The 62,028-nt window shown below is 38.7% G+C and overlaps 1 protein-coding gene across 1 annotated transcript; it reads left to right on the top strand.

The window, feature by feature from the left end:
- The first annotated feature begins 1,648 nt into the window (after positions 1-1,648).
- Positions 1,649-50,496, top strand: nxph1 (neurexophilin 1). The gene is made up of 2 exons (XM_040122309.1): positions 1,649-1,702; positions 49,759-50,496. The coding sequence occupies exons 1-2, from the start codon at positions 1,649-1,651 to the stop codon at positions 50,494-50,496; spliced, it is 792 nt and encodes a 263-aa protein (XP_039978243.1).
- Positions 50,497-62,028: the final 11,532 nt, after the last annotated feature.

Here is a 62,028-nt window from a genome sequence, read left to right as displayed (position 1 = left end):
GGTTTCCGTTGGTAAGGCTGAGACCATCTCATCACGCCCCCGGTGTTCCGTTTGAAAAGACGTGTTTACCAGTGGTTTATGAGCTACGTCCGAGAAACGACAGAAGAAGATGAGCAACTTTTGGAGCTGTTTACACCGAATCACGGCAATTGGAAGTCTTCTTTATGAACAGCTGTTGCTGTACTAAAACAACAAACACCGTAAATACTGTATGCTTCCTCTTCAAAATGCTGGGGCTGTCCTGCCCTCCCCAATGCCTTAATTACACGACGTAGCCTACACTCTTGTGCACGAATGACATGCATGCACGCACGCTCCAGGTCTGGTCTTCCCAGTTTTGTCCAGTGCGTGCATGTGTGGAGTCCCGTGAATCTCTCGTGCAATTATGCCCTTTGACAACTACACAGAGAACTAAAGACAGAAAATATATCGACTGGATATAGCAGAATAATGCCAGCCATCTACGGTTTTTTTTTAAGTATTTCAATCTTAAGAGTTTCACCCTGTTTCCAGAGCAAATAAACTAAATTTAAGTTTCTTTTTTTTTTAGATCTGAAAATCAAGTGCATTTTTTTCTGTATTCTAGTGCAGCAGCTGTCTAGTATCGAGAACCTGACACTCACTTTTAGAAAATCCAGTGAAACAAGTTCATTTCTATTGGAAAGAGCTTGAGATATTCTTACTGCGTTGGCAGGTTTTTCCACTTGTTTTAAGAAAATTAGGTTTTTGGGCGTAAAATATAGAAAGAAATGACATTGAATCCAATTGAACATTGAATTCTTTGCAGCGCAAGGCGGGGTATGTCTGCTTATACTGTTGGCATGTTTGCATGAAAACGCACGACGCATTGTTGAGTGCTCAGCAAAAGTTGGGGGTGTTACGAACAGCATTGCTGTTGAACGATGGGATGATAAGCGTGAAAAATACTGGAATGGCCCCGTGTACAACAGCTGTTGTGCTGTACGTGTTCAGGTCTGTCTCTAGTTCGCGGCTGAGTGGAGGAGGGGGTCGGTACCTGGAGCTATTGGCAGCGGAGTTGTGAGTGTCAGCTCATTCATCTACATCAAGCGCACAAACCAGCGGCCAAGGTGAAACGCTTTTTCTCCGCGAGGGTCTGTTTAAGGAGGAAGGGGAAAAAGCGAGAGAGACGTTTTGCTCTCTGCGTCCTCCACCAATCTCCACCCGTTTTATTCGCGTTTTCCTGCCCCCCCCCCTCATCTCGTCCCTCCCCCCCTTGAGCGAGATTCTCCCTGGTTGTGTTGTAGGCGCTCGTTATAAAGCGGAAAGCCCCGCCGTTCCTTCCAGACCGGAGCGCTCCGACCGCCCGCTTGCGCCAGCTCTCAGACAATCAGGACTTGAACCTCCTCACGGCTATGACCCCGCTCTTCTCTCTACCTGGATTAACTCTCAAGTAGCCGTCTTTTGTTGCCCCCACACCCCCTAGCACCAACCCCACCGGCTCCTCAGCCCTGTCCCCCTGTCTCCACCTCTCAGCTTTGTTCTGCGGTCATGGGGTGCATCGTGTCTCTTTTGCCTTGGCTGCTGAGGGGCTTGGCCGCGCTGTGAGGTAGATACCAGGTGGATTTATGGTCCGCAAAACTGCAGCTACCAGCCGAGGGAAATTAGTGGAAGTTTGAGTTCCGGGAGGATGCAGGTGACGTGCTGGTGCGCCGTGTTCCTCCTGACGCCTGTGCTTTGCCTGGTGAGTTTGATTCTCCCGCTCGGCCTGTGTTTGTAGCTCAAGTTTTCTCCATTTCACGCTGTTCTAACGGAGAGTCCGAAAAGCCACGATTGTTGTTATTTACGCACAACGAGAGGGCTTCGGTCGGTTCATTCGCAGTCCAAAACCCATTTACACCGCGGCTGTTTGGTTATTTCACCTGGTAGTACAGTGGACAAACTGTCAAGTGTGTAAGGGAAGCATTAAAACTTTATTTACACATTTTTTTGGTCATTTTTTGGACAGTGAAACTTGTACCAGGTGTGCCTTTTCCCGTGCGCAATACCGCTTTGCGTAAAATGCCGTCATTTAAGAAATCATGCTCTCAGACACGGGGAATGGCCCAAAATGTTTGCTGTGACGGCAATAAAAGCTTTTTTAGAATATTTATAGGTTGTTGATTGAATACTTAATAAAATCAAGCGCCTAAAACTGCGATCTCTAACTGGTACATGTAGCGAAATGGTCTCACGGGGGCGCTCTAACAAACCAAAACTCTACGTGGACCCGTCAGACTAGACACACTACAGCGGCGTAGTCAGGGACCCGGTGACAGCCCCCGAGTTCGAGCCTGGTCTGACTGGTTTTCCAGACCGTGCAATTCGGGCAAAAGAAATATAAGTTATGTTAAATGTGCTTTTTCAGTGTAGTTCAGTTTGTTTAAAATTGGTCACCCAGAAAAAGAAAAAACAAACAAACAACAAAACAAACAAACAAACAAACAAACAAAAACAACCCAGCTACAATCCGCGAGTAAATTAAGCCTTAATTCCCGGATGAACTTCATATCTGCTTAGTTATACACATGAAAATATATTCGGATCCACGGTTCCGTCCCAGTAGTTTAGAATAAATGTAGTTTTTAAACTTAAACACCGAGTGAGGCTTTGCTGCGCGGGATTTTTACCACCAATTCTGTTTTCTTTCCCCAAGGAAAGGGCAGCATTACCTTAAGCTCTCAATTTCCGACCCAAACAGGTAGCAGAGAGGCAGAAAGACGGGAAATTGATTTTCCCAGCCTTTTAAATTTTCACTCTACTTTTTGGATCGCCCAAATTATGTGGAATAATAGGCCTGAAACAGCGAACGTCTAAATCCTCCTTTTCTCTAAGAGCCATTAATGCAATACTTTATTTTATTCAATTGTTAATATACATAGGTTAGATATAGTATTATTCTATTTCTAATTGATACAAATCTCCATTGATAGACTTCAGTCCCCTGCCAACAGGTGTAATCACGTTACAATTTGAATGATATTACATATGAAAACGAATAGAAATGCCAGTGACAGTTGTATCAAAGGCAGGACACACACTGACATTTGAACGTCACCACTCGATAAACTTAATAAATGTGTGTAAACCTTTTTTTGGCAGTGTTGCAGCTGGGGTCCGCAATGGGTTTGGTGTGGAAACGCGTGTCTCCTTCCTCTATCGAAAAGCCAGCGCACTTCGTAAAACACACAGCTGACGGATGCGGAGCTCTCCAAGGTGCTGAAAGTATTTTCAACGCACCTTTTCCTTTAGATATTGCAAAGAGCGAGTACGCTTGTCGGAGCCATAAAAACAGGCCTAACCATAATGGATTCAAATGAAATCGTACATTTTAAATAGGACTTTTGAAATGGTAAACTAATGCTTAAAGCCGAAGTTGTATCGTCTGACCTCTTTTGGACACCTTTCTCTTCTTGTCACATTTTTGCCTGCAGAGTCCGAATTTTTGGCCTCTCCTCTTCTTCCTGTGCTGTTCCTTCCGAACTCAATTCCGAAGCTAGATGTCATTTATACACATCAAACACAAGCATTTAATTCATTGTAAAAATTTGTACTGCGGAGGGAAAGGTGTGTTTTCTTTAAAAACAGAGCGCTGCTGATTAAAAAAAAAAAAAAAAAAATCCCCTCGGCTTTCCCAAGAATTCCTGTTCGCCGTGTTGTCGGAGTTGAATGGTGGGGCTGGGAAAAAAACCACGCACAATGCCATCCCGCCCAGAGTAAACCCAGCGTATTGTGCGGCCCGTGAACAATCAGCCTTATCCACAGCGGCGGGGATTAGAGCTGAACTTTGATGGTTTTATTTCGTGTTAAAGGCTCCTGTCTCTGCTTAAGCTTCTTGTCTGAGCGCCGCGCCTTGACCCCGATAACAGCGCAGCTCAGGTAGACTGTTACGGTTTACAGTATAAGACAGAGCAGGGCCATTACCAATGGGTCCACTATTTAATTAACACACCTCTTATTATTCCTGTACAAAGAATTCCATTTGGGATTATCGTGATTTTTTTTTTCGTACAGTATTTTAATGGAACTTCTATACATATAATTCAGAACAGTTTATATGGATACAATTTTAAAGTTGTTGTGTTCATTTCGGTTTACTGTTTTATACTTTAAACATCCTTATAATACTATAATCTGTATTCAAACCGCATTTAATCGTTTGCGTTTAATTTTGTAATGCAATGCCATATTGCTATTATATATGATTTTCCCAAGTCAAGTATTTTCTCGTGGTTTTGATACTAGAGTAACAGCTGTCTGTAAAGAGCAACGGTCTCAGGAATCTCAGTGAAAGATATTTTGAAAGCAGAGATTTCAGTTCTGAAATTCCAAACAGCCATTTGATCTGGCCTCATGTTACTGAAAATCGGTCTATTTATCAGCATGAATAGTGTTGTAAAATGTTATTTATGTTTTTTTTTAAATATTTGTTGTTTTAATCTTTTATCCATACTTGTGTGCGCTATCTGCATACAACAGTAAAACTGATGAACACTCTGTTGATCCTCCTTATCTGCTCTAACATTATTTTTCGATTAATTTTCCCCTTTTTTGTTTTATAACTTGCTGCTGTAATGACTCTCTTTCTGTAGAGGGGTCATTACAGTTCATGTCATCATCAGTTTGGCTTCTTCCTATAGTCATAGATATAAACAGACTAAAGGAGGGATTTAAGGATTTGAGCCTTGTTGACATTGTTGACAGCGTTTTTCAAAAAAATTGGCAGACATCCTTCTCACCTGGGCCTTGGTGCAGCATTATGTGAAGTCAGGCGGTGAGGTCTCTGTGGTTGCTGGCTCCAACCACCGCCACCACCACTGACCCCCCCCCCCCAACTTGCTTCTCCCTCCACTCTCCCCTGGGAGAAATGCAGTGATCCCACTGGCAACAGTCACAGCAGTCACATTAAAGTGATATTACCAAACAGCACAATTGGGGCCTGCCGTGTCAAGCAGTCTGCATGGTGGGGAAGAAAGAAAGACCCGCTGAGATCACTACGGCACAGTTCACACATTGTGAACCCCCCACCCTCTGACCCCCGTCTCACCACAGCCTCTCCTCTGTCCACACACCTCTAAATTAGCTCATAGTAATAAACAAGCACTATGTTTTCAATCAGCTGTTTGAAGCTGAAATTAAGAGTGAGCCAGAATTAATTCAATTATATAGCAAAGGCATTCACACAGATGCCCACATACTGCGCAACTGAACACACACACACACACACACACACAAGTGCAAAGACGTGCATTGTGTGGCCATCAAGTGGGAGCCGTGGAGAGTGTTGAGTGTTATGTTTTTTTCAGCCCTGATGTCCACTAAGTGAACATTTCTCTCAGTTCCTTGTTCAACCTTTGTGCTACTTAGCTTTTAAAGCAGCATGGAGGTGTCACTATAGAGCTATTCAACTCCAGCTGCTGGAGAGAGCCGAGCACAAAAGGGCTGAGAGTTCAGTCTTGGAGAACAACACTGCAATTCCCCCGCTGCCGTCTCAGTGGCCTCAGTTCAGCCCTGTTATCCAGCTCGGTTACATTCACCAGCTTTTTCTCAGTGAAACTGGCACTACCGTTCAAGAAACAAGTGGGGGATCTTAAAGTGGAGATCCAGGGATGTTTGAGGGCCTCTGGGGGGCCTCAGCAGTTTTTTTACATCCATGAGGAGGTTGTATGGCGCTTGTCTTTTTTTTTTTTTTTGTCTGTTTTTAAAGAGATCTTCGTTGTTTTTGAGGAGTTTTCAGAGGTCTTAAGCAGGTTCCATGGGATGTACAGAGTGTTTTAGGGGTTCTTCAAGTGATTCTAGGGATCCTTCAGGGTTTTAGGAGTTCTTGAGAGTACTCCACAAGTCCTTGGGTTGTTTTTAGAGGTCGTGGAGGAAGACCCCAGGTCACCTTCAGCAAAATGAAGATTAGACCAGTTTTATTCACTTCACTTGACCCCACTAAGTCACATGAATGACTATTTTAATTTAATTTAATTTGCACTCTCAAAGCTAGTATTTTCCATCTTACAATGACACTGATGTTGTATTCATAAGACGACAAAAAAGTCAGTACAGAAATGACAAATGTACTGTAAGTTTGAGTTTATTCAGAAACAGTGCCTACAGAGTTTGTCCACCAGAGAGCATTGACAAGTTTATTTCTAAACTGTAAAATTTCACGCTCAGTATATATCTTTGTCAAAATTCTGTAATAACTGAATGTAAGGGATTAATCTAAAAAGTGATATAAAAAATGTTTATATATGTAATGGCTTAAAATAAAATATTGGCTAAAATATGAGATATGATTTTTTTTTTACTCTCAAATGTAAATATTGGTATTGACCTCAAACAACAACTATGTTTGGAAGTATATTTTGTTCATCATTTAGTCTATAAAATGTCTAAAAAAAACGTCCATTACAGCTTCAAAGAGCTAAAGGTGAGGTTTTGTCTGACCAAGGATCCGGAACTATACGAAAGTATTCAGATACAATGATGTAAGGAAAGCAGTATATCCCACACACATTTGATATTACTACATTACTTACTCATTTTTCTGAAGAAATATTACTTGATTGCTAATTATTTTAGCTCTAGTTTTAGTAATTGCTTAACTGTCTCAATGTATGTATGTTTTGTTGTGTTTGTTGGGAAAGAAAATTAAAACAAAAAGAAATAGGCTGTATGTTACCCAAAAAGGAAATGCACTTTTTGAGTAACATACAGCCAAAATTCTGAAACGAAAATTAAAATTTAATACAGTGAAGTCAACAAAAGAGTATTTAAAAAAGTTGAAATCTAACTATAATTAAAACTGAGGTTGCTTTTGAGGACATGTCCTTTGACCACCAATCAGTGTGCCGCTGTGCATCTCAGCAGGCAGATTGAAGGTGCACAGCTGTGGAATTGATGCGTCAAGGTGACTTAGTCTTGTTGAGGCGCTTTATACTGTGTGAACCTTAACCTATGTGAACCTGCCCTTGAGTCCAGGGCTGTCTGATCTGAGCTCAGCCTCCCCCAGGCGGCTGCAGGCTTCCACAAACAGCCGAAACAACACTTGACCTTGGTGTTTGGCAGTAAAGTCAATGATAATAGCACCAACTGTGATGTCTGGAGTCCATAGGGGGGGTGAATGAGGGAAATCATCCTCGGATTTGGATTTTTGATGGTGTTAAATCGGAGAGGGGCCTCCCTTAAATATTCCCAGAATAACCACCCAGTCTGACTTTGCAGCCTGAATGTCGACAGTGTGTGTGTGTGTGTGTGTCTGTGTGTGTGTGGATAGTATGTTTGAAGTGGTAGGCGTGATTAATGACCACAGCCGCTATTCTCTCCTCCACGCACTGCTCCAGATTTTCAATCGCGTTCCCAGTTCAGAGGTCAAAGCTGAAGCTCATCATTCAGGGGCGTAGTTCTTAGAAAATCAAGCCCCTTTCACCACCCGGGTTTGATCCTGAGGGAAGCTTCACACCCCTCGATTCTCTCTCCTCATAGAGAAATCCTTTTATGGCGAAGCGTGTGGCACCTTGATAGAAGCACTTTGAAGTAGCCCAGGGAGAGAAATGTCTCTGAAAGCAGGAAGCGACTAGATAACCTAGTCCACCTTGCTTTACATCTCCAGGTACTCCTCTGCCTCCAGAGTCTGCTGCGTGCTTGGCTCGTCACAGCTGAAATGACAGAGCAGACCTCTCCAAAAAGCACACGGATGTCTGCATTCACATGAGATGATCCGACGGTCTTTTTGATGGCACTCAGTCAGATTTTCAGGCCCCGGTATCCGCCATATTTTTCATTAATTATCCTGTGTAATGAGCAATTTGGATTTAAAAAAGAATCCGAGATGGGTATCTACAGGTGTAGTAGCGCCACTGTTTTTACGCCGTCGTTAAAAGCTACACTTTACAGTATTTTTCAGCTCATTGTTCAGTCTCAGCACTCTCATTAGTCTCATTTGCAGCCACAACGGTGAAAACTTTCAGCAAAAAAAAACTGACAAACCCACTGTAGACTATATCTGCCCAGCACCAAATAGCGGATAATTAGCAACTGGCTGGTGAACATACCAAAGTTTTTTGAAAGCTCAGTTGTTGGACACTAAACAGAAAAAAAAGGGTGAGCGAATATTGCACTCACGACTCCAAAAGAATGTTGATGTAGCTCTTTCTGCCGTCCTGTAATGAGCACTGACTTTTCCACTATTTTGTAAATTGTTTTCAATGAAGATAAGGTTGGACAAAGAAAAAAAAAAACTTTAACATTTAATGAGGTCATTGTCTTGAACCCTTAGGTCACCAGGATGCCACGCGTGCTCTGCCCTGTCCAATAGCTTTGTCATTTGGCTAGATCGCCCTCATTCACTTGGTGGGGGAAAGTAAAAGTGATAATCGCACTTGTTACACTGTTTTCAAGTAAATCAAATCATTTCTCTAGTCTTTAGGGAATGTTTTAACTTTTTCGTTTCTAATTACCAGAGAGACTTCATCAAGAGCTTCCAAATGTAACAGTCAAAATTTTCTAAAAATACACATACTCAACCTTCAATATAATTTGTCGCTGATCACTTCATCTGAATGTGAATACAACTCTCTAGTTGTTCATTATTAGCTTATTATTATTAACTGCTGTAATGAATAAAGTTGGATAACGTATCAAATTAAATATGAAATGCTGTTGATGGTAAGTAGGATACTCTGATAACCTAAAGACAGAGGACAGTATGTGTTATCTTCATGATTGTAAGAAGACGTTCTGTAGCTGTATATTTACCCCTATCTATAGTACATATTACACTGTATGGCAGTGTTCCAAGCACACAACCAGATAAAAGAATATAGAAATATCTTCTCCAATTAGGTGACATCATCGATCACCATTTGCATACAAAGATGATTTGGGGAATTTAAAATTATAGTGAAATATTGAAGTAATTTTAAAATAATATGTGATGTTCATTGAAATTGTTCAAATTTCAAGTACATGATTAACACTCCTCATAGACATGGTCATTGTGTGCCACTAGATGTTGAAAATTGCCTTTTTAACAAGTCTTAAATTTTGTTTGTAGTTATTTCTGTTATTTGGTTTTAATTAAAAATACTCTAAATTCCCTGAAACCAGTCAAACTCTCATTTTCTGAAATCATTTTCTCCACCAATTTTAAGAAAGTTTGACTTAAACGTTGAGATGGATGCTAATGAGTTTTTCCAGCACATGACCAAGGCTCATAATATCCATACATTGAGGGGATACGTGTCTCAGCTCCAGCTGCTCAGGTTGAATTTAGTCATTAACCATGGTGTAACACCAACACCGTCTGTACTCTGATACTGACTGGATACAATTGTGATGCAGGCAGTGGATTTGGACTTGCATAGTGATGGATTGCCTTGCTTTCTAACCTTATGATGGGTTTGACTGACTAGTGAAACAGAGCAGGCTTAGAGCATGCAATCCTCAGGGAGGCAGGAGGAGGAGGAGAAGGTGAAAATAGTGGAAATGGAGGGGGGGGGTGCGCGGCGATGCTTCCCTCTGCTGCGGTGGCATTGATGGATCTCCCATCAGAGCTCATGTCTGCTGCACAGTCCAACAGTCACGACGCTCACTGATGGGAATTACCAGCCATGTCCGTTATCTTCTCCTTTAGGTCTTTCCATCCTGTTACGTTACAGTGACTGGCCATGCAGGCACTGTTGCCCTGCTCCAGAGACATGTATGGACGATTTATTTAAAAAAAATCAATGAGTGATGAATACTCATGTTAGCTCTCAAAACCAGGGTTTAAACCCATATATTGGTTGATAGTACTGAAGTATTTCTGAAGCAGAGAAATCATTACAGTGGACTTTGGAAGGATTTTACTCAATAGTATAAAAACCTGCAATGAACCCAATTTTAACCTGTCTAAAGCGCTGTAAAAGAATACTCTTAGTCTCATTGGAGATTCACTGAAGTGTTTTAGTATCAAATACTCTGAGCTCTTTCAGTAGGTTTTCCAACCTAGATTTGATCAAATTCCTGAGCAAAACAGTAAATACTTGTAACATTTTCAGCAGGAAAAATACTTAATGTGTGACATATAACATTTTTTTCATATAATTACATTCTTCCCTTTGCAACCCACTGACAGATTGTGTTCAGCCTTTAAAAAAGGAGTGATATCCATCCACAGAGATGATGTCACAGTAATTCAGGATTGCAGATGTTGGGGTTTAGTTAAGCCAGATATACCTTTAACCTGACAATTCCGAACTCACCTTGGAAGTCAACATCAAATAAAGTCAAACTTTGGCTTCAGTAAATAATGGGTTCTCCAAAGTAAACTACAAAATACAGGGTTCTTATTTGAATTTCAAATGCCACATATGAGCATTTTTTGATCTGATGACTCTAAGCATATCCTTTGTCAGTGCCTTCCACAACCATTACAAATGACCTTTACAAATAGGTTTTTTCTTGATCTACCACCTCTATGGTTAAGACTTGGTGAGATTCAGGCACAAAAATTACTTAGTCAAGATTAATGAAAGATTGTGGTCTAGGTTTTTCAAACCAAAACAATCATTTTTGATGATTTTGGTTTGATTTTGATAATCAAATGATTATTCCCCCCACCCATTGACTTGGTTGCTCTATGTCACCTGACTTCCTCCTTTGCTCCTGTCATAATTACTACGGGCAATAGAGGTCACCTTACAATAAAACGTAGCAATCGTTTAACTGTTTACTATAAACTGCTTGCTTATATATATATATACCATGGATCGTGAATGCAAGATATAGTTTTTACCACTTACACTAACCTACCAATATGTGACTGTCTGACTTAAAACTTTTAAAGATATTTTTCTAAATCACAATTTCTTGCACACAACATAAAAAGTAAAACATTTCATCAGAGTTATTCAGAGTGGGTGATGGAAATCCAGCCACTTTGGGCTGCTGTTATCATAAAAACTGCAAGACGGCGATTTGCAAGCTGGTGGATCTGGTCGCTCTAAAGTGAGTTGTTTGTTATATACTGAGGTTATCCATGTGCTATATCTATTTTACTCCCATTTTCATATCGGAGCTCAGCTAAATCCTGACATTAAATCTTCAAAGCAGCAACTCTCTCTGACACCTGTGGTTCATCTTCTGACTTTTTAGTGCAAAGCCAGATGAAGTTAGAGACATGTGAGATGTAGAACAGAACAGAGAACGGAAAGAGGAAAGAAGAGGGAGGTAGCTTGAGTGACTTTTATGCTCAGGCTGCTTTATGAGTAAGGTACTCCAATTTTGTTGTCAACACCCACATGTCTGTCAGGCTGGGTTGTTTGTGCTGTCGCTGTCACTCCAAGCAAACAAGGTGATATATAATGCCGCCAAGGAGAATCAGGCTGATAATTGTCAACACAGATGGTTTTTTGAAGAGGAACAAATGATAAAGTCAGTTAGGTTTAACAGCAAACTGACAACTGCACTGTTATTCCTTCCTGATTCTCTCACTCCCTGCTCACAGACTGTAGGAAAGGTAGAGAGATGAAAAAGAAAAATGTATTCATTAGTAATGTGTTTAGTTTAGCAGGAGTTTATTTTCTGAGTTAATTTATTGTGATGAATATTGGTCAGTCCAGGGCTGTAGCAGGGACTTTCAATGTAAATACAAATATAAAAGTACATTAGGAAGATACAATACATAATATCTACATATTATTACCACATACAGTGTCCTGGGAAATGTGTTAGCAAACAGTTACATTTCCAGGAGACACGGAGCAACATTATCATTCATTTGTCGTGTTTACCTGAAGAATGAAAGCCCAAAGTTCTTTTTGTTCTGATTTTGGTCACCACCAACTGCTAAATGCTCTACTTTGTTCACCTGCTAGCCACTAACTTAATAGATTTGCTGCTTGGTCCTGGATATGTAACGTACAGAGGTTTTTTCACTGAAAACAGTTGATGGCTGCGTCTGAAAATAAGGCTGATGAGAGTGGAGTTAGCAGGCCAGAAATCCAAGCCAGTTAGCTACAAGAAGCTATATACAGCTGAAGGGAACTGCTGCTTTAGCTCATAAGGGCTCATCATTATGAATGGCATGTTCCATATTATCCATAGTAATTTAGACATATTTTTATCATAATAATATTAGTGCAGCTTTAAATGTCTACACATCATCATGTCAATTTTTTTTAGCCTGACCACTGCTAAACCTAGTGTTTGTACAATTCCTCTACAGAAAAAAAAAAAAAAATTAACAACAAAATGAAAAAGTCACTAGAGCTGGAGTAACAGGCAGCAATATTAAGGCAGCAGCTCCGATTGTATTTGTGCTTAGATGTCATTAGTGAAGAAAATGGGTGAGTTCATGCTTAAAAATGACTGACAAATAAGCAGAAATGAATCATTTTCCACCGCTCATAAAATTACATTTTGGTCTAAAAGTAAGTGAATAATTGTTATTATTGATTAGACATAAGTTGTCATGTTTCAATCAGCTATACCCCGATGGGTTAAAGGGGCTGCAGCTGATTTAAATTACTGTTATGAGTTGATTTATTTTCAGAATACACAATACACAACCTATACCAACATTATGGATCTGTAATTTAAATAATAAGAAATGTATTTGTGAAATTGAATGACTTCATTTCACTGCAAACACACTTTGAAGTAGCTTATCCTGGTTCAATAATCAATACATTACAGCACAGACCTTTCTATCTGGAGAGCTGCATTGATGATGGAATAGAACAATCAGAGTCCTTATCAGTTCCCCAATTTTGAAAATGACAAGGCTTCATTGCATACAGCAGCCCCGGAGATTGTGGCCATAATGATTTTTCCAAAATTACAATTCTATCTGGATTGCAGTCACAGCGGAGGGCAGAGAAAACAGCTACGATGAGTGTATGTCTGCATCTGACAGTTGTCAATCACATGTCAGTGAGATGAGAGTCATTCTTTAGAGAGGTGGTGCAGCGGCGGAAGATGAGAAGGAGAGGGAGGAGGAGACCTTCCATTCCTTCCTTATCTCTCTTTCTCATTTACTGCCTCTCTCTTTCTCCTTGTCTGGTTATCGTGCTCTCTCTGACTTTCTATTCTCCACACTCTCTCCTCAGATTCACATGAATAACTTGTCTTATCTAGCTGACCCTCGACTTCAAACACTCCCTTGCTTCCAGGGAATCAGACGTACTCCCCTTTATTGTTTGCTGTTTTCTACATTTTTTGCCTCTTATCATTTCAAAGCCATCAATTTATGTTTTTCTACCTCAGGCAGAGAAAATGAATTCCATGCAGGGCGTTGTTCAAATATACAGTGTAAACATGCTCACATGCATTTCCCTATTTACTGTCAGCCTTCTCTGTTAAAACAGACTGAATTCCGATCTGTGCTATAGCGGAGTGATTCAAGTTGTGGGGGTATTACAGGTGATGGAGACACCATAGCAGAGAAGAAGGGGAGGGTGTTACTTTTCCTTAGTGAGTTGATGTAAAGTCAGCATCACCTTTAAAGCAGCACAAACTGATATCATGTGTCTGTTTGCCTGCTTACATAAAGCCTGTTTGGTTTATTTATCAGTGTTTTCTCAGTGTAATGGCTTATACTGCAGTACAGGACAGAAATGCAGCTGATGTGCAGGTGAAATTTCATGAGGTCTCATAACTCCACCAGAACCAGTTAAATTAATAAGCATATTTTTTTCATTAATTTGCTTCTAATGTGGTGAAATTTTGAATTTTTTATCACTGATTTGAACAAAGATTACCATGAATTGACAAAATAATCTTAACTTTACTTACTATTTTTTTCCAGAGCTTTTAACCTCTTTGAGAGAGTATAATAATACTTAATATAAAATATAATACAATAATATTATAACAAAAATCTTTATACGAATTACACAAAACGTTTCAGTGTAAATGTCATTTATATTCATTTCATGGCAACTGAGATAGTTCTGCAGGTCAAATCTCACACATGCTGAAGACCGTGAAATGTGGTTGTAAGTCCTGGAAAAAGCTAGTTAGTGGTACTTGAGATAGTTGTTAACCTCTTTCCGGGGATGGAAGTAGACTAATAATATAGTAAATTAATTTACTGATATAAATCCCACAGTAGCTGAACTGTGCTGATGAAGACCATGACATGTGGTTGAAAACACTCAGTTGTTGTGGAATTTATATTAGGAATTAGCATGTTGCTCTGTTATTAAAATTGTGGACTGGATTCCCTGGACTAAAAAAAAACAAATAAATATATACATATAAAATAAATAAATAAATATATATGTATAAATATATGTATATGTACATATATATATGTATATATGAATATATATATATATACATATATACCACCCAACCGCTTACCGTTTATGTGTTGGTATCTCTATTATTGTTATACATTGCTGAGGCAGCCTGCAGTGGACTGTTGCTGACTCACTTTATGTGCAAACAAAGTTAAAAAAAAAAGAAAAATCTGGTTGTGAATTTAACAGCAGTAAGTGCAGACAATAGAGAGGAGGAGCAGAGCAGCAGAGTGAGTTCAGGACCACAGCTCCCTGTAAATCCAGTAGGAACAGCAGTCAAGTTTTAGAGCGTAAGCTGTAGGCAGAAGAAAACAGGAAGGTAGTCTGAATTTATTTAGCAGGATGATGTGCTCTGGTTTCATCAGAAGCTCAAATATGCTCGTTAAGGTACTGTGTGATTAGCTCTGACCTGCAGAATTTTATTACGGAAATTAAAATATGATTGGTTCTGTATTTGACGCCGTACTTTCCAATTTGAATTCTAATTTAACTCTTTCTATAGCCTACTACCTTGTGGTTACAGAGAGTAGAAAGTGAAAAATACAGTTTAATGCAATGCAAATTAAACAGCAGTAAATAGCAGCTACCTTACCTATTAATGTTCAGTTTTTGGTGATACTCGTTAGTGTGTCAATTCAGTTATAAGGTCATTTGAGACTGTAGCCACTTGGTTGTTGTAGTTGTGGACTGTAATATGAAAAGTGATACTGTTCTGATACAAAAACTATAGTAATAAAATGATAATAGAAACCTGTAAATGAATTGTGTAAACAACAATTAGGCTATAAAATTACAAAATTGTATCAATATAATCCATGAGCAGGTGTTTCTGTTTCATATATTACATGTACATACAGGGAGAGGTCAAACAAAATAAAAAAAAAACATCAAGAGATAGAAAATAACTAGGAGTGTAGAAATCCTTTTTATGAACTATGATATGAGTTTTTGCTTTAAGTCACAGCTCTTTGTCAAAACTTGTGGTCAATGTGAAGTATCTTTACAGAGTATAGAACTTTCTCTCATTCTGTGGGGCTCTCTGTCGCAGAGAGAGCCCCTCTCGAGCATTTATCAAATCAATTACTTCTGATGGGAGTTCCTCCCTAACAGGTAGTGAGGTGTCTTGGCACTAATTCATCCTGTCGCTTTGATGGATTTGCTCAGCTCCCTGAGCATCAGGCCCACGGCTCGGGAAGAGCACAGCTGATCTGTCAGGCCTCACAAGCCATTACTTAAAACATTAGCTGCTCGGGACACAGAGCGCAGCTCTGCCGTGATGATGTACCAGAGATGTCTGGGTGACCACTGTGAGTTTGAGGGAGAACAGAGTTGCGGATGAAAATCCGTAGATCAAGAATCAGAGATATTTCCCTGAATAGATGTGACGCTTTTAGAATACGCATACACTTATCTCACTGAAAAATGGCAGGGAAGTTGGATTCTCCAGCAAAAACTCCACAGCATTGTTTTCTAAATTAATGCAAAGGAAGAAAAACGATGGGGCTTATGAAACTAGTGTCAAAGTTCAAAAGGTACAAAAAGAGATTGAATGATCTCTTAGTGTAATACTGTAGTAACTAAAAAAGATATAAATGAAAATTCTAATATATTTTGGGTCTGAAACTTTTCCTCCCATCCGATGAGACTGATATAAACTGATCTCTGATGGTGTGAACAGATAAACTCACCTCTTTCAGAAGTGTAACAGTAAAGAGCAGTGTAGTGAAGTATAATAAATTACCGCTCCCAGACCTTGATAAGTAGTAAAATTACTTTTTGAGTAATGATGCCAACACTGAATAGAGCCGAGTGCAGTATTGCTACTGCAGAATGTCTCCTGCTCATTCCCCAGTAAAACCCCAGTTTGTATCTTTGACTCAGCTAAAATTTAAAAACTATTTGGCTCTAAGTCTCAAGTTAATGGCTAAGGCAGTAAGCCTTTCCAAAAAAAAGGTTCTTTAGAGTTAATTGAATCTTTTTGCGCTTGCAGATTTCTTACGGTCAGCATAAATACATACTTTAAGCTGCAGCAGAGCAGGGGAAGAGGATGGGACAAGAAATAGTGTACTGGTAGCGTGTGTCCACTCCTGAGCAGCCAGATAGCCAGCTTGCAACGTTATCCCGCCATAACTGACAGGCCGGCATGTCAGAGGAAAGCAGGATCTCCTCGCACCGTTCGATGTCTGAGCATCGCTTCCTATATTCCCCTTGTGCTCGCCCGCCCGCCTGCTGTTACTCACCGACACAAAAAGCACCTGTCATTCATAAATCATGTCCTATCATTATGAAGACATTAGCATGAGTTCTTTTAGTAATGAATTCCTTGCCCTAATGGAACGTTTTGGCTGAATATTTTACACAAGGAAATATTTTTTATCATTAGCCTGAGGATTGTGTCTAATGAATCGTGTATTGAAATTCAGCCTCTGTTGTTACACTATATAAGTCATGCATGTTTTCCCCTCTCTCACTGTTTATTTAGCTTGTTACGACCAACAACAAAGCAGGTTGAACACACTCACACACACACACACAAACACACACACACACACACATACACACAAACGCACACACACACACACACACACACACACACACACACACACACACACACACACACACACACACACACACACACGCAGACACTCACACCAGCTGAGCTCCAGCACTGGCCTGTAGTGGGGAATGCAGGGTTGAAATTGGCTCTCTAACCCCCCATTTTTAAAAAGTTGAAAAAGTTGGGCTAAATCCTCAATGGGGATGAGCAGCTCTCAGTCACCAGGAGAAATGCCCTGCACAGCTAATACTGCAGATGTTGAAATGACTGTGAAATACTGAGGAGAATCTAGGAGTCTAACTCCGCAGCGTCACATCAGACAGTTTTGTGCCAGATTAAAATACAGGAGAGTCAAGCAGGATGGGTTGTGGATCAGGCAGGTGATGTGATGGGGTTTACTTCAACCCAAAGAAATCAAATAATTATTGTCAAATAGTTGTTGCCAAATAACTGTATGAATTGTCTCACTCAGAATTACTGATTTGTTGATCAAGATTGCAGTTTTATTTTGGACAAAAAATGTGTGGTGTGCATAGTACAGGATGTGGAGTTTGTTTTTCTAGTAGGGATGTGGTTCGTTTCAAAGCATATTCCATTGACGAACATGAAACATGACTACACTAAGTTTTCAAATGGTGGCAGGGCAAAGGAGAGAACCCGTTTTTTTTTGGTTTTTTTTCCAATTTTAAACAAGCCTATATTCCTTTTTTATTTTTCCTTTAAAGTATAGTTTAGCAAGAAGTCTTTCTGATCTGCTGCTGTTTTATTTGCTGCTATTTGCTCTTAGTTTTCAATCCTTCTTCCATGTTTTCTTGTTGTCTTGATAAATTCCGCACTAATTCGCATTAATACAGCTGGGCACAGATGAGGCAGGAGAAAATTAAGGAGGTCGGGAGAACAAGAGAAAAAGCTGAATCAACTCTGAGATGTCACACACATACAAACATAATCCAAACACAGAGTAAGAGCAGATTTTTAACCAAATTATTGTGTAGCAAAAACGCAAACTGCAAAAATACACCAGCTATTAAATGTGCAAATTATATATTCTCTTCCAAGTTAACTCAACAACAACAAACCTACACGCGACTACTAGAAGGTAACCCTCTGCCACAGCTTGGCAAGGGACTATCCAGTGAAACAAAAAGAGGGAAATTTGTCTTAAATACACTCAGACTTTTATAAAATACTGACTTGATTTGGCTTAGTGGCAAGCTGAAGTTGCATATGAGCCTGAGCTGAACTTTGGAGTGCATTTTTACACACAGTGAGGGCTGTGCATTCTGTCCCCTATTTCTTACAGCATAGTCACGCTCCATGGGAAAAGTTTCAGGTCCAGTGTGGAGACTGCAAATTGTTACATTGGCCAAGACCTATGCTGAGATACTTAAGGGCACATCTGTATTGCTTTAGGACAGAGTTGAAAAATCCCAGACCTATCATTTACAGCAAGATGCATTTGTAGTTGGAGTACTGTAAATTCTTATATAAAAGCTGGTATTCAAAAAACAACCGTATTACAAATAATAGCCAGGGGCATGGCCAGCACAGACAAATAGAGGCCAGTCGCTAATAAACACAGTGAAAAAAGAAAAACTGAAGGCATTACCTGTCGCTCACACGGTAAATTATATATAATGTTCATTTCCTGTTACTCTAATTAAATTCAACTTTTTTCTTTTTTTCTAATGTACTCCTGATTGATGTTAAGCTAGTGTCAACAAAACTGTCAATGCTTACTGGTATTTTTACCTGGTACCTATAAAAAGAAAATTTCTAATGTGAAATTCAGTTGGAAGTATTGAGTATCATTCATAGTAGCTTTTGTGGTAGAAGGCAAAGTGAAAAGGAGAATCTTGCTGTACTAATGGAATTAGTGCTGTGGAAATGGACATTATACTGAAATTATTGAGACAAAAGCTAAACCTGGAGGATGTTTTGAGTTTGTATCAACTGGGGAACTGGGGAAATTAGAAATGAAGAACTTTCTCTAATGTTAGTCTGTTCCAAATAAAGGCGTGGTTCCCTGTGCCAGTGAGGTAAATAAAGGCCCCTGCCCCTAGTCTGAGATGGTGGATGAAAAGTTACCAATGAAAAACAAAAAACAGAAAACTTGATTAGGGGCATGAAGGATGCTGTTGATACAGCACAACTTTACAGCTCTGAAATCTCAAAGAGTTAGCACCAGTAGACAAAGTACAGAAACTCACTATCATCCAGTATCAATTCAGATCAGATTTTTCCACAGAAACATTCATTTCCTACTAGAAAATCTGTGTTGAAAAAGACAAAACAGAAATACTGGCAACCTCACTGGCTAATGGAAAATTCAGTTCACTTGAGTTCTTCCAACATCATCGTCATCACTAATACAATGTTTAGATCATATTGGATGGATGGTAGAGATTTGGGAAAGATTCCCATGTTTACCATATTCAAGCATTCATGTCGTTCAACAACTCAGGACAGCTGTATGACTTTGCATTGATGATATAGCAGTATGTCCACAATTTGGGTTTCATTAGTTTAGTTGACGTGAGGTGCCGATATTTATTTAGTTTTCAGGCAAACATGTTGGTGTGGCATGATTATAATTCTGTGGTTTTATTTACAATTTCTGAAGCGCCAACGTCTGACTTTTTCAAAATGGCGGAAGACATTAGGTGACCTTCACAAAATGGTGGCTCTGGGTCAAGGGTTTCAGATACAGCCCAATCCCAGTACCTGGACCTCTCCGATGGATTAATCCTTACTTGGGGCTCTAGTGAGTATATGAGCAGGAGGATGGTGTATGTGGGACTGAGTCAAAATAAACTAAAGTGTGTGTTTTCATGGTAATGAGGGAACATGTCACCCAGTGAAATGGTGTGGCTCACTGATGTCTTTTGAATAGTTTCTGGACAACAACGGAGTTCTATGGCCCAGAGGAATAAGATATATCACCCCTTAATGTTTTCTGTTTTGCCATACACATGATATGGCACACCCTCTTTCACGCTCCCACACTCACACCACCATGAATATACACAGTCCAACTCTCTTCCTCTCTGGCCTGAACAATTAAACTCTGCCTCTCCCATCAGTCTGAAGATGTCAGCCAGCTGCTGTCCTCTGTGATTAATGGTACACAGCATCAGGCTGAAAGGCACACTGAGAGGACAATGAGCATTTTAAATGGACATTATTCCTACAAAAGCCCCATCGCGCTGCTGGACAATAGGCAATGTCTTCACACAATCAAGGTCAACCTGTGCACCTTTTGTTCAAATATCAGTGCTTGATTTTGAAGCAAGGGCTCTAAAAATGGGGGGTCAGAAACTTTTTCTGCGTTGCAAATGGGTTTCTCATTGTTGTTATATATCGTTGTTATAAAATCTGAAGGGATTTATTTGCAAATATATAAGGATAAGGTTATAGAGCAGGTAACACACTCACAGATACAGACTCAAGTTAAAAAGTCATCAACATATACTCCATCCACCTTTTTGCTCAGCTGGTGGTCAAACATGAGGATTTTATGTTAGTCATTCAGTCAGTTACTAAGGATGTCTATTCATCCTGCCAGCACTTTAGTTCAGATCAAGATTTCTCGATAATTACTGGAATGGTTGCTGTCAAGATCACTGTGGATATCCATGGTCCAGAGAAAACTACTGAGTTTTGATCTCCTTAGCTTTCCACCAGCACCACTGTCACGTCAAAGGGTCCCTTTGACCAACAATTTGATCTATGATTAGGTATCTTGAAAGTTTATTCCTGCATTATATTAAACTTTTGAGTGGATATTCATGGCTCCCAGAGGATGAATCCCAGTAAGATTGGTGACCCATTGAGGGTCCTATCTTAGTCAAAATCTTTACTTGTACAAAAGAAAGATAGCATTCTAACCGGCAGATTGCCATGAAATTTTCTGAGCATATGTTACGTAGACAATGAACTCTTCTAACTTCTTGACCTTTCCAAATTCTAAACCATTAGGTAAAATAGTCAAGTTTGCTTACAAGATATCCTGTAAATTATCTGGCTATTTCAAATGCTCTAAGAATAGTAAAATCTTCTCTTGTTTGTTAGTCAGTTTTTCTTTTTTATGTTCAACACTTTAATGGAATGTAGTAAACACTTCATCCTTCAGGAGGCTGAAGTGTTACGCTACTTTCACCAAACATGCAAATGTGACTTTTCGCAGAGCAAGGCCATTATCTTTTGTGAAGATTGTGAAGCAGCTTTGATCTCAACATAAGATATTTGATTTCAACATTGACAGAAGGCAGAATTTATGAATTTCCAATGTTACATAACTCCACTCTGTGATCCTATCAGGACTAGGGTCAAATATCAGAAGTATTAGAAAGGATGGGGCTATCAAGCTATAATCTCAATGGGTTCAGAATATTTCTGAACTAGGTCATAAGACGTGTTTTACAACCATGTCTAAAGGCATCAATGTTTATACTGTACCTGTTCCAAACTGACAGATTCACAGAAAGGATGAAAAGTCTGCCATTGCAGTGTTCTCCACAGGTTAAGAATTCACTTGTGGTGGTGGGTGACTCTGCACCCACCACCACAAACACTTAAGAGGGGGAGAGTGTAACCCAGGTTATTTTCTGTACCTACAATTTCCAGATGTCCCCTGAACACCTCACAAGCAGGCTATTTGCAGACGTTAACTAAGCAGCTGCGTGCAGAGAACCCTCTAGTCACCACTCAGTAACTGCAGCGTACACTACTCAGTAAGGTGTGTGGTCTTAAATTACTTTGAAAAGCGTGAAATAAGGCATTCCAATGTAAGATTTACCTAAATAGAAACCAAGTGATTTTATCTACCTGGGCAGGTCTTTATCTACTTGGGCGGGCCACCCAAGTAGAGCCTATATACGGGCAATGTTGCATTGTAGCCTTTCTCCTGTCTCCAAGAATTCTGTATATTGCATCTTTGTAGTCTTGACACGATGAATCGTATTAATAGGGATAATGGTCACACTTTCAGTCCTCAAAGGCATTCTCTGTGTTGTACTCCACTGTATGCGTAAAAGGCGATGGAAGATTTTGAGTAAATAAACAAGAAATTCAACTTTCACAACTCCACACACTTGGCCGATCACACATAAAATGTGCATGATTATCAGACTGAAAGGGGGTTTCAGCAACTGTTAGGCAATCTGACAGGCATTTCCTCTGAAGAATACTCAGGTCCTTAATATTGTGATTCTTACATTCTGATGTAGTCTGTATCATCCCAGGTGGGTTTTTTTTTTTTTTGTAGTATGGGTACGGCTTAACGTAAAACTCTTAATCCTACATTCTACGTCGCTTAGATCTTTGATTTGTCCCATTTGCAGGTCACTTTGGTTCTTTTTCTGTTAGACATTTTATCACAGTGATAGCCTATACTCCACTGCCATCAGACACACCTGCCGGGAGCCCATAGGCCATCTGAAAAGGATGAGTGACTTTTTAACAGGTCTGCTATATACCATACATTGACAGAGTGCTTTGATACAATGACACTGCATGACCACTCAGTCATTTCAGAGCCACTGAAGTGAGCACCAATCTGATATGGAATTAAAGGGCCAATTAGTCCCCAGGCAATGGATAACAGCTCACATTCCTTTACTGCTCTGCTTTGATGAGACAGAGAGAGAAAGACTGACATTGCATGAAATCCCAAGCACAGTGTTCACTTAGCAGCTTCCACCCTCTGGCTTCAGATGCGACACAGGCCTTTGATTTTCACATTCGCAGCTGGAATAGAGGAAGTACTGCTTAAACCTACCTGGCTTATGATGTTCAAAAATGAGCAGTGAAGATAGTGCTAGCCTAACCCCATATCCCCTCCTCCCTTCCATCACACAGGGGCTTCAGTCAGGCTGATAAGGGCTAATCTGTTCATTTACAACTGAGCTTACCCAGATTCCACATTGATGTTGTGTGGCGGGCCTCATATCCAGTCGTCCTGCCCTCTAAGAGGCAGCTGCAGTTCTGAGATTCAGGTGGGCACTTGGTTGGCTTCATTGGAATGAAAATGAATTCCCGTCACAGGAGTGTGTTTAAGAAGTGCAGCTGGGCAGAATGCTTGAATAGGAAGCAGTTTGTGAGAATTTAATTGCTATAAAATGATGAGATTGGCTAAAATCCATCTATTGGCTGTCACTTTGATTCTATTAAAAAAAAAAGCTATTAGAATACTTTCATTTTATGACTCTGAGAAGTTATTTGAGATTATTAATCTTGAGCTTTCATTATGATTACAAAATTTTGTTTCATTTATTGTATTCACCAGTCTCCTTGTAGTAATTTATACTTTGTGCATGATGACAGCAGTGAACAACATGGTCGTGTTTCATTATTCTCATACATATTCTAATAAAAATCATTTATGAAAAGACAAGTATGAATAATATCAGCACTAGAAATCAAGCCACTTATCTTGACTTTTGGTATCAAATTTATATTATCTGAATTAGGACAACTGTTGCAGTGTTATAATGGATTAATCCATTATAATTCTAATAATTACAGAACACATATCTTAGAGTCCACTTCCTTGCTAGCAGCTGTATGAGGCTGTACATAGGCACAACAGAGAAAATGCTAACATGCTGATGTTCTGCAGGTGTACTGCTTAACATGTTCACCATTTAAGTTTAGTATGTTAGCACGCTAACATAGCAAATGTTAGCATGTATCACTAAACACAAAGTAAAGCTGGAGCTGAATGGAAGGTCATTTTATTTTGCAGGTATTTGGTCATAAACCCAAGTACTGGACAAATTAAAATTTAGACGCGATGATGATGCTTGAGGAAAGTTAAGGGATCATCAAGTTTTTACAATCTATCCTTAGGGGAACATGAGCATCTGTACCAAATTTCATGGCAATCCCTCCAGTATTGGTTGAGAAATTACACTCACAAATATGGACCTCACGGTGGTGCTAGAAAAGGATCACCAAAGTCAGCAGCAGCAGGATGCAACAACTGGGGAACATGAATGAGATATTTCAGTCTGGACCACAATTGTGGACTGACTAATTGTAGCTAAAAACCCTATTACATACTGAATTTTACATAGCTCCAAGAGAGACATGAGCTAAAAGTTTTTTCACCTCAGCTTTCAACTTTGCATGAGAAACTATCTGGTACACTCCAAATAGTTTGCTAGTTACTGGTGAGCACTAGATTGTTTTCTGTCTGCACCAGAAACTTGAAATACAAAAAGTTTTTGCTCATATCCCTTTTGGAGCTTTGTAGAATGTTCTCTAATTAGGTTTGACCAGGGCAATATCATTTTCAGTTGAAGGATTAGGTTTTTGAAATAGTTTTTTCAAAATAAACAAAGTAGTGTCAACCAAGTATCAAGATAAAGTTATCAGTTTTATTTGTTTCCCACTTTTGAAGTTTTCATATCTCAGGTTGCCGTTTGCTTTTATGTCCCTTTTGCAAAAATAATAATTCTCATTGTAATTTTTTTTTTTTTTTTTATCCAGACATTTATTGATAAACATTCTTTTAAAATTATATCAGAGTTGTGCGCATATTAAATCAGACTTGTCTTGGTCTCTGACATTGTTGTAGGCTGACTCTGATTATTCCTGCCTAACAAGATCATCAGCCTTAAGTGCACTGATTAGTTGGATGTTGAAGTCTTTCCCGTTCACTTGAATGGGACCCCACTGTAGGTGAAATGCATTGGTGTCCTAGTCCCATACTTTGCACTGTAAACTGAATTTTTGAGCCCTTTCCTTCTCTCTCCAAAAAGAGATTATACAGTACTTATAAATGTTTTTCATTCTGCTGCAGCCTTTTGTTGATGTGTTCAAGAGTGGTATCCCATTTCCTGCGATTTTTTGCCACCGCCTTGTAGCTTTCTTTTTTGTGGAGGTACACTCTAAACTCTTTTTAGAGTTTTTAGGGTTAAGGAACTTGAATGAAGCCCTCATTTTGTACTGAAGAGAACAAGTAGGATTGGGATTTATTTCAAATCTTCTGTGCCTTTGGATCCAAAACAATTCGTTTAATTCTTGAATTTGAATTGGGGTCCCTTAAAGATTACCTTAAGAAACTAAAGTAATTTGATAAATAATACCCTCAATTCTGAAAGTGCTGTTTCAGACATGTTGATTTCTTATAGCAAGAAAAGCACGTGTTACTAATAACATTAATGGCGACTCTGTTCCATTTCAATGTCTAAGTAAGCCATGATAGTTAGCCAGCATGCACAACACTAGTGCCCTGGAACTGAAACCCGTAAACAGTCATCTCATTAGTTTACACCTGTGTTTTCCATGCACATTTTGAGGTCTTATTATATGTCTCCCATCTCTGCTAGAACTTTCATTTCATCATAGAAAAATACAGGGGAAAAGTGCATGGAAAGTAATTACTGCTGCACCATAGTAGAAAAAAATATGTTAAGGCAGTTGAAAGATCAACTTCCATCTCAACAGCTAGATCACGGAAATGATGTTGGACTTCAGGAGGGTACAGTAAGCACACAAACCCATCTACATCCACAGGACACCTGTGGTGAGAGTCAAAAGCTTCAGGTTCCTCGGGGTCCACATTAGCGAGGACCTGAACCTGACCTATTTAGTCAGTGGTGAGGACTGCCAACCAGCGCCCTTTCTTCCTCAGGAGACTGATGAGTTTTGGTGTGGAAAGGTGGATACTTTTACAGATGCACTATCTCTTATAGGCAATAATTTTATATTTTTAACACAATTATTTACTTTTTATTGTCTAGTTGCCACTTATGTGCAAAACTGTACTTGCATACCCAGAGTCCAATTATATTTGTATTTATATTTATTTTCATCATTTTCCACTTGCTTTTCTATGTTTGTGTTTTTCTTTAAACAGTTGTTAAAATGTTGGTAGTATTTGAATTGGTTTTGAGCTCGAATAAGCCAAATGTCGCTGCCTTGAATGTTGCCATCTGCTCTGTTACTGTGCATGTGACAATAAAGTTGAGGCATGCTAACAAAAGGCTTGTGTTTAGAAATGGCTAACTCTGCTAGTTTATAAGACATTGCTTAGTGAGAGCTGCCTACAAGGATTGGCATAACAGTAGGTCTCTCATTTTCTTTTAAAAATCAAGAGGTGTGAAAAGCAAACATCTCTGCAAGGAAGTTGCATTTCACATAGTCAGTAAATATCCTTTATCCATGATTTTTCTATGCTGTAAAATTCATAATGCTTCTGCTTGTGTTTAGCCATTTTCTGAACAAAAGCCTTTTGTTAGCAATCTTTGACCTGGGCCCTGAGAAATTTATTTTTGCAGGTGTCATTTACTAATTTTAGTTTCTTATTTATAACTTCTCCACTGACTATTCACATTCAAATAGACCTTAATTTGGAATTGCTTATTCAGTGAATGTGCATTAAAGCATAGGTACTCAATCCTGCTCCACTGTGCCCCCCCTCCTCTTCCTCTTTAACACCATCTCATGACCTGAAATTCAATGATGGACAGTTGCAAACTAAAAAGCATTTATAAAATGCAATTACAGGCAGCCAATACTGCTGGAATGACCCTGTTACTACATCTGTTTTGTATCACCTGACTTCAGCTCTTATATCATATTGATTACAGCTTGTCATAGGTTTGAGATGAGGTCCTCTGGGTTCAGTGGAGACAAAAATGGTAGTTTATTGGGTTATGGGTTTAAATTGATTTCAGGCAACAAGTCTATATAGTAATGAGTTATGGATGCAATCTTGTGGCTCTTTCTTTACCTGACTGCTGTTACTCCCTATGCTAATACAGACCCAAGGTCAGCTCTAGCATTTGTATAATAATCTGTTTTAAAAAGACAGCTAGATGAAAAAGATGGTGCGATTAAGGGTTAGATCAGTACAATTCTAGGCAAGCTTCATTTTAGCTTACCTAGAACTTTAGCAGGCTAATGCACACAAAGGGTTGTACTGAGGTCCTGATCACTGGATATGAGTGCCTGTGTCTTACTATTGTATATCTTGAAGAAGGCCTGAGGACTAAAACTTCGTACTTCATAATAAAACAAAAATGCGTATGGAGCCAGAGCAAATCCATTAATACAAAACATACAAATAGGGAAAACACATACAGCAAGAAATACTATGCCGGAAGTGTTCTGGGACGCTAAGGGGAGTGATGACAGACTTTTTTTGTTAAAAAAATATCAAATTGACAGAGACCATAGTAAAATCTATCATCTTATCATCAAATTTGTTATGTATTTTAAAAAATAAAGTGAAATCTAATGTAGACCACACTGCAACAGTTCATTTCGGCATCGCCGTTGCTAAACTGTCCAAATAAAACATGTGTCTCAGCTTTACCTTCTGACAAACTGGCAGGAACAAATATTGTATTAAGGAATTATAACATATATCAAAACACTACAGAGCCAGTGGTAAATTACCAAAGGGCTTGCCGAGATAAGACTGTGATCGTGCACAGTGACCACCTAGTCATCTCAGGAGCTGGACTGTCAGGTGGGTCCTCATATCTCCAAAAATGTCACAGTAAGTTTCCAAGCACACATTATTGAGACAAACTGACCACATACCTGAAATCTAAATGGCAACTTTCTCACCTGAAAAAATATCAAATTTTAATAAAAGGTTAGGTTAGGCACATAAGTGGTCAAATGGTAGGCAAATAAATAATGAACATGCAAAAGTATCTGCAATGTTGCTGCTTATCCAAATCATGCCAATCATTCCCCTTAGCATCCCACAGTCCTTCCAGTATAATAATTCTCTTTGCATGGGTTTTACCTATCTGTATGAGCGTTGGTACTTTGAGCGGTTTTGTATTCAGAGAGCGTTTCACTTAATGTTTGTGCTTTCATTGTTGTATGTGTTTTGGTATTTTTTGCATTTGTCACAAAAAAAAGTGACCTTTTTTAATGTTCTTTTTTTATAGCAATTGTTATGAATATACAAATATCTAATTTGGCAGTATTACATTGGATAAAAACTCTAGCCTATATATTATGGACAATAATGCGTTGTACCATACACCGATCAGCACCATTTAAACCAGTTACCTGTTTTAATGTTGTGGCATTGTTTTAACTATACAGTGTATGTTGTTAAACATTTTGCCAATAGATTACAAGACTCTTAAATCAGTACAGATTGTAAATTGAATAAACCAACACTTGTTTGGATCAAAATCTTTTGAACAATGCAGAGCTGTTCCTGGGCTAAGATGATATTTCCCATTTTTGTCACCACATGGGTAGGAAGAGTATAATGCTGATTTTATTTTATGCTTTACATGCTGTTAACAAATCTCTCTTCATGCATCAGGCAATATTATAATTTCATTAAGATGAACTTAATATTACAAAGAAATGTAAATGTTGACATATGGAATTGTGACATCAACTTTGCTAATTATTAGAAATCTGCATATTGTTCTATGAGTCACTTTGATTTGTATCCGTGGTTAGATGACCTGTAAATGGGCAGGACTTAAAATACAAGTGGGTGTGGTTTAGACTAAAGTGGTGGCAACAAGTTCAACAAAGTCTCTACTCAAATGTTTTATTTAGTGCAGAGCATGTGCTGAATGAGGAGCAAATACAACATCCCCTGCTTTACTGAACTGACTTATGAATTAGATTTATGCTAAATAAGTAATCAAAATAATTACACTAATCCCATGACAATGTGTTTAAATGTGTGTGTGTGTGTGTGTGTGTGTGTGTGTGTGTGTGTGTGTGTGTGTGTGTGTGTGTGTGTATGCAGGCAGCAGCAGACTAACTGGGGAACAAAAATAAACTCTGGATCCTTCACCTCTGAGTTCAGCTAAGTTAGGGGAATACTATAAAAACACTAAGAATAGCTTACTGAAATGTTCAAAAGAAACAAATATTAGTTTAAAAGAAATCATCAGTCTGAAGTAGTTGTGTGATCAGCACTATCAGGCTGATCACACAACTGAAAATTAGCAGCTCACAAAGAGACAAAACCAAGTGCAACTTGGCATTGATCTTCAAATCACAGGAACTCTACTAGAGGTATGGAACCATTCTTCCAAAAGATATTCCCTCATTTGGTGTTTTGATGATCATCCAAAATCTCCCATAGGTGTTCAGTTGGGTTGAGATCTGATGACTGTGAAAGCCATGGCTTATGTTTACTTTATTTTCATACCCATCAAAACATTCAGTCACCCCTCGTGCCCTGTGGATAGGGCCATTGTCATCCTGTTTCTCCACTAATTTTCAGGTTTTTCCTTTGATTTGTCACCCTTCTGTATAAATCCTCTGATATTTGATTTGTAGATTAAAGAGTTACTTTGAATTGAACTTGCTGAAAAATGAGATACGGCACAAGGAGCAATATATCCCAGTTTCACACAATATGGTATTATGTTAATGTCGTTAGATTTGATAGCATGATTCTAATCTAGGCTAATATAGGACTCTTTCTCCCTTTAAAATGTTGAGACACATTAAGGGATGGGCTCACAATTTTCCAAGTCTGTTAAAAACAATTTTGAGGAACCCATATATCTACTTAAACAAGTTTTGCTTTCTGTGATAATTTGTCCTGTTCATACTTTAAAAGATCCTTCTTAATGCACCTTCAACATAGGTGACGGGGAACGAAGTACACAGTGCGCATTTTGGGCCAAAAAATGATTACAATATTCAAAACTATATGTGAAGCTAATAGGAGGCTTCAGCAGTCTGGGTTAGACTATATTCCAGAGTTAGAGTATCTTCTATAGTTAGTCAGTCTACGAAGTTCCCTCTTCTTGGTACTATCCCTCCACTGCAGCTAGGCACAGAAGCACTGTGAAGGGAGAGAAACAAGGAATTTTTGAACTAACAAGACTAGGTTCAAAACCTAGTATATGGCTGGACCGTCCTTTATCTGTCCGCTTCTGTCTCCTACTGTTTGTGCTCACATATACAGTGATTTAATGCAGCCGAATTCCCAATAAAGCTGCTCTCATTTACATGTTTTTCTGTTTCTATTGTCAGACAACAGAACAAGTATTGTTCTGTTGTCTGACAACAACAGAACAATGAGTGAAATGTGAGTGAAATGTGAGTGAAATGTGGCCCATTAAGACGACATGATAACCAGCGGTCAAGGTCCAAGCTGCTGCTCTGCACCACCAAAAATCTTATTTTATAACGTGACGTCATCTGACAAAGTCACTGTACACATAAGTTGGCTGTGCTGTGATTTAGATTATATTTACTTGTAAAATGATCACTCGGAGAGAAAGTGGCGACTCTCTTCCACAGAAAGTGGCTAAGGTTTGTCCAAAAGGTCACTAGATTTGTCACTAAAAGGCTGTGAAAAGTGACAAAGGTGCTAAATTGTCAACGCTGCCTGTAAGCACCCCCCTGATGACACAATAGAAACTGTTTGGTCTAATTCGTTTCGAAAGCGCAACAGCCAGTGGGGAAACTCCAACACTCAGCCAGCTGACCAATGGTGTAACCTTATAACTCAGGCAGTCAGTCAGTCAGTCAGTCAGTCAGTCAGTCAGTCAGTCAGTCATGGACATTTGCATTAATAGGCACTGTTGTGGTCCAGACAAAGAGTAACTTCGGAAAGTTTTCCATTTGATTTGATTAATTCAGACTGATGGTGACTATTAACTTCGCAGAACAAGGACTGTGTATTTAGTCCCCCATCACGTACATTTGAAGTCCCTTAAAAAGGGATTTCTTAATGGCCACTAGGAATAAGACAAATTATTTCTGCAGGCAAAAACAGTGTGATTGTTTTAAGACAGACTTGAAAAAATGAGAACCTATTCGTTAAGTTGTAGTAAAACATTATCATTTTTGTTTATCTTAACTGTTAATTATTAAAAACCTTGAACAAAACTTTGCAGTAATAAACACACACATTAACAAATAGTTTAGGGGAGGATATGGAAGTTATAGGTGAGCACATATATATTATAAACTAACACTGCACTTATGTTATGAGCTGTTACCATAAACTCATCTCTCAATGACAATTCCACACAACACAACATTATTTAACAAATAAATGTGAAATAGCTTGATTTGTGTGTGTAGAGGATATACTTGATTGTTCCAATCTTTTTTCTCCTTCACTCTACAGTATTTGCAATGCTGGGGTGTCTGTGACTGTTTGATGACTGCCATTAGAACAGATTGAATTTGAACTGTAACTAACTGGACAGAGTCCAGACACTAGACCGTAATGTGTGGGAGACACACATGCTACAAGCCTGACACAAATCTGAGCCGACTGAAAACCTTTTCAGACCGGATACAACGCTGAGACTGAGTACTACAGCTCTGGATTTAAGTATCTCTGGTTAATGAACACGATTTCATGACAGCGAAAGGGGAACAACGGGATCTAGCAAAAGTTAACATCTCTGTGCACAGAGGTCAACATTTTAATGTGTTGTTCTTTATGAGATCCTCTCAGTAGCCTGAGAGATTACATTTAACATCACACTAATCAACACACTAATTACATGAAATAAAACAGCCTTTGCAGATGGCAAAATAATTAAAGGATGATCTATTTAATTCAACTAATGGTGATATGCATATTTATCTCATTTTCAAGATGTTTAATGACTCATTGTTTGTTATTCTCCAGGACTAGAGAACTGTAGAAACTGCTCATTATAAGTAATAACGCCACATATTACACGCATATTATACTTTCAGCTGTGTATTTGCAGTGTGAATAATTTAATGTGATTTGTATAAGGAATAATCCTTCATAATTCATCAATTTCTGAGAAGAGGAATACACAGAAGGTGCAGAAGTGGTTGCTTTAAAGCATTCAAGGCGATGGTGGGAATGGCAATGGCGGCGTGTGCTGGGGGAGTTATTGCTCCACTTACTTTACAAACTGAAAATCTCATTAAGTGTGACACTGAAGATTAGTTGAGAGGGACCAAAGTGGAAAGAGAATGAACTCACAAAGGGGCCGTGAGGAGGCTTTGGCTTTGTTTGCCATCATTAATTCAGCATTGAAACAACTCAGGGGGAACCTCCAAGCCGCTGATCAGAAGAACTGCAGATATGACAGGCGAACAGGTGCCCTTTTTCCTCTCCAAACACTTTTCCCTTTTAGCTCCCCAACTCAGTTCTTAATTGAGGTGAGTTGTGTATTTGGGCCATCTGTGTGCTGACAAAGTAAAGCCGGCTTTGATTTATGGTACCTCGGGACATATTAGCTTCTGACTTTCACTAGCAGGAACCCCAATTCTGCTCGTAAACTCCAAGACAATAAGAGTGGGGATGGTTTTTATGTTTTCCTCGAATTTATACATCGGGTATGGAACAAGAATGAATCATATGGTGCTTGTTCGACAAATGTGACATGGTTCTTTCTTGTATATAGTATAAGGTAATTGTTAGTTTTTTTAGTTAAAAATAATTTTATTGACAAATTAAAATCAAGCAAATTATATATATATATATATATATATATAAATAAATAACTTTTCAGTATAAATTACAACAACTTCCATGCCAACATACTGTTTGAGTACTGTAGACAAACACCCTGCCTGTGTCCGGAATCCCTCCCTCGTTCACTACTCCCTTCAATATATAACAGACAGTCAATAGTGAGCTGTAAAAAGAGATTTCACATACTTGTGAATCACAATAATTTTGCACCATCACTGATAAGTGAATGTCTCACAGCTGTAATTTTTTTCACATTGCATTGCGGGATTGCAGACACTACTTTTTTATTTTGTTCTATTGTGGGAATGTTTTATGGGACTATACAGTGTATTGTACCGTGCAAAAGTATTAGGCACTAAAAGTAAAGTGAGGATTCTTTCAAAAATATAGCCAATAATAGTTTTATTTGTCAGTTAACTTCATACAGGGTGCAGCGAACAGCAAAAAACTTAAATCACATCTAGAGTTGCTGTGACCACCCATTGCCTTTAAAACACCACCAGATTTCCTCGGTAAACTTGCACAAAGTTTTTCAAAGTACTTGGCAGGTAGGTCTTTCGAATCATCCCGCAGTCCTTTCTGCAGTTCTTCCGTGGATTAAGGCTGTCTCAGTGTTTTCTGTCTCTTCATGTAATTGACTCAGTGATGTTGAGATCCGGGACCAGACTGAATTTTTCACGACTACTTGTTCTTCTTGTCACTGAAGATAGTTCTTCATGATTCTTCGGACACTCAATGATGGACTGTAAATATAATGCACTATATTGCAACTAGGGAGTGATTTCTGAAACAGTCCCATTCTTCACTATCAGCGATGGGTTGATGAGCTCCATGTGGGGAGCATAAACAGAGCTCAACTGTCATTAGCTTAACTTATTTTATACAATACAAAACCCCATACTTTAAGTCATCAGGTAGAATCCAAAGTTTGTAAATTACATTACATAAAACATCCACAACATACTATACATACTGTACATAACATGGAAATATACATAGAAATCCATATGTATCTGACTGTCATTCCACTATCCATCATAGATAGACTTAGTCATAGTTTCACAAAAAGTTTGTCTTATATAAAACACATATCAGAAGCATATCAGTCCTACACTTCATAGTTAACATAAGCATACACTAAGATTCAGCACCACCTGTAAATTAAGTGGTGCTCCACACACAGTTCTACTCAGCCAATCACTGATGGACAGAGGTATGGGTACTCGTCTACTCGTCTTTTTGAAAACACATCAGTCAAAATGTGTTGGCTTGGTTTTTACTGATTAAATATATTTTTGTATTTTATTTTATAAAAGCATTTCGGTTTTTCTCTGAGGATGAATGCTAATAATTTCGCTGACCTTCTGACATCCCCCCTGCAACAGTATCAGGCCAAAATTTCTACTTGAACAAAACATTTTAAATGTCATGGACAGGCTGTAATGAAATTTTCTGAGCACATTCATGCCCTTTTCATTTAGTACTCTCCATAACTTTCACCTTTCACCGTTGCACACAACACATCTCATAACCTAATGTCCTTAACATGTGCTGAACACATCCATGCTACTCAGAGGATGAGTCTGTTTTGATTTTGATGACCCAGTGGTCTTTCCTGTAGTGCTACCCACAAGGAAAACTTAACATTTTAACCCCATTATTTGCAAAGCTCTTGGAAAAGGGTCAGTATCAGTCATTGATATGTTGTTGTTCAATCCAGCACTGTTGTAAGGTATAATCAACAATGAATTTTTTAGGGGTGCTCATGGTAGCGCTTTAGATGTTTGACCTTATTACTAAAATTCTAAAATTACCTGGCTTGTTTCAGAAAAAAATCCTTGGTGTGGTTTATTTCTTGGCCAATGTTCATACGAGCTAAATTACTGCTTAAATCTATGATAGTGTTTGAAAGTAGACATGCTCAAATAGCCCAAAACAGAAATAAGAGCAATACACACACACACAGTCTGTATATTTTGCATGCACGCAGAGCAGGAGAAAGTCTGCTCTAATGATGTGTTAAACAGTCCGCTTACGTGACCATAAGGCACTTCCAGTAGATGGGCAAACTGTGATATTTGAGCGCCAGTTTGTAGCAGTGTGGCGCCAAGCACTAATAGTTTAACTCATATTGTGTGGTGTTGATAACCTGTAGTGACTATCTTTTCTCTGAGGAACACTTTATGATAGGTGGACACTGGGATTGAGAGCAGCCTTGGAATGCTTTGGTCATATCTGAATCTGCTGCTCAATCTAGGAGAGCAAAAAACACATCCGAGGATAGGTTGTAATCTGTATTAACCACAAAAATCTTTCCCACATGTAGAATGTATTTTTTTCAGCTCTGTTTTTCTAGCTTGTTTCAATGGTCAGTGCTGTTTGCAGCCACAAATATCCCAGTGCAAACATACTCCACAATCATACTTTCACCCCTGGAAACGATTTGAATAGCACTTACTGTATATTCAATTTACTTTGCAGTTTGCGATAGTACTTTCATACTTAGCGGTACTAAAACACAGTTCTTGCTGTGCACCATGATACATAATATACAAGACCTAGACAAAAGGTAAACCTGTACTGATAAGCACTAGAAAACCAATACAAGAGTCGAGGGGCTTCATTGATGAACCAAATTTGGTGTGAAATTTGACACAAGCAAATCCTCTCTGAGTGATGGATAGACTGAAGGCAAGGTCACTTTCACACTTGTTATGTTTATTTGGTTCCCTTTAGCTCTGTTCCATTCATGTTCACACAAACTTATTACAAATGTACCCAGAACTGTAAAAACAAGAAGATACATGGACTGAGAAGTAACTCATTGATTGGAAAGTTGCAGTCATTCTGCATCATCTCCTCTACATGGACTCACATAGGGAAACCAAATTCTGATGACTGATGTCATGCTGTACTTCACTGAACCTGATGTGATTATCTATCTTGTCTGTTTTCACAAAGAGCTCACTACGTTTTGCTCACTTTTAACGAGGAACTGCTAAAATACTCAGAGTAGGACAAAAACACAACACAACTCTGTTTTAACACCTTTGACTTTGTTATGTGTCTGTGTGAAATCCCCCCACTCGTGGTGAAATTCGTATTTGTTAGCACAAATTAACACATGATCTTGATTGGTCCGCAGCACAGTTTAGTTGACAGCTTTCACAGCAGCCTAAACAAATTGAACCAAACAAGCATATGCATTTGAACCATACCTAACAGTTGTGTTAAAGCACCCTTAAACTGTCCATCTTGAATTCGACTTACAGTCAGCTCCTTTTTTGGTTTATGTCTCTTTGTTGCCAGCATTTTTAACCTGAAGACATACTTTTTACAAGTATTCTTACCTTGCATACAGTGGAGTCCAAAAGTATGAGACCACTTTCCCGTTCAAGTCAGTGGGAAAGTCAGCATATACACATGTACACTGCACATGTGTATTCTTTGTAAGACCATACTTGTAAGAAGTACAAATACACAAACAAAGACAAAGACTTTAACTGTGAAATAAAGTGTAATGTTGAAAGAGCCATTGAATCTTTGAAAAGTCCTTAATTTTCTCTTGAAATTGATTTGTGGATTTTGATTATTAAAGGGTGTTGTTGACTTTGACATTTTATTGCCACCAGCTGAAATGTTGAATCACAGAAACAGTCACACAGTCGATGTGTGATTTCAAGTGTAATTTTCTCAGTGGGAAATTGTGATACCTTAGAAAACATGTTAGTAGTACATGTCCATGTCTCAACCCGTAAAATGAAAATACTTAGAGGCCTTTCAACTATGTTCATTTATCAGTGTACAGTCTGTGAGAGCTCTGTTTTCTTTTACACTCTGCTGGACTGAAGGTTAATAGTTAGGATCCATTTTACTTAGTCCTCCTCTTCCAATATTGTAACACCGTCACACTTTTTTTCTCTGTCGCCTTTCTGTTTTGATTTTCTGGAGCTTTCATAAGGCTTCTTTCATGCAACACATTGTGCTCAGGCCTTCATTCTTCGCCCAGCATTTAATTCTGGCCCCGGTTTGAGGCTCCCTCTGCATGGGTAAGATGATTGGAAATTTTCAAAAGAGCCAGAGAATCTGGAGCTCATCTCATCTCAGATCTTCTGTCTTCTGTCTTGTTTGACTTAAAAAAGCAAATGAGATGGCGCGGATGCTGCTCATTCTTTAGAAACCAAAGCCTGGGAGGGAATTCTGTTCAACTCTGTTTTCTGTTTGACATAAAACTAAAATTAACAACGCATGGTTCACTGGGTGTCCTTCCTTGGGTATCGGTTGCTAACCACTACAGTGTGTACAGTCTGAATTAATACAATCTCCGCTCTCAGGACATTTCCTTCTCCAGTCACTGAGGAGCAAATTACCACAGAGCTCACAATAAAACATGGATCACAATGCAAGTGTTGTGATTTGATTTATTGTCCCACCCCACAGCTGTTGGCAATGACATGGCTACATCAATTACACCTGTGTGTTCAGCAAAAAGCAATAAGTTAATTACAAGAACAAATGATTTGCCAGGATTTCTTCTAAAAAGAGCAAAGTTTAGGGCGCTGCAGTAAATCTGTATGGACGATTTTTATTATGAACAAACAAATCTTTTCAACTGATACTTTTGCAAGTCTGATACTAAACATGTTTCCACTGGTATGTACAACTCCAAGAAATAGCCATACGCTGCACTCTCACCTGCTTAGGTTTTATATGTCACCAAAAAAACTTCCAGCTGTATAATTGAAGTATGTACAACTTTAAATATTGTTAGAAACTCATTTGAGTATTGTTTGACAAAGTTCAGCTTTAAGCAGTGCAGGTGGTGACTGACTGAAAGTTTTCCCCCGGGGCTTATTTTAGCTATATGTACTAAATAGACCAATCAGTCTTACAAACCAGTACAAAACCATTTACTCGGCTCGGCGGCAGCTGATACCAGCTGTCCCATATATTCACTGCCCGCAAAATTTCCTGTACAAGGGTAAGTGCAGCCCAGCCGGCAAATAATGCTGAAAAGACCGCTTTACAGCTCTATGCACCAGATTCGTTCCTGTCGCAGAGACAGACAGTAGACTCAGTGCTTGTTAGCCTTTTAGCCTGTGGATATTACTAAAAATTCCTGCTGCCTGTGGACTTGGAGAGATTTGCTGCTGCAGTTTGGTTAGGTCACACAGTCTTTAGTACCTGTAAGTGTTAATAATTGTTTTTTATTTTAGTTTAAATACTTTAAATTTTCTCCAGGTTATTTTTTTATTTCAGCTACTGACATGATACAACATGCATAGGAGTAAATAATGTTTTGTTTATTTACTGTGAAAGTACACGTGTTGCATCAACACAATTATCACAGCAAGTTAAGTAAATACACTTTTTGATTTCATAACTTATCAACTATGTGTAGCCTGCAGCTTAATACTTTGGGAGGATAATGATGCATATTGTTTTTTTTCCACTTAATACTAGCACATCATGTTAGTGTGTCCTGCACTTTTGTGGTCTGAAAGGGGGAGAACACCCAATACTGGGAAACTCAAAATACGTGAGTATAATACTACAGTTAGAGGTCTGCCCCTGATATATACCATGTGAAAATAAAACTCAAACATCGTGGCGCAACACAAAACACGTAAAAATTCTTGAAGATGGGAGCTGAAAATTGAAGATTTATCTGGATTTAACTGTATGTTCGAGCTGTCATTGGTTCCAAAATGGTGCTGTATCACAGAAAAAAACACTGTTTTCCCTGGCAGTTTGTCTTGGCTGGCGGGAAGTTACTGAGGGATCATGTCTTTGTTGCTGTGTTAGTAACTCTCACTGGTTGGTTAGGCCACTTGTGTGACCGCTGTTATTGATCTGGGGGGGAAGTATGAACTATAACAGTCTGTGTGTGTCTCTCTAATTGTCACTCATGAATGCATTATAATGGGGTCCCCGTGCTGAGATGACATCACACATTTGGGAAGGTTCTGCAAATATTAAACCTTAATAATATAAAAATTCATAATAAATAGAGTAATATTTGAACCTTTTTGTAGTTTGAGGTGTCTCTTCAACAGTTTTATAAACATCTTTTTCATAATGGTGCCCCATCGGGGAATGTTCACATTGTTCACAAGAGATTTTTTTAGCTGCAGTTGCACAGTTGTAATAAGTGTGACAAATACAGCATCACTATTTTTGTTTGTGTTCTGATGTGTTGTGTTTTAGCTCACACTTTGGCGGCCTGTTGGTTCACTCCACCCTGTGATTGCTGTTCAGTTAAACAATGCAGTCAACATCAAACTGCCAGTTTAAAATTCGATTCATTTGGTTGCTCCATAATCTGCTCTTTTGTTATGTGATGTCAAATTTTGTAATGTTATGAGTTTTTGCAAAACGAGCAAGTGCCTTCCTTCCTATAAAATATTATCATTAATCATTCATCAGAGATTCAGTCATGTTAAAATTCAGGAAAAATACTTGTGTTGGTGATGCGCACATTTTGCTTTATGACTCTAAGAACTTCTGTGTGCTCACTACAAAAAGATCCATATTTGACAGAAGTACAAATATTGCTTTCCCTGGCCACGAGTGTACTGTACTAACTCTACTAGCTTTACACAATTCTAATCTTTTAGGTGCTTATGTGCTTGTTAATGGTAAACTGACCATGGGCTCAGTGCTTCCTATTAGACTATACAACAGAAAATCATGCAGATTTCATGGTTCACATGTGGCTGTTGCCTTTTCATATCAATGCAGACATATGAACATGTTTCAGACTTTATAGTTTCCTGATGAAACTCCTCACTGTCAAAAACTCTTCACTCTTATGTGACAGTCAATTCAGTCTGTAAGGCCAATAGAGAGAATAAACGGGGACAGTGATACATGTGGCAAGATAACAATCATGGTTTAGAAACTTGACATATATATACACTTACAGCTATGTCCATAAGTATTTGGACAGTGACACAATTTTTGTAATTGTGCCTCTCTAAACCCACACAATGAAGCAATGAAGATCCGATTGAATTGTAGACTTTCAGCTTTAATTCAAGGGGTTTAATTAAAATATACATTAACCGTTAAGGAATTACAGCTATTTTTGTACATAGTCCCAAATTTTCAGAGGCTCAAAAGTCATCGGCGAAACCAACATAATTATAAATATCAGACCATGGACTTCCCCAATGCTGAGTTTCCTCGTGCTTCTGCTTTACCAAGCCTTTACTGCAGCCGCCTTCAGTTGCTGCTTGTTAGTGGGTCTCTCTGCCCTCAGTTTTGTGTTCAGGAAGTGAAACGCATGCTCAGTTGGGTTGAGGTCAGGTGTCTGACTTGGCCTTTGAAGAACATTCCATTTCTTTGCCTTGAGAAGCTATTGGTTGCTTTCACAGTATGTTTTGAGTCATTATCCATCTGTACTGTGAAGCACCGTCCTATCAGGGTTGTAGCATTTGGCTGAATCTGAGCAGATAGTAGAGCCTTATACACTTCAGAATTAATTCTGCTATTTCTATCAACAGTTACATTATTAATGAACACCAGTGGCCCAGTTCCATTGGCAGCCATACATGCCCATGCCATAACACTGGCTCCCCTCACGTTTGACAGATGATGTGGTTGCTTTGGATCACGAGCCATTCCTTTCCTTCTCCATACTATTCTCTTCCCATCATTCTGGTACAAGTTAATCTTGGTTTCATCTGTCCAAAGCATCTTGTTCTAGAAGTGGACAGGTTTTCAGAGGGTTTCTGGCACGTCTAATCTGGCCTTTGTGTTCTTGAGTGTTACCAAGAGTTTGCACCTTGTTGTAACCCTTCTGTAGTGCATTCATGAAGATGTCTCTTGATTGTAGACGTTGACAATAATACGCCTACGCCCTCGAGCGCGTTCTTGACCTGGCTAGATGTTGCTGAGCTCGCAAGTGCATTCCTTCTTTTTAAAAATGTACCCAATTTTTTACTTGGCCACTCCTAAAGTTTCTACCATCTGTTTGATAGTTTGTTTGTTTTTTTCAGCCTAATGATGGCCTCCTCCTTTGCATCGGCACCTTTTGGACATATTGAGAGTTCCCATGAACAGCCACCAAATGCAAATTCAACACTGGGAATCAACTCCAGACCTTTTATCTGCTTCATTTGTCATGAAATAATGAGGGAACAGGCCACACCTGGCTATGAAAGTGATTGTCAGTTAATTGTCCAATTACTTTGGAGGCTCTGAAAATGAGGGACAATGTATAAAAATGGCTGTGATTGCTAAATGGTTGATATGATATTTTTGTTAAACCGCCTTGAATAAAAGCTGAAGGTCTGCACTTCAATCACATATCGATGGCTTTGTTTCAGATCCATTGTGGCAGTGTACAGAGGAAAAATTACAGAAATTGTGTCACCGTCCAAATACTTGTTCACCTAACTGTATGTATAACCTAGGATGCAGCTGTAGTTGCAATTCTACTTATGTTGTTACATGAACATATGATAATAATAATAATAATAATAATAATAATAATAATAATAATAATAATAATAATAATAATAATAATAATATTATTGCACTAAAATGTTCAAATGTCTACAAAGTCTCCTGCTCCACGGACCAAGAGCTGGAAATGTCCATTCAGTACACTAGGCCTACATGAGACTACACAAGAAACACAGCTCTTTAGCCTTTCTAATATAGTCTGTTATTACAATATATATTACCATATTTTGCAAAAATTCCTAAAGTAAAATAGCTTGCTATATTTTGTGTAAATGTAACTTTTCTCTTATATCATAGTCACATTTTTTATTTCTTACTTTTTTTTTTATTACAGCAGCTCTTACATTTTTGAGGCAATTATGGCTCAAGTCATAGATTATTAAAATAGCAGAGTTCCTGAGCAAAACAAAGTACCCCCAAACGGTTCCAGATAAGGAGGCCGACGCTTCACATGACAGCTCTGCGTGTGTGTGTGTGTGTGTGTGTGCGTGTGTGCGTGTGTGCGTGTGTGCGCATGTGTGTGCGTGCGCTCACAGGTGAATGTAACGCGTTTTGAGGCACACAACGCATACACTACCTCAGCTAAAATGTTGGCACTGAAAACGTGCAGGTAGCTTATTGGCTTCCCTTTTAGCTGCAGTCAAACATGATTTCACTCCCCATTCCTGAGTCAATGTTATAGTAGTGCAGTGCTAAATTTGTGGAGTAATCTTTTAAGTGATGGAGGAATTGACTTCTGATTAACGGAATATTGATTGCTTATATCCTTGTGTAACTGCAGGGAGAAAATAATACAAATAACCAAAAAGGAGGGATGCTGCTTATTTGAAGTGAGTGCAAGGACACTGTCAGAGGTTAATGACTGTAATGTGTTTGACAGGAAGCTGGATTAAGTAACTGTATACTTCACATCGTGTTGAATATTGTTGAATATTACATGCTATTTTCTTGTCCTACCTACTTTTTTCCACAGCACACAAATAAATGCGTTGCAAAATCCACTCTTACTGTGCCGCGAATAACTCCCACCTCCTCTGCTTTGATTGGCAGACTGGACGTGCTGTCACATCCTGGGAGCAATCCCATTTCCAGTCCATTTATGCAATTTATGCAATTTATGAATGGAAATGGAAAGCTGAAAGTGGAACCCATCATTACACACCTGCAGGCATTCAAACTACCAATGAGGGTAAAATGTGTAAACCTGCATGAAACTGTTTCTGAAAAAAAAAAAAAACAAACATATGCTGAGTCAGGCACAGACTGGGACACAAAATCATCCCTGGAGTTGACCACAAGCAGCCCAATGTATACAGCACACAAAAGAGTGTCACATGTCAATGCTGATACTGCTTTACAAGCTAATGTAAAGTTAAAAAGTAATGTTTTTAGATTTAAAGTACTTATGAACCGTCACAGCCTATATAAACCGTATTCCCTTTCACGTTACCTATTAAAGCTAATTACTCATTATACAGCACAACCAAGCAGGGGACCTCTGCAAAAACTATAAGCAATCAAAAATCACACACGCCCAAATAGGTCACTTGACTACTGATATTAAATGTGAAATTGGAAAATTTTTAATTAGTTCAGGCAGGAGAGTGACCATGCTGCTGAGTGTTTTTATGGACACCACACAATTACAAATATCAGTAGTCCTAAATGTAATACAACACAAACAGTCACATTCAGGCAAATGGTGCATATAACATGTTATCAATTACAAGTAATACAAAAAAAAGGTGTAAGCAAAGAGAGAGGAGGGATGTGTTTGGCCCACCTTCCACGAACTGGAAGTCCACTGTCTTTTATTGGGGCAAAGTGTTCAATAATCATTATCCATTGGACTTGAGCTCCTCCACAACGGAGAACTCCATTTGTATTTTAGCTAAGTGTCCAGTTCTCTGATGTCCACAGGTGGTCTGACTCTGTTCTCTTTTTCTAACTGGGCTCAGGTCCAGTTTTGGAGTAGTTCAACTTCCCATCAGATTATATTCCCAATCATTCTGCTTGGTTGTTTTTCACCAGAATTCCAGAAATCCACCTTCCAAAGTTGCTGTCTAAATAATCAGAAACACAAAGCTGATATCATCAATCAGCACTGAAAAACTTTTTAACCAGTGGCCTGAAGGTACCAGTCAACTTCACCTGACTTCTCTTCTGTTGACTCCATCAAAATCAGCAAAAGCATAACACCATGTTTCACCACACAACCTCATATTCACCACACATCACAATCCAGAGGGGTGCTGTTTCACTCACACTTTCAATAAAAACTGCAGGCTGATTAATATTTAGGTGAGCCCAATCTGCGCCACTGACTGCCGCAGAATGTTATAATTCCACCAGCCAGAATGTCCATATTACCAGTCCACCACTGTGCTGAATATTATAGTGACTGTGAGCAGCCATCCTGAATTGATGTCATGCTGCAAACTCTGATTTTAAGGTTTTTTTTTTCAAGTAGACAGCAGGAGATCTTGAGTTGCGATTTAACATTTGAAGCAGCATAAGTGGCACTAAGTAGCTTATTGCCGTCCCATAATCACCATAGATGTATAGCTTTGTCCACTTGTTATAACATTATTGTCAAAAGAACGTAATCATTATTATTTTGTCTCAAAGCGGCCAGACAGCAGGTTTTGAGTACAGCATTATGTAAATGCCTTTACAAACTGGCTACAAGCTTTTAATCAATCAGTGATAGAGATTAACGTGTTTATACTAGCAAGATTAACAAGTATGTTTATGAACGTTGAGAATTATTACTTAAATTTTCACTGTCAATACTCAGTTAGCTCTCCGGCACACACATGAAATACATTCAGTTGCAAAAGTCTCAAGTCTTAGATATAAATGAAACACAGTGAAACTATGTTGTGCCAAAGAAAATGTTATTCACAACGCTCTTTATGAGCAATGTACAGATGCCCCCCGGGGTCAGCTGAGAAAAAAAAAAGAGCCACGTGTAAATCTGTACTCTCGGTTTACAAATCTGTGCTCATGGTTCATAAACCGTGCTCTCGCCGAGAGCATGGCTGTATTGTATAAGAGATGGCTTTGCCAGTGACGATAGTTAGTCACTCAGAGAGAACTAGAGTGATAGTTATTAGAGAGCTTACATCACACACTTACACACACACACTCTAGGACACGTCCTGTGCCAAATGACCTGGAACTGGAAGCATCTGAGACATCTACACAACTTGAAACTGTTTCATACCAGGTGGTATTAAGGTAAAGTCAAAAGGCCAAGTAATATCAAAAGAATAGGTGAGATATGGGGAAGGTGGAATGTGAGGCTACAGTGGAAGAACAAATTAAAAACAACTGTTGCCCTCCCTAAGAAAAGAAAATACCTACATTTAGAGAGTAAAGAGACAAGCTTGTGCTGAGAGGGAGATAGCTGCTAAAACGGTGAAACATTCAGCAATAAGGTAAAGACAATGCACAGTTCAGTCTTACAGCACTAGGTGTGGTACTACAGCTATGATGGGCTTTTATGTCTGGTGTATGACTGTGTCAACAACAGACTGAGGATTTGAAGTCCCTTGTTTCCACACAAATATTCCTTTATTTACAATATATATATATAATTTTATTTTATTTTATTTATTTAATTTTTCAGCACAGAGCTCAGTCACACTAGCATTTATAACAATGGTAAAAAGTACAGACACAGACTGTGCTGCTTGCCTTGCGCAGCAGTCTTCCTTGCCTGAGGGCAACCAACTGACTGTCTGGCTGGTAGTAAGGTATCTGCAAGGCCTGTGCTGGCTGCAGTGCCGGCCATGTTTACCAGATGCAGCGTTCCCTCAGGTGAGTGTACGCCAGCTGGCAGCTCCAGGATCCAGCAAGCCCACTGGCCCTAAGCCCAAAACATGCTGGATGATGTTTGAGCTTGAGAACTGGTTGGAGAAAGAATTGACCAGTTGGAGCTTTGTGGGCGGGATTAAGACAGGGCTCAACGTCTTCCTACAACCATGAAAAATACTGATAGAAAAATGGGCACAGATATGTGTGGATAAGATTGATGCAGCCACAGTTGCTATAAGCAGACTTACATAATTAACAACTTTTAAAATGGCATGTATCTTAGGTCTTTGTGCAAACAATATATTAACGCCTAGCAAATGCTACTGCAGCTTTTGTTTTGACCGAAAAAGACATTGGCTGGAGGGATACATCACTCACTACTGATTGGTTAGGGCAACACCAAACAGAAATCGACCACAATGTCAGACTCTTTACAATGTCAGACTGAATGAATGCGGTTAAACACAATAGGAATTCAGTTTATACCATACATCAGGCTAACAAACATTATCAAACGTCCTGCTACTGTACTAAAGCACCAAGTAGTACCCCAACAAATGAACCATCAGATTAATTGCAGATTTGTTTAGTAACATGCACTACTAAAGCCCAATTAAAAACTGAAATGGTAAGAGCTCTATGGTGGCTGCTGCATTTTTACCCAGTTCTCACAGTCTAGTTCATTTTCACCCCTGGGCCCTTACTGAGTTAGCTGGCCCTGCAGTAATCTGGCCCTGCTGTAACTAGGTACTTGTATTCAGAGTATTTTAATTTTAAAATAAACTTCTACTCCACTTAATTTCAAAGGCAATATTGTACTTTCTATTCCCCTACATTTATCTGACAGCTGTAGTTACTTTGCAGATTAGGTTAAGCATATATAATGTCCATATGGATTATGGTGCATTCCTATACAGTAAATTATATTAACCACCAGTATATAAAATTAGCCCCACCTCCGCCAGCTACATCATAAAAATGCTGCATACACATTGGTGCATCAATAATAATAGCTCTACATTGAACTCTTTACAGTGAAAGTTTTATTTTTACAATGTGGTATTGATACTATTATTTAAGCGAAGGCCAATAAGTTGTCCTCCACTACTTGTTAGGATGAAATCAAAGAAGCTCTCACTGCTGGCTTGTATCATAGTTTTATGTCACCTTTCTACAGCTGACTACACAAACTGAATTTTTATGAGGATTAAAAGAAAAAAAAAGAGGATTCCAGCTGCATCTCAAGCGCTTTGTCTTGTGTTTTTATGTTCATTTTTTAATAATTTCTATTGAATGCACTATTAGAAAAGGGACTTTTCCAGATCCTCTCCATAAGTAGTCACATTACCATAAATCCATTCCTATGTAATCCTCACCCTCCACCACACGGTGATATTATGCAGTATTAGAAGGGCACCTCACCTGTTTGAATAGGAAATGATTGCTGAGAGTGTCTGCCTCACGCAGCCAAGTGCTCTCGGAGTTTAAACCTTCAGGCTAAAGATAGATCCCCTGAGATCCTCTTCAGCTCCACTTCATCGAGCTTCTGTTTGTTTCTTCACTTTTAATTTTCTGCATGTCTAATGTCGAACATTTTCTCCCAGGACTGATTATTCAACAGTCTGTGCTTAAGGTACAATTAGGTCTGGATGTAATGAATGTCCTTTTAGTGTTACTCTTTTTCAGATTAACTCTTTATTCATCAGTTTGCACCTGTGAAATCCAAAGCTTGGTGGCTAATGATTGCTGTTTATTTTGGCACTTCACTTTGGTCTGGTTGTATTCTTTTGATGAAAATATATATTTAATCATTTTTAATCATATCTAAATTATGATTGTAAATTGTGTTTGATGTGTACAGTTACCATGGTCACGGTTGTTGTTCCCATCTAACAAGAGGTTAGCAGAAAAGCAGTTTACCTGTATACATCAGACTGACTCTCCTCTGTATCTCCAGTCATTCCTAAACTCTGGCTGTTTGGACAGAGCCACTCACTCACTGTCTTCCTGGTTCATTTGGCATTGTTGCAGCAACCTGTGCTTTCCACAGCAGGGCTTTTATGATCATTCAGAAGCTGTATTGACTCATGTGGCAATACCACAGGATTTGGTTTCAGTCCAATACAATGTAATACCAATGCCAGAATCACCAATATCAGTACAGGTACTGATACACTCTATACTATAAATCACCTAATGTATTATATAGGGAAAAACCATGTGTCCTTATTTATGATGTGAATGCATTATTAATAAACTACTTCTGATAATTTTTTATTACCTCTAGATGATTTGCCAAACATTCGGTATGTCCTATTTTTTTTCTTTTTTTTGTTAATAAATTAAGCACATGCATTTTAAAACACGATCATCAGTAAATGACACCTGTTAATTGTCTGAATTCTGTATGTTCTATTTTTTCTTGTATCAATCCAATTTAAACAAGTGTTGATACTCCAAACATGACTTGGTATCAACAGTATCGATACTTTAGATATGAGCCGCCCACCATATCACTCATTAAAATACTTCTTCACTGTCTGGGTTTCAGATGAGCAGCTAAAATGTCATATAACGTTAATGCAACACTATACTTTTTGTGAACATCTAGACGAAGATTTGGTTGATTGCTTACAGTAGGCACTCAATCTCCTCAATAGTCTTAAGAGGCAAAAGAGAAAAAGGCAGTAACCAGATTCTGCTTATTAACCAAAGCTACTTATGTAATGTTTTTATCTTAATACATTGTTACATTCAGTAGTTTTTGTTTTCAAGGTTACTTTTTATTTATTTTCATCTTGTTTCTATTATGGAAAAAATGCCAGAAATTACATTTCTACACCGCTAAACTTCGAAAGCAAATTCTTTTGTAGGAAATGTAATTGCAACCGGATTACATTTTCTATAAACAAAATGATGAAATGTTGTCAGTTTACATATTAAATTGCAAATACACTGATACTGAATGTATCAGTGAAATGTTCACAGACAACGTACTTGTTTCCCAGCAAAATATCCTATCTTGCTGTATAATATCCATATGTAGTGACTACAGCATTATTAAACTTTATAGTTATGTTTAGATTCTCAGAGGACTTGGTTAAGGATAGGGAAAGATCGTGGGCGTATTTAATACAGAAAAGAGGTTACTTCATTTACAATGTGTTTGTTTATATTTAACCAAAACCACAATCTTTCCAAAACCTTGGCCAAAGTTCTTTTCTTGCCTAAACCACAGACAGAACTCTGGATACAAACCCCAGTCTCTGGTGTGACAGTCATGAACTTAGTACGACCACTATCCAACCCGTAGTGACTTAGCTGCCATTAAAAAATGTAGCACTTCATTCATTAAAAAAATATGTTCCCTCTAAACATAATCCAGCCAGCAATACATTTCCTACAAAACATATTTGCTGTTGCAGTTTAGTTGTATAGAAACGTAATTTGGAGGAGAAAGGGTTGCTGTGACGTACTTTACAGTAGAGATATATTCTTCTTGTAACAGTATGTGTAAAGGAGACTGTATGACCCTATGGTCCTGAGAGACACGCTGTGAGGCAATTCAATTCAAAGGGCCAACTGATTGGTAGCGAAACCTTATTTTCCAAGTATCGATCCTTGGGGCAACCAGCAAAATGCAAAAACCTCAGCAAGATGAATCTGCTGTCACATCTTACAGTAGAAATCAGGCAATCAATGTCACATACCTCCAGTACGGCCAGTATGAACCTAATTCCATTCATTGGCGCTAAATAGTGAAAACCCTTGGGTTCATCAATCATCAATTCAAGGGGCACTCTTTAGTTAATAGTCTGGTCTTTACCCACTGAACAGCGTCTGCCTGTATCTGTGTGAGCCAGAAGATACTCTCTCAATTTGACAGAGGGAGGAGAAGGGAGCAATATGTTTTACTTTGATTGCTGTATTCTCTCTCTTGCTCAGCTTGTTGTACTATAATTCCCAATTTTGTAGCTGTCGGCTATCATGATTTGAAATTGAAGCTTGCAGCAAAGATTGATTATCTCTAACCCACATGGAATACACTCCGTCGGTCAATTTTCTACAAAATGGGATGCTTGAATGTTAAAGTCAATATTTCCTCAATGATATAAATGATAAAGATAAGTAATATCTCATGACACATCACTTCATCCAATCAAGAAGTATGTTCTTGTATTGGCAGGGCCAGCCAAAGCCCTTCCAGGGCCTCAAACTGAAATCCCCTTTCTGCTCATCCAACTCCTTGAATTTACACAGGATTCTTTAATATAATATAAAAGAAGTACTCTAAGGTGAAACTAAAGGCATTGGGAATGTTAAATACTGAACAGGAAGACAGCCAGCTAGCATGTCAGTCTTCTAAAAATAAACAGCGCCCTCACCCTGTACATGTAGCTTTGACTTCCTTGATACCCATAATGAGCTGTAAGTAAATGTTGGGAATTAGAGAAGCTATTGGGTGTTGTAAGAAATTCAGTGACAGTTCATTTTAACGGATCTCTACACCCAAAAAGGTGGTTTGACTTATTCTGGCTGATTATACCTCTCCTCAGGCTGAAGGCAGGGGGACCTATGCTGTGAATTAAAGGTACTTGGTGAAGTATTTGACCACCAGTTTCCCTTTGGAGAAATGTCTTGATGACCCAGTCCCCTCCATGTTTGTATACTCTTTCAACTAACACCCGCCAAGGATGCACATGACATAGTACACACTCCTCTGGTTTTTTGCTATTCCACTGATGCACAGTTGGTGATGGCAACTTGGCAAGAAATGTAGTAATTATTTGGAACTAATTATCTTAATTAATACTAAAGTACACAGATTTTTACTAGTAAACTTCTTGGAAATTATAAGGCAATCTTGAACCAATAAAATAGTGTTACCAAAGAAGCCTAGCTAGCTAGCAAACATGAATGTAAGCAATACTAGTTTCAAATTAGTTAAGCATTTAGTTCGCAAAATTTTTATGAGGAAGGAAATTAATTAAACACATCTGTTAGGCCTCAAGTATACATACAGTGTGTTAAAGTGAGAAACAATGAATGTAAACATATCTCTTTAAGTGATGTCACCAAAAACTGCACCAAAAGTTACCACAACCTAACAAGTTAAACAAAGTCGAGTAGAAATGTCTAGCAGTGTAGCCATCCAGGTGAAACAAGTTGTATATCTGCTAATGGAAGTTTTTTCTCTCTCTCTTTCCCAGGTTACAAGTGCCCATGTCAAGTCGGGAAGCCCCAAATCAACACTAAAGCATATATGGACAGAAAGCAGTAAGGATATGTCAATCAGTAGGCTGTTGTCACAGACTCTGCAGGGCAAAGAAAACAGCACAGCCTTGGACCTTCACTATGACACTCCAGAGCCCTACTCGGAGCAGGACCTGTGGGACTGGCTGAGGAACTCCACAGACCTGCAGGACTCACGGCCACGGGCTAAACGGCGGCCCATGGTTAAAACGGGAAAATTCAAGAAGATGTTTGGCTGGGGGGACTTCCACTCCAACATCAAGACCGTCAAACTCAACCTGCTTATCACTGGTAAGATTGTGGATCATGGCAATGGCACTTTCAGTGTGTACTTCCGCCACAATTCCACGGGTCAGGGCAACGTGTCAGTCAGCTTGGTCCCTCCCACCAAGATAGTGGAGTTCGATTTGGCGTCACAGCAGTCCGTCATCGACGCAAAGGACTCAAAGTCCTTCAACTGCCGCATCGAGTATGAGAAGGTGGAGAAAGGTGCCAAGAACACGCTCTGCAATTTCGACCCATCCAAGACCTGCTACCAGGAGCAGACCCAGAGCCATGTTTCCTGGCTCTGCTCCAAACCTTTCAAAGTCATCTGCATCTTCATTTCCTTCTACAGCACCGACTACAAATTGGTGCAGAAAGTGTGCCCGGACTACAACTACCATAGTGACACACCTTACTTCCCCTCTGGCTGACAGTCCCATACACTCACTTACAATGTGGACGGGCGGAGCACAGACTGGGGCTTCTACCTATTCCAGAGAAATGTGTATGTTAGCCTTTCGGTCCCTAAACATGTCCACACCAGAGTGTCAGCCATCCCAAATGATTTTCCAATTTAACGTTCTGTATATTGAGGGAGCAGTTACTTTTAACTGTTGTTAAAAGAAGGTGGTATATAAGACTGTGATATGCTTAAAATTACCTGAAAAACTCTGATTACTATAATTATTATCAGTTAGAATTTTGTCGCTGAATTATGTTTTATCCCTGTTGAACCATGTGTAAATAACAGGGGCTTATTGGTCGTTTTGGAGTTTTGTTATCACTATTAAACTGCCCATTGCTGTTTGCTTTATGTTTTGTTCACACTCCTTGTCAAACTAGATGTTAATAACTTTGTTTTCCTCTCTTAGCATATTTCATATACGATACATTAACTCTCTAGACAACAACATATCAACTTTTTGCCCCTGCTGTGCTATTTACGCTCTGCAGTTCATCCTGCATAACTATAAAACAAAATTAACTCCTCATTTAAAAAGAATAAAAAATAAAATAGATAGCTCAGATGTTTTTACAAAACCTGCAAGGCATCTGAAGAGGACAGTGAAGATTTAAATGTGAGTTTGATGCTTTTAGAAATGTGAGGTGGTCTTATCTATCTAGGGGTGAGCTTGGACTGAGCAGCTTTCTCCCTCAGGCGAGTCTCATTCAAGAGAGAAAATGTGCTTACACGCTCAGATACTGTAACACTGTCAATCCTCAGCTGTGTTCCTGCTAGCTCAGGCAGATGTTGAGTTTGTTGGGTGATTGCTTCATTCTCGGCTGATTGAATACCTGACTGATTGCTCAGTGATTTGTTCGGGGAGATGGGGCTTGCTCATTGTCACTTAATATATCAAATGTAATGTATTGAATTCTATATCTTAGAGCCTAATTTGTATGAATGGTTTGTATTGTACATAGTTTATCCCAGTTGCGCTGCTTCTATACATGCCCCCATGAGCTGTGTTCCCCTTCCTGCTAATTCCTCTTGTTCACTCCATTTATGCTCGTTCTTGGTTCCTCTAGCAAAGAAAATGATGTTACTGCCCTTGATGTGAATTCCATGAAAACAGCAATCCTGTACAGAAGCTGTAAAACTGACTAAATATATTAAAAGTCTTCACTGAAATTTTCTTTACCTGTTTGGGGGGGGGGGTACATATGAATTAAAGAATACAGTAAATTTTATCAACTGAATGGTGGTACATGTGAGTTCTTCAGTAATGGTTTGTTGAAGTCTGGTTACATATCACTAAACCTTTCAGCTATGGAGGGAGAAAGGGCTAGAAACACCAGGCACCCGTGTGTTGCAATATACTGATTTACAACATAGTAGTTTCAAGTTTGGGAGAGGCTTGGCAGGAGAATTAGACAGCACAGAGAAAATTGAATTTTACTGCATTATGTTTTAGCCTGAAACTGTTTATTTTATTTTAATTTTTATTTTATGGCTCCTAAGTGCTAAAGCTCATTTTGATCTGAACAGTTGCTGCAAATATCTGACCATGCACTGATGGAACACTGCTGCTAGACAAGATGTATATATCTGCACGTAGCAACTACAATATTTATAGATTAGGGAAAAAATTGACGTTATGCCAAATGAGCTATGGTTGTGGTATGGTAAGGGTTAGTTCACTAAAATGGGGTTAGTATGGGGGTAGTGGTTAGGGCTAGGGTTCAGGAAATATTGTGCGTATGGTTTGAAGAAATAAAACCTTAATTATTCACTCATTTCACATTCTTGTTCAGGGAAAACAGTGGGGATTTTTTGCCCAGGCTAGCAAGTGTTCAAGCAGACAAGTTGGCATTGACGTTACATCTTTGATGAGGCTGTTGTTTATTTACAACAAATTTGTTTTTCACTTATCATGGAGTCCAGTTGTGTTGTGCCAGTGTGTAAGGATCACAAAAACAAATGGCGTACTGGAGTGAGTTATGCAAATCAATCCAAATTTACAGAAAGCTGCCCTGCTGCTGTGAGCCAGAATACTGTGAGAGCACTGTGGCTGCGGACAGTCAAAAACCTGTGATGGTCATTCCAGCTTGGTTTGGGAGGCAATGGTGGATGGGGGGGGTGAAGAACTGAAACCTTGTATCCTATGTACGACGAAGAAACAGGACCTTCTTGTGCACAACCCTGAAGCTGAGTGGTGGATTAAGGGGAAACAGTCACTGTTGTGCTGTTCTGTGCTGACTCTTATTTGTACCCAGAGCTGGCCAAGTACAATATAACATTTGCTGAGATAACTAAGTCAAGTTTACCAAAGCTGAAGATAACCAATGTACAGTATGTGTCATTCTAGACACTGCACACAGAAGTGTTATTGGTGACGTCAAGCCTCACTGTAGCGGCTGCTCCAGGCAAACACCTTCCTCCACTCTGCTCCTGGCACAAGCGGACAATGGACAAAAGAGAACCGGTACCCTTTTCACCCAGCCCCAGTAAAACAAAAAAGCAGAGAGGTATGTGAGACTATTGTGAATAAACTAAATAGCCAAGTAAATGTTACCTGATGCAATGCTAAATATCTGTCTTATTGTAGGAGTCAAATCAAACCCTTTTTTAATTGGTATGCACATTTTTAGGTATCCTGTGTAATGTTTGTAATATTAACATTATATTATGCTACGGTCTATTTTCACATTTATTTGCATATAGGATTCATTTTTCAGTACAGAAAATGTGAGAATGAATCCTTATGTTATCTTGTGTTATGTTTTCAGTTGACCACCTCATGTCCATTTTGACCAGAATTAGTGAAAACAGAGTTTGTTATATAATGCAACACTCTGTAAAAGACTGTAGTTACACTGGTACTCACTCCATTCAACAAGAATGACCAACGTTTTTTCAAACCTAATTTCCAGAAAAAAATATTGTCAAATTATCTGGCCAGCATGGTTTCCTTTGTCTCCAGGACGGTAGAGAACATTGAGCATAGTTTTTTCTGTTCATTCGGCTAACACTCTACTCAGAAATGCTGGTACTACGCAAAACAGCTTAGGCACTGTGTCTTATACTGGTAGGGAAGACCCAGGCTACAGTAGGATTCCAACAGTCATCCATTAAGGAAATTCAAGTCTGTGACCATACTGAATGAAATTTAAAGTGTTAATTTATTGACCCTTTCACTGCTACTGCTGCTGTGTTGTGTAAAAATAAGTGTTCATTGTCATACATGAATATTTTCACCTCCACTGGATTAAAATGGGGGATCTGCTCTTTATTACCTTTTGTCATGGTAAATCATAGTATCGAAGCTCCATTGGTGATGGCTTTTTGTCATTCCCCATTCATGCACTTAACTCACAGTGAACGTTAGCGGAATTGACTGAACTAACTCTGATCAGCTGTTCTCGAATTTAAAACTCTTGAGTTTCCCATCTCAGGGTTGGTCAACTCGAAGTTCAGGGTTAACTTAAGAGTTTCAGAAACCTGCTTTCTGGAACAGGCCACTGGTGAAAATCATTTTGGCGAGGGTTACCTTTCACAGTTTACCTGCACATCAAAGGGGGAGAATGGGGAAGACTGGTGCAAATAAAGCCCACAGTGCACCTGTGCCAAAACCATCCTAAGTCAGTTATGTTTCTGAAGCAGAAAGACTTGGACTGACTATTTGTTACTTTCTGTCTTATTAAAGAATTTATATTTCTGATATGCTGTTAACTTTCTTGAATAACTTTACAACCAGAAGTGGTAGGGAAAAATAGATCATATTCAGCTGGAGCATATTGTAGCACACTTATGGCATTCCTATTATTAATGCCATCAGTGCAAAACTCTCTAAGCTGAACTATGCATTTCACTTTAATTTAGTAAGAGGTGCACCAATTAAAACTGACCAGGTCATAATAAGAACTAAGAACTTTTTTTCATGCATGAATATAACTGTAGCCAAAGCATTGTATTTACAAAAACTTAAATTAAATCAGATGAAGTTGTGTTTTTAAAGAGCTAAGAAAGCCAACAGAGTAGTGTGAAGATACTCTGGACCAAATACAATTTCAGTCCCACTTGAAAAAATCTTTTAAATAAGACTCTCCTCTGTGATTCTGTTCATGTTGTGTATCAGAGAAGAAAAAGTTAGGTCAGATTTGAGTGCAGTAAAGACATTGTCTTGTCCTAGTATTTATCCTTGTTGAACAAACAAATGTAGATATGCCGTCAGTCCATATTGCTTGGAAAGAGTAAACACAAACTGATTAGCATTTAAACGCATAACAGTAAGAGCATTGGCAGAGCTAGAGTGTGTCCATGATGACGGGACATACAGATGACCGGAAATTTAAACAATAAATAATAATCAGCCTCCTAGGTTTCCACTCAAAGGCTTTCATATTTGATTTTGAAGTTATAGGGAAAGCTAACATTACCAATCTCTACAATGCATTACATTTTACATAATGTTAGTCTAAAGCATTTATGAGTTATGTTATTGTACTGCATGTTCATCTGTCCATTCAGTCCAGCTGGCTTTGTTTTTCTGTTTGTTTTAGAGATCCAGATATACATTTTCAGTTGTCCACATGAGGCCCAAAACTTGCTATTGTGCTCCTTTATCCTCAGTGGAATCATCAACTTCATCCCAAAAATAAATGAATAAATAGGGAAACCGAGCACAGAGAAGTTTGTTGCAGTCTGGCAACTTGAATTCTGTCTCCATGGGTGTGCATCTGCCACACAGACTTCCTGCCAGACATCACCAGTTGCTACAGAGCACTATATCCACCAGTATGTGCTGAAGAAGTCTGGAAAAAGACAACAAATAAATAAACAAAACCATTCTGGATCTACAATCCTGCAGCTTCACAATAATGTAATATTCCCTGCCACTATCCGTGTTTGACCGTTTTTCAGACCCAGTGACAATTCAGACACAAATCATCAGTACTCAAATGTAGGTCTGGCTAATTTATCAAAGTTAAATAGCCTACCCTATATTTAACATGTAAATACCAAGTAGATAGATAAACTTTACATTTCCTCATAATACATTATACCAAAATGCTTTGATTCAATTACACAATTAACTGGTTAAAACTAGTTTTCTTCACAAGTGTAATTTATATCACCACTATATAAAATGATGTTTTTCTTGAGGCTGAAGAAATTACTGATTAATTACTTATGTGTGTCATGACAAATTACACAGGCCTCATATTTCGCATGCATGTAGTGTACAAACAGAGTTTTATCTAAACAGTCTGTGGCAAGCATCACATTGCTTCCACAGTAAAAGATACCCAGAACACAAAAGCTCCATGCCTGACTATATTTACTTCTTGGAGCTTCTTCTTATCTTGCACCATGTGTGATCAAGCAGATTTCCTAATAATCGAGCTTGCCAGAAAGTTGGACACATGGAGGCGAACTTGTATTTCAGTTCCTAGGAGATGTGGAGATTGGGATGCGAGACTGATAGCGTCTGTTCTGGGACTGCACAGTGGCACCTGCCATCGAATCCTCCAACTCGGCAGTTAGGATCAGCACTCGGCTTTAAACAGATTAGAGCCTCTGGGGGAGGGAAATCCGCTGCCTTTAGCTAGCTCACAACTTATCAGTAATTAAAGTGGATGCCAGGTTTGTGTGTTCATAGGCAGTCTGCAGTGTGCTTTTATAGCTGTCCTCATTAAGGAGCTGCTTCCAAAAGTTTGCCCTCCATGCTCACTTTTAACAAGCCAGCGGGGATTTCTTGAACATGTGATAGTGTATGGCTAAATACCATCAGTGTTGAAGCAAACAAATAGCACAACAATTTGTGTTAATTCTAAGTACAATGAACATACAGCCAGTTTTTTTAACCTTATAGCAATGCCACAGAGGAAATGTTTTGATTTGATTTCCATAAGGACATGAGGGGATTGTTACATTTCGTATGGACATTGATAAATTATGCACAACGAAATAAAGGGGTAAAACAACTGAAAGACAGAAAACAGAGTGAACTATAGATTAAATGAAGGACATAATGAATAATCTAGCTGGTACAGATGGCAGAATAAAAACTACTATATAAAATAGATTACCAAGTAACCAATGAAACCAATGAAGTTTTTTGGCAAAAGACTGTCTTTATACGAATTTCATGTATGCTCTCTCAACCCTACATATTGCCAGATAGTGTTAATATTTGACAATTCTGCAAAGCCCTGAATTAAATGCCTTGAATGTCCTTTCACGTTGCCAGAGTGCCAAGATTTACTTTTACCATGACTGTGGTCATGGCAAATAATTATGGTTAGGACAGGGTTAAGGTTGGGCAACTAAACACTTGGTTAAAATTAAGTTTAACTTTATATCTGATATCTTGCAGTACAAGATCATCTGATAGTGACTGCAGCATTAATATGGTTATTATAAGGCAATGGCAGCACTTGGTTAAGGTTAGGGAAAGATTGTAGTCTGGTTTAAAACAGTGACTTCAGACACAATGTGTTTATTAGCACTTACCAAAACCACAATCTTTCCCTAACCTTAACCAAATTGCTTATGTTGCCTAAACCTAAACACAGACAGGAGTCTGGTTTTGAACCCCAGTCTCTGGTGTCACTGTCCTACGATTTGTACACCCATCGACCTCCCCAACCACTTCCTTCTGAGGATGGTACAGTTCATAAATGTGGTGCTTCATTCATTCCAAAGTATATATTCTCTGAAAATAATTCAGCTAGTCATTATGTTTGTCCCCACAACACAATTGGGAAAACAACTTAGTAACATATAAATATAATTTCTAGGAAGCAGAGTTGATCTTGGAGAAAACCAAATATGACACACTGCATCATCCAACATTTGATTAAAGCAAACAGTACATTGTTATCACAGGGTATTAACGGTTGTTTTACAGTCTATGATTGTATGAGCTTGACTGTGAACCAGTCTCCACATGTTCATGCTTGTGTAGTGACAATGACACGATGTCAGAGAAATTCAAGGAACAACATTTGAACACAATGAATTCCATTACCTTGTGATCAGTTCATGACATTCACATGTTAAAGTAGTATTTCTGGGCTTTTTGCTGTATTTATTTCAAAAATTTCATTAAGTAACCCATTCATAAAAATAGAGAAACAAATGTCCTCATGCTCAGTTTCATTTTATCTTTGCCAAAAGGACACATCAGCAACAAAGTCCAACAAAAGCACTCAAGCAGAGTGTACTGCCACATAATGACTCGGTTTCACTTGGCTTTTGGGGGCAACTGGAATACAATGCGGTCCAATATTGTACTAGATTGGTGATGCTGCAGTAAGGCAGGCTGCCAGAGAGCCAGCAGGCCTGGATACTAGCTGGGCAGCAGCCTGAGCTTCTGCTTCTCTTTGTCGCATTTCCTCAGCAGTGGATCTTTTCTTATAGAATTTTTCTTCGTGTGTGGATTCTGAATACCATTTTGTATACCAGAAGGCTTGTTGCAGGACTAAATGTCTTCAGTTTTGTTGACAGTGCTGTGAGGTCTTACTGTTTATAATACATTCATACCATACCAAATCATTCTGTACTTAGGCACAGCTAACATCAAAATAGTTACTCACACGTTACACGTAACTCAAGGTTGACATATTGATCCTTAGCAGGTAATGTTTATCATGATAATGTTTTCTTTTTTTTCTTTAATTTAGTGTGTAACTATAATAACATTTGCTAATTAGCACTAAATACAAAATAGCCTACAGCTGAATGTCACTAAATGAAAAGTCAGAGGTTCTTCTTGTCAGGGAACAAGAATGCAAATGTTAAATTTCATGGTCAGTTAACTAGTTGTTGGGCCTTTCACCCCAAAACAAAATTGCCTACCTGCTGGTTGTGCTAGATGAAAAGTCAGGGTATCACAAAGGTCAGTAGGAGTGACCCTCAGGGGACCATCATTTCATGGCAATTGATCTAAAAGCTATCAAGATATTTCATTCTGGACCATAGGGATAGACCAATCAACTAACTAACAGGAAACTGACATTGATATCCCTAGACCCACACTGCTAGCATGGCTAAAATTATAAATGCTGGTTCTGTCCTTTAACATTGAGGCGTATAATGTAAATGGCAGCCACAAGGGGCTTCTGATGGGGTTTGAGATGTAAAGTTGTGCTGCATATCTTTTTTTCCCCCAATTTGCTAATTGTGTAGTTTTGAAGCCTAACAAGAAAATAATTTAATATTTACTAAAAGTAACAATATTTTTGACAGTAAATTCATAAATTCAATAAATATTACATATATGAATAACGTAATCTTCTCTGTGAACAAAAAAGTAAACTAGTTGCTGTTATTTGATTGTACAGTAAATGCCAATGTCATAAAATGAGTGCAAGGATATTACATTTGCGTAATTTTGCCAATGTGAATGCTAAAATGACAGAAATATTACTATTATAGTTTTCTATTATAAATTCCAAATTCTGCAGGTAAATACAGTAGATTATGGATATAATCTGTCATGAAATAAAGTATGAACCACTCTCAATTTATGTAATTAACCTTTTTAATCTGTTAATCTGTAAATCTGACAAAATAAATTTTATGCTGGCTCAAGACATTTCATTTATATGACTTGTATCAGCAACTTTAACCAACAGTGACAACATGTATTGGTCCTGACACTTGCACATCCAAACCCCCTGCCTCTCCATTTAGCAGCAAATAACATTATTTTATGTCAAAATTTGCTGCACAGGTTGTGTCATACTCAGCTGTATGATGAATACCTCTAATAACTGCAGATCTGATAGAGAAGCCCGGTGTCCTCTTGTTCATGATAAGGGTTCCTCCCATGAGAAGACATATCTGCAAAATCAGGGCATCGGAACAATGAGTTTGGGATCGTGCCCACATTAAGCCATCTTTGCCAATCCCATCCTGACCTAAACTGCGCTTTTCCCCAAACAGAATTTCTGCTTTAATCAAAAGTGGAATGAAAAAAGGACCCTCCGTGCCTCTGGGATATTTTTCCATTAACCATTTTGACACATGACTGACTGTGGGGGATTATTGGTTTTTGAAGAACTATTAACAGCTGTACATTTGCATTTTAATACACTTCTCCTCAACTTACTAATGCAATTTGCTTCTCAGCTTTGTTGCCCCTCATTCCTGCAGCAATTCAGACTAACAGCATAAAACCCTCCAGCTTTAATCATTTTAATTTCCATGAAATATTAGTTTCCATTAATCTCGTCTGAATCTTCAGTTAGACACTGTCCACAACTCCTCTCCAAACTGTTGCTTGTCGCTCCCAGAAGGTTTTAGATCATGACGACTGAGACACGGAGCACATGGAATTCTAAGTGACGAGGAAAGGGTTCATCTTAGGTCAGACAAATGTTTACTTCATTAAGATGTTTGCTCTCCAGGTTTCTTTCGTTGTTTTTAGAGAAATTGCTGAAGAGAATTTCAGTAACAGAAGTATCCTAAAGGCAATATTCATTACAGGAAACTCTAGGATGGCATTAAAATTCTGCTGTGTTTAACTAAACCTTATATACCCAATATAATTACAGAAATATTAATATAATAATAACAGCAAATTCCAATTTCTATTTTGCATCCCTGGGTGGCCTTGTTGGATTGGTAAGTCAAAAGGTTTCTGGAAGTTGTGTGATAGAGGTCCCTGAAGGTTTCTTCACCACAGGGAAAAAATTCCACAGGATTAGATATTCACATCTCTTATACTTCTCCCAGGTTGCAGCTCTTCTCTACAGGGAGACAGACTATCTGTACATCTGTGTTCGCCTCTGTATCTGTCATATTTGTTCTCGGCAGGAGCCTGTCCACCTACTGTCTTTAGCAGACCGCTTTAGTCACTAAATATTACCTGACTGTGACTGAGCAAGAAGATGGCAAGGGTATTTGCATGACATTTTCAAAGGGCAAAAGTAAACTGAAAGTGTTTTTTATTTCTACTTTCTGGCATTTTGAGAAATGTAAGAAAGGGACATTTTGTCTTTAAATGGCAGTGTTAGATAAACTGTCAGGATAGCTAAGGCTGTTTCAGCTTCCAGAAATTATCTTATGGGACCCAAGACTGTATAGAAAAACATTGGTGTAATATTGAGGGTCACCCACGCAATAACCTAACACCACCTATAGTTCTTTGGAAGAATGGGCCCAATTCCAATGTCCACCCTAAGTCCTATACACTGTGTGATCAATGTAAAAGTACAGTCACATTAAACTTTGCCTTTGACTACATACAGTAGAATGAAAATGTTTGGCCTCCCCCTGGTCAAAATGTCTGTTACTGTGTATAGTTAAGTGAGTAGAAGAAGAGCTTAAAAGCATTTACAAGCTGTGATACTTGTCAATGAGGGTGTTACTAAATACTGACCATGCAGGGTGCCCAAACCTTTGTTTCAGGCCCTTTTTAATTTTTGTTATTGTGAGACTGTAAAAGATGGAAATAAAAAAGTAATCTTACTAAAATATTAGAGAAATGTTCCATTGTTAACTTTATGCATGTTGGAAATCAGGTCATCTTTTACTCACTTAAGTATTCACAGTAACAGAAATTTTGACCAGGGGTGCCCAAACTTTGTCATGCCACTGTACTGTTTTTCCCGTTAATTTCAATTAAAGCCAATACCACACACAAATTCCAGCATGGTTCCTCTTTCATTGAAATCTCCATCTGGTTTCGGCTGACTCACAAGTCAGAGTTCACCTTTCAACTTCGACCAAGCAAATATGCATGCTCGGCCGATATTAAACTCAGAGAATAGAAATTGCATCATTATACTTGTACATTTATTTTGTAACGTGAATGTGCAAGAATATTTTCTTTCCAATTTAATTATATTTTCCTATTCCTATCACATTTCAAACTTCAAAATAGATCCATAAGGACTGTACTGAGTGAATGAAATTATATCATTGCTGATTCTAATTATAAACAAGATAAACTGTATGAATGCAGACAAAAGTGAAGATAACAGTATGACAAATACTGAATTGGCTCTAATTTATTACCAGCTGTGACTGCGTATTGTTTTCACCTTGTGAGTGTGTGTGTGTGTGTGTGTCATCATGGAAAAATATGGTCCTGAAGACACCTAGCGTAAAGAGAACTACCACAGAGGCGGTTTTGGGTACTTTGGCAGGTGTTTATATGTCTGTCTGTCTGTCCGTCAGTGGACAGACTTTGTCACTACAATAACGTCACAACCATGCAGGATCAGTCATGAAACTTTACAGGCGTGTAGTTGAGATGAAGGCCGAGTTCAAATATGAGTGTCGTCCAACCCATGAGTACTAAGTACTCGTGTAATAATGTAGGGATGACCACTGAGTACTCATGTTATAATGTTATAATGATTACTGAGTACTCATGGACTGGAATGTCAACATGTTGATGGGCATTGCAGCTGGTGTGATCTCATCAAAAGATGGTCCTAATTTTGCCAAATTTTTCGTGGATCCAGTCTGGACTTGGATTCCAAACCCATTTGGACTTGGTCTAGAA

The sequence above is a fragment of the Xiphias gladius genome, chromosome 24 (genome assembly GCF_016859285.1).
Source record: "Xiphias gladius isolate SHS-SW01 ecotype Sanya breed wild chromosome 24, ASM1685928v1, whole genome shotgun sequence".
Taxonomy (NCBI): Eukaryota; Metazoa; Chordata; class Actinopteri; order Istiophoriformes; family Xiphiidae; genus Xiphias; species Xiphias gladius.
Note: the sequence above shows the minus strand (reverse complement) of the source record. Positions and strands in the feature narration are given on the sequence as shown.

What these genes read in the sequence shown, in the direction of transcription:
- nxph1 (XM_040122309.1), top strand. Translation starts at nt 1,649, where the DNA reads ATGCAGGTGACGTGCTGGTGCGCCGTGTTCCTCCTGACGCCTGTGCTT. An exon ending in TGACGCCTGTGCTTTGCCTG is followed by an intron (nt 1,703 to 49,758) that starts GTGAGTTTGATT and finishes TCTCTTTCCCAG; the next exon opens with GTTACAAGTGCCCATGTCAA.